The following is a 72089-nucleotide window of genomic DNA, read 5'->3' as shown; positions in this document are numbered from 1 at the left end:
TAAGCTGTGATCTACCCCGGAGAATGTTCCATGTGCAATTGAATATAATGTGTATTCTGCTGTACAGTAGGTCCTTGTTGTTTATTTTATATATAGTAGTGTGTGTATTTTAATCCCAAACTCCTAATTTATCCCTCCCTTCCCCCCTTTTCCTATTGGTAACCATAAGTTTGTTTTCTATGTCTGTGAGTCTATTTATGTTTTGTAAATAAGTTAATTTGTATTATTTTTTAGATTGCACATATAAGTGCTATCATATGATATTTGTTTTTGTGTGACTTACTTCATTTAGTATGATAATTTCTAGGTCCACCCATGTTGCTGCAAATGGCATTATTTCATTCTTTTTTATGGCTGAGTAATATTCCTGTGTGTGTGTGTGTGTGTGTGTGTGTGTATACACACATACATACATACACACACACACGTATACATCACTTCTTCATTATTCATTCATCTGTTGATGGACATTTAGGTTGCTTCCATGTTTTGGCTATTGTAAGTAGTGCTGCTATGAACATTGTGGTGCATGTATCTTTTTGAATTAGAGTTTTCATCTTTTCTGGATATACTTCCAGGAGTAGTATTGCTGGATCGTATGGTAGTCTAATTTTAGTTTTTAAGGAACCTCCATACTGTTCTCCATAATGGCTGTGCCAATTTACATTCCCACCAACAGTGTAGGAGGGTTCCCTTTTCTCCACGCCTAAAAGGATAAAGTTTGACCATCGACTGTAGTTATTAACTTGGCAGTTGTTTTTACAAGTGCATTCACTGCAAAGTTGGGAAACTTTAATCTGTTTTGATTGGATGACAGGCAAACAACATTGTATTTCTTGCGTTTTCAGCAATAATCTTTTTAGATCTCTTCGGTGTACCATAAATATTTTGTTAGGTTGTTTTAGTAAGCCATGAGCTAAGAAGAACTTTAGGAGGCATATAGAAGTTGCCTTCTTTAGTTGTTACTGTCCATGAGACGAATAAAACACAGAACACATGAGCAATGGGTAGTGGGATACAATTTGGTATTGAAGTGCAAGGAAAGGGATTTGATTTAGAGATAACCAGTATGAAATAAAATTCAGGAACCTTTCTATTTCTAAGGATAACTTTAAAGAGTTGAATGTGAAAATCCTACCATTCTGAAAAAATCAACATCCACATATTTTTTCCATTTAAAATTTAAATTAAAAATACCACCTTTCTTTTTAAGACATTCAGTCCCACGGAGAGAAAGAATTTCTTAATCTCTCAACCTCAGTGCTCCTTCATCTTTAGTATGCACCACCTGGGAATCTTGCTAGTGCAGATTCTGATTCAAGGCCCGACCCTACATTTCTGACAATGTAGGTCAGTTCTCCACTGTACTTGTTTTCCCTGGGTCCACCACCTCTCCCGCTCCCTCCCAAATGACCCAAGTCTGTAAGAATAGAAGCTATTTACGGAAAGGGTGCTTTAAAATTTTCTCTGCATACCCAGGTTTGTCTTATACACCTCTTGCCACTCAGTGATGTTCAACGAGCACCAACTGATTGTGGCACCAGGAATTGTTTAAAAATATAGGTTTTCCTTAGTGCAACTTGGAATTATTTGCAGAGAATTTAGCAATACTCTTAGAGGCATTTAAAAATAACACTCTAGTCTCTAAAAGTGGTAGTGTGGGGAAGGCATGAAACTGGGAGACATACTACCTTTGAATATAAACCCTGGCTCAGTCATTTACTGCTTGTGATACCTGAAGTATGTAATTTCAGCTCTCTGAGTCTCAGTTTCTTCATCAGTAAAATGGTGGAGTTAATGCCTACCTTACAGGGTGGTTGTGAAAATTAAAGGAAAGGATATATGTAAAGCATCTAGTACAGGGTTTAGAATATAGCAGGCACAGAGTAAATGCTAAGTTCTTTTTTTACCTCTTCTTCTACTATTCTTTGATCTGAATCAGAGGAGTAAAATTTCTGCAGGTTTGAAAGCCACAGCCAAGGGAGAGTTAAGTAAAGTCAGAAAAAGGTGCATACCCCTGTAATTAGTCTCTACTTAGGATCTAAACTTACCTTGTGTATTTTGAAAAGGAAAAATATATTATGTAAAATGACTTTCATCATAAAATTAGCACAGTTGGTGTTTTGTATATAAAAGTTAAGCTTATTTAGGGGGAAACCACTTTATTATTTGGACTAAAAAATGTTCAACCTTTTTTTGGTTACAATTGGAGCTAAAAGTTACTCAGATTTATGAAATATGGCAGAGTTAAATCGTTAAATCTTGCTCACTTTTGAAAATCAAGCTGTATTAATTTGATTTGCTGCTTAACAATATTACTGCAAACTTAGTGGCTTAAAAGAGCACTCATTATCTCACAGTTTCTATGGATCAGGAATCTGGTCACAGCTGATTTTCAACAAGGATGCAATAAGGGCATCAGACAGGTCTGGGTTCTCATCTAAAGACTCCAGTGGGAAAGTATCTGCTTCTAATAAGCTCACAGGGTTTTTGGCAGAATTCAGTTCCTTGGGGTTGTAGGGCAGAGGGCTCCAATTTCTTGCTGGCTGTTGGCTGGAGGCCACCCTTAGTCCCTGGAGGCTGTCTTCAGTTCTTTGCCACAGGGTCCTCCCCACATGGCCACTTGCTTCTTCAGACCCTGCAAGGGAGAGAATCTTTTTGTGAGATGGAGGTCACTATCTTATGTAACATAATCATGCAAGTGACACTCCATCACTATTAGCTAAAAGCAAGAAATACGTCCTGCCCACATTCAAGGGGGGATTATATATGGGCTTAGATACCAAGAGATGGGGATCATGGGGGCACCATAGAGTCTGCTGCCACACAAGCATGTGTCTGAAAATAAAATGAATATTAACATATCAGTAAAAGAAAGCTAATATGATCATATATACATGTAGCAAATCATTATGTTGTACACCTTAACCTTATATAATGTTATGTGTCAATTCTGTCTCAATAAAACTGGAAAAAATAAATTACAAAACACAAAAACAAAAGAAACAAAAAACAAAACAAAAAGAGAGCTAATTTTTTTCCAACTTCTTATCCCCTTTGATGTTAACTATATCATGTATGCACAGTGTCTATATTCACAGAACAAACTGGTAGAACACAGGAGGAAAAATGGCCTGAAACTCATTGGATATAAATATGTGACTTGAAACTTAGTTTAATCAGTCTAATTTTATGAATAACTTTATCAGAAATTTCTGCTTTGATGTTTTCATGATGTTCACAGAGTATTGAAAACAAAAATTTTACCTATACAGACACCAATTTCTCTATTAAAAACTGATTTGGAATATTTTTAACAATGGTATAATTTTGGAATGTTTTTAAAGGTGGTACCTGTGCCACTTCATTTTGTGAATTGCAGGCAGGAATGAAGAGGCTTTGTCACCATAGTTTGATAGAGAGATCTGGAAAAACCCTGGGCTGCCTTCCCTAACTCCAAACCAGAAAGTCTTCTGCATCTGAGATTTTGATGGTATTTGCCCCAGTCAACCAATAAGTATGTACCTTAATTTTCAGCTTAGCCAATTCCTCAAGTAGTAGGCTCTCTGAATCTCAAAACCAAAGTTTGTAAATCAGAATTAATTTATTAGCTTATTCTTAATAAAACTGCTCCAGTTAATTTCTTCTGGACTTGAAATTAGAAATGTTATTAGATGAAAAACGTCTATGCTTAGTATCTTATCTCCAGTAGCAATCATATCATACAGTTCTAGTTTAAAATCCTTTATTAATATGTTTTAGAGACAGCTGGAAGCACTATATGCTGAGTAGCAGTGTTCATATATATGTGTGTGTGTGTGTGTATGTGTGTATATATATATGCATACACCTATATATTCTAAAACCATTCATGTAAAATTTCTCTGCTTTTGGAAAGGAAAAATTTACATATATAAATAAAGACAAAGCTAAATAATAATACATTCCTTCGTTGTTTCTCTTTCTAACACTTCACTCTTGAAATTATTCTTTATGATTTTGAATGTTTCTTTGTTTTTTTATTGAATGTTTTCAATATCTGCAAATCAGTCAGTGTGGTACACCACATTAACAATTAGAAGAATGAAAACCATATGATTATCTCAATAGATGCAGGAAAAACTTTTGATAAAATTCAATGTCTATTTATGATAAAAACTCTCCAGAAAGTGGGCATAGAGGGAACTTAGCTCAACATAATAAAGGCCATGTATAACAAACCCACAGCTAATATCAAACTCAATGGTGAAAAACTGAAAGCATTTCCTCTCAGATCAGGAATAAGACAAGGATGTCCACTCTCACCACTTGTATTCAACATAGTTTTGGAAGTCCTAGCCATGGCAATTAGAGAAGAAAAAAAAAAAGAAAGGCATCCAAATTGGAAAAGAAGAAATAAAAGTGTCATTGTTTGCATATGACATGATACTATACATAGAAAATCCTAAATATGCTACCAGAAAACTACTATAGCTCATCAATGAATTTGGTAAAGTTGCAGGATACAAAATTAATACAGAAATCTGTTGCATTTCTATACATAAGAACAAAGGGTCAGAAGGAGAAATTAAGGAAACAATCCCATTTACCATGGCATCAAAAAAAATAAAATAAAATACCTAGGAATAAACCTACCTAAGGAGGCAAAAGAGTTGTACTCTGAAAACTGTAAGACACTGATGAAGGAAATTGAAGATGACACAAAGAAATGGAAAGAATATCATATTGTTGATTGGAAGAATCAATATTGTCAAACTGACTATACTACCCAAAGCAATCTACCGATTCAGTGCAATTCCTATCAAATTACCAATGGAATTTTTCACAAAACTAGAACAAAAAATTTTTAAATTTGTATGGAAACACAGACAACCGTGAATAGCCAAAGCAATTGTGAGAAAGAAAAATGGAGCTGGAGGAATCAGGCTATCTGACTTCAGACTACACTACAAAGCTGTAGTCATCAAAACAGTATGGTACTGTTGGACAAACATTATGGACAAAACCAGAAATATAGATCAGTGGAACAGGATAGAGAGCCTAGAAATAAACCCACACACATATGGTCAGTTAATATACGACAAAGGAGGCAAGAATGTACAATGGAGGAAAGATGGTCTCTTCAATAAGTGGTTCTGGGAAAACTGGACAGCTACACGTAAAAATGAAATTAGAACATTCTCTAACACCATACACAAAAATAAACTCAAAATGGATTAAAGATGTAAATGTAAGACCAGATATTATAAAACTATTAGAGGAAAACATAGGCAGAACACTCTTTGACATAAATTGCAGCAGTATTCTTTTTAGATCCATCTCTTAGAGTAATGGAAATAAAAACAAAACAACATGGGCTTCCCTGGTGGCGCATTGGTTGAGAGTCCGCCTGCCAATGCAGGGGACACGGGTTCATGCCCCAGACCGGGAAGATCCCACATGCCGCGGAGTGGCTAGGCCTGTGAGCCATGGCCACTGAGCCTGCGCGTCCAGAGCCTGTGCTCTGCAATGGGAAAGACCACAACAGTGAGAGGCTTGCGTACCACACACACAAAAAAAAACCCCAGCAACAACAAAAAACAAATGGGACCTAATTAAACTTAAAAGCTTTTGCACAGCAAAGGAAACTAAACAAAATGAAAAGACAAACTGCAGAATGGGAGAAAATATTTGCAAATGATGTGACCAACAAGGGATTAAACTCCAAAATATACAAATAGCTCATACAGCTCAATATCAAGGAAAAAAGCAACCCAATCAAAAAATGGGCAGAATATCTAAAAAGACATTTCTCCAAAAAAGACATACGGATGACCATAAGGCACATGAAAAGATGCTCAGCGTCACTGCTTATTAGAGAAATGCAAATCAAAAATACAATGAGGTATCACCTCACACCGGGTAGAATGGCCAACATCAAAAAAGCTACAAATAATAAATGTTGAAGAGGGTGTGGAGAAAAGGAAACCCTCTTACACTGTTGGTGGGAATGTAAGTTGGTGCAACCACTATGGAAAACAGTATGGAGATTCCTCAGAAAACTTAAAATAGAGCTGCCATATGATCCTGCAATCCCACTCCTGGGCATATATCTGGAGGAAATGGCATATATCTGGAGGAAATCATAGTTCAGAAAGTTACATGCACCACAACGTTCATAGCATTACTATTTACAACAGCCAAGATATGGAAGCAATGTAAGTGTCCATTGACAAATGACTGGATAAAGATGTGGTATATATATATATCCAATGGAATATTGCTCAGCCATAAAACAGAATGAAATAATGCCATTTGCAGCAGCATGGATGGGCCTAGAGGTTATCATACTAAGTGAAGTAAGTCAGACAGAGAAAGACAAATATCATATGATATTGCTTATATGTGGAATCTAAAAAAATGATACAAATGAACTTATTTACAAAACAGAAATAGACTCACAGATAAAATAGATAACCAACAAGGGCCTACTGTATAGCACAGGGAAGTATACACAATGTCTTGTAATAACCTATAATGGAAGAGAATGTGAAAAAAGAATATATATATGTATAACTGCATCACTTTGCTGTATACCTGAAAATAACACAACTTTATAAATCAAATATATTTCTATAAAAATTTAGAAAATAAAAATAAAATAAGTTTAAAAAATGTTTATTTTTCCTTCTTACAAAAGTAGAACAAAATAATCACCGGTAATACCAGAACCAAGAGGTTATCAATAATATTTTGGTCTATTTCTTCCCGGCCATATTTTTATGTATATGCATACATATATGTATTCATATATATATATATTATATAAGCATATAAGATAATTATTATGTAGTATTATGTTATTAAGTATTATATATATATTATGTGTGTGTTTAAGTATGTATGTATTTTGAAAACCTGTGCTTTTGTCCCTTGGCAATATATCAACAAAATATGATCAACTGATAATTTAGGAGATTTATAATCATGGGTTTTTTTAAACATTTTTATTGGGGTATAATTGCTTTACAATGTTGTGTTAATTTCTGCTGTATAACAAAGTGAATCAGTTATATGTATACATATATCCCCATATCCCCTCCCTATTTCATCTCCCTCCCCCCCTCCCTATCTAGACCCTCTAGGTGGTCACAAAGCACCGAGCTGATCTCCCTGGGCTATACAGCTGCTTCCAACTAGCTATCTGTTTTACATTTGGTAGTGTATATATATCAGTGCTACTCTTTCACTTCATCCCAGCTTACCCTTCCCACTCCCCAGGTCCTCAAGGCTGTTCTCTATCTTTGCGTCCTTATTCCTGTCCTGCCCCTAGGTTCATCAGAACCTTTTTGTTGTTGTTAAATTCCATGTATATGTGTTAGCATACAGTATTTGTTTTTCTCTTTCTGAGTTACTTCACAGTGTATGACAGACTCTAGGTCCATCCACCTCACTACAAATAACAAAATTTTGTTTCTTTTTATGGCCGAGTAATATTCCATTGTATATATGTGCCATATCTTCTTTATCCATTCATCTGTTGATGGACACTTAGGTTGCTTTCATGTCCTGGCTATTGTAAATAGTGCTGCAATGAACATTTTGGTACATGACTCTTTGGGAATTATGGTTTTCTCAGGGTATAGGCCCAGGAGTGGGATTGCTGGGTCATATGGTAATTCTACTTTTAGTTTTTTAGGGAACCTCCATTTGTTCTTCACAGTGGCTGTATCAATTTACATTCCCACCAACAGTGAAAGAGTGTTCCCTTTTCTGCACACCCTCTCCAGCATTTATAGTTTGAAGATTTTTAGATGATGGCCATTCTGACTGGTGTGAAGTGATACCTCATTGTGGGTTTGATTTGTATTTCTCTAATGATTAGTGATATTGAGCATCCTGATATGTGTTTGTTGTCATTCTGTGTATCTTCTTTGGAGAAATGTCTGTTTAGGTCTTCTGCCCATTTTTGGATTGGGTTGTTTGTTTTTTTGATATTGAGCTGCATGAGCTGCTTGTATATTTTGGAGGTTACTCCTTTGTCAGTTGTTTCATTTGCAAATATTTTCTTCCATTCTGAGGGTTGTCTTTTTGTCTTTTTTATGGTTTCCTTTGCTGTGCAAGAGCTTTTAAGTTTCATTAGGTCCCATTTGTTTACTTTTGTTTTTATTTCCATTTCTCTAGGAGGTGGGTCAAAAAGGATCTTGCTGTGATTTATTTCATAGAGTGTTCTCCCTATGTTTTCCTCTAAGAAGTTTATAGTGTCTGGCCTTACATTTAGGTCTTTAATCCATTTTGAGTTTATTTTTGTGTGTGGTGTTAGGGAGTGTTCTAATTTCATTCTTTTACATGTAGCTGTCCAGTTTTTCCAGCACCACTTATTGAAGAGGCTGTCTTTTCTCCCTTGTATATTCTTGCCTCCTGTATCAAAAATAAGGTGACCATATGTGCGTGGGTTTACCTCTGGTCCTTCTATCCTTTTCCATTGATCTATATTTCTGCTTGAAGAAGCTGTCTTTTCTCCATTGTATGTTTTGCCTCCTTTGTCAAAGATAAGGTGACCATAGGTGCATGGGTTTATCTCTGGGCTTTCCATCCTATTTCTTTTATCTGTATTTTTGTTTTTTTGCCAGTATCATACTGTCTTCATTACTGGAGCTTTGTAATATAGTTTGAAGTTGGGGAGCCTGATTCCTCCTGCTCTGTTTTTCTTTTTCAAGATTGCTTTGGCTATTCAGGGTTTTTTGTGTTTCCATACAAATTGTAAGCTCATTTGTTCTAGTTCTGTGAAAAATGCCATTTGTAGCTTGATAGGGATTGCACTGAATGTATAGATTGCTTTGGGTAGTATAGCCATTTTCAGTGCTGATTCTTCCAATCCAAGAACATGGCATATCTCTCCATCTGTTTGTATCATCTTTAATTTCTTTCATCAGTGTCTTATAGTTTTCTGCATACAGGTCTTTTGTCTTCTTAGGAAGGTTTATTCCTAGGTATTTTATTCTTTTTGTTGCAGTGGTAAATGCGGTGGTTTCCTTAATTTCTCTTTCAGATTATTTGTCATTAGTGTATAGGAATGCAAGAGATTTCTGTGCATTAATTTTGTGTCCTGCTACTTTACCAGATTCATTAATTAGCTCTAGTAGTTTTCTGCTGGCATCTTTAGGATTCTCTATGTATAGTATCATGTCATCTGCAAACAGTGACAATTTTACTTCTTTTTTTCTGATTTGGATTCCTTTTATTTTTCTTTTCTGATTGCTGTGGCTAAAACTTCCAAAACTATGTTGAATAATTGTGGTGAGAGTGGGAAACCTTGTCTTGTTCCTGATCTTAGTGGAAATTGTTTCAGTTTTTCACCATGGGGAAGGATGTTGGCTTTGGGTTTGTCACGTATGGCCTTTATTATGTTGAGGTAGGTTTATGCCCACTTTCTGGAGAGCTTTTATCTTAAATGGGTGTTGAATTTTGTTGAAAGCTTTTTCTTCATCTATTGAGATTATCTTATGGTTTTTTCTCTTCAGTTTGTTAACATGGTTTATCACATTGATTAATTTGTGTATATTGAAGAATCCTTGCCTTCCTGGGGTAAACCCCACTTGATCATGGTGTATGATCCTTTTAATATGCTGTTGGATTCTGTTTGCTAGTATTTTATTGAGGATTTTTGCATCTATGTTCATCAGTGATATTTGTCTGTAGTTTTCCTTTCTTGTGACATCTTTGTCTGGTTTTACTATCAGGTGATTTTCAGCCTCATAGAATGAGTTTGGGAGTGTTCCTCCCTCTACTATGTTTTGGAAGAGTTTGTGAAGAGTAAGTGTTAGCTGTTCTCTAAACATTTGATAGAATTCACCTGTGAAGCCATCTGGTCCTGGGCTTTTGTTTATTGGAAGATTTTTAATCACAGTTTCAATTTCAGTGTTTGTGACTGGTCTGTTCATATTTCCTGTTTCTTCCTGGTTCAGTCTTGAAATTTGTACTTTTCTAAGAATTTGCCTATTTTTTCCAGGTTGTTCCTTTTATTGGCATATAGTTGCTTATAGTAGTGTCTCATGATCCCTTGTGTTTCTGCAGTGTCCGTTGTAACTTCTTCTTTTTCATTTCTAATTCTGTTGATTTGAGTCTTCTTGCTTTTTTTCTTGATGAGTCTGTGTAATGGTGTGTCCATTTTGTTTATCTTTTCAAAAAACCAGCTTTTAGTTTTATTCATCTTTGCTATTGTTTCCTTCATTTTTTTTTCATTTATTTCTGATCTGATCTTTATGATTTGTTTCCTTCTGCTAACTTTGAGTTCTGTTTATTCTTTGTCTGGATCGTTAGGTGTAAGCTTAGATTGTTTATTGGAGATTTTTCTTGTTTCTTGAGGTAGGATTGTATTGCTGTAAACTTTCCTCTTAGAACTGCTTTTGCTGCATCCCATAGATTTTGGATCATCATGTTTTCATTGTCATTTCTTTCTAGGTATTTTTCGATTTCCTTTGTGATCTTTTGGTTATTTAGTAGCATATTGTTTAGCCTCCCTGTGTTTGTATTTTTATAGTTTTTTTCTCCTGTAATTGATACCTAGTCTCATAGCTTTGTGGTCGGAAAAGATACTTGATATGATTTCAATTTTCCTAAATTTACTGAGGCTTGATTTGTGACCCAAGATATGATGTACCCTGCAGAATGTTCCATGAGCACTTGAGAAGAAAGTGTAGTTTGTTGTTTTTGGATGGAATGTCTTACATGTATCAATTAAGTCTATCTGGTCTCATGTGTCATTTTTTTTGTTTTTTTTGGCTGCGTTGGGTCTTCATTGCTGCGCACAGGCTTTCTCTAGTTGCGGCAAGTGCGGGTTACTCTTCGTTGTGGTGTGCAGGCTTCTTATTTTTGTGGCTTCTCTTGTTGCAGAGCACGGGCTCTAGGCATGTGGGCTTCAGTAGTTGAGGCATGCAGGCTCAGTAGTTGTGGCTTGTGGGCTGTAGGGCGCAGGTTCAGTAGTTGTGGCACATGGGCTTAGTTGCTCCACAGCATGTGGGATCTTCCTGTCCCAGGGATTGAACCTGTGTTGTCTGAATTGGCAGGTGGATTCTTAACCACTGAACCACCAGGGAAGCCCCCTAATGTGTTTCCTTATTTATTTTCATTTTGTATGATCTGTCCATTGGTGAAAGTGGGGCGTTAAAGTCCCCTACTATTATTGTGTTACTGTCAATTTCCCCTTTTTATGACTATTTGCCCTTGCCTTATGTATTGAGATGCTACTATGTTGGATGCATAAATATTTACAATGGTTATATCTTCTTCTTGTATTGATCCCTTGATCATTATGTAGTGTCTTTGTCTCTTGTACTAGTCTTTATTTTAAAGTCTATTTTGTCTGATATGAGTATTGCTACTCCAGCTTTCTTTTGATTTCCATTTGTAGGGAATATATTTTTCCATCCCCTCACTTTCAGTCTGTATGTGTCCCTAGGTCTGAAGTGGGTCTCTTGTAGACAGCATGTATATGCGTCTTGTTTTTGTTTCCATTCAGCCAGTCTATGTCTATGTCTTTTGGTGGGAGCATTCAATCCATTTACATTTAAGGTAATTATTGATAGGTATGTTATAATCGTGCTTTGAATTGATTTTCTCTAATATATTCCTACTCAACTTTTCCTACTTTACTTTTCTGTAACATGCACTTGCTAATATACTATACATTTTTATTTTAAATGGTCATAAAAACATCTCATCAGTTGCCCAGTAATTTATAGAGTGTTTATCTTCTTACTGCTACCCTCACAAAGAAGGGAAGAATGTTTGATTAGAGATCAGAAAGCGCATGTCATCACTATTTTCCCAATCAAGAAAGCAGCTTTACATTTTCTAAGTTTCACAACCTTTTCTTTATTTCTCACAAATTCCAACCAAAAAATACTGTCTTTTGGGAAGGGTGCCTACAATTGTGCTGTCATTAATAACATTGCCTTGTCCACTTGTTCTGAATAGTTGTTCCTATAAACCATCTTTTCTAGAGTCTAAGAGTAAAGATTCTGTGTCTTTGCTTGTTTCAGATATCCCACCACAATTTTACTGAGAGTGGTGTAGTGATGTAAAGGTATCTTACTGCTATATGTGTATCACTTACTTGCTTGTTTAAAACACTGCTATTTAAGTTGCTCTTTCTGCATTTAAAAATTCCTCCAAAACTGAGCAGCTTAAAACAACCGTTTTTATTTTGCTCTTGGATTATGTAGTCAGGAATTCCGACAGGGCTTAGTGGAGTTGGATTGTCTCTGGTCCACTATGCTTTGGGCCTCAGATGGAAAGCGTAAAAGGCTGAAAGTGGCTGGACAGATGATGGCTGGGCTTCTCTGAAGGCTTGTTCCCTCATCTGCCTGGTGCTTAGGCTGGAGTGACTCAAGGCGAGGACCACAGAAGGTGTGCCTACACAAGACATTTCTATGTGGCCTGGCTTCCTTACAGCATGGCAAAAGGAAGGTAGTTGGACTCATATATGGTGGTGGCTCAGTGATCAAAATTCGAGCATTCTGGCCTGGATTTTCACAACCCAGCTCACAAATCACACAGTTGTGAGGAGGCCATCCTCCTCAGATGGTGAGGGCAGGTGTAACCATCTGGTGTGAATCACATTGCTCTAAAGGGGGAGCACGGTGTGTGGTTATTGCTGTAGGTAATGATAGACTGCCTGTAATCCAGAAACCTGTGTTTGCTTTCAAACAAAGAAGTAAATATAGACATTTAAAACTTATTAATGATTCACCATACTTTATTGGTCAGGGCAATCAGAAGCCCACGCAGATTTGGGGAGAGTAAACATATATCCTCTCCTTTTGAGGGGAGCAGTACCAAAAAACTGGGGCTACATTTTAATATTGTCACAGTTTTCATACATAAAATTGTATTTTTATTTTTTCTTTTCTAGTTATGAAAAGAGATACTCTGCTTAATCAAATATGCTGTTTAACAGGCAGTTCTCATATATAATATCCATGACATGATATTATTGGATAAGTTGTATATTAACCTCTTTGACGTGTAGATGTTCAAAGCATTTAAATAAAACAATAAGCTATATCAAATAGTATATTTAATTTTTCTCTGAAGGTGCATGAGACAGTTTAGGATCAAAATTATGAACACTGATTTTGTTGAAGGTGTGCTTGAGAACCATTAATAGAACACTGGACAATTAAACATGCTGTTTTTTCATTAGTGTGGTCAGGATGACGTCAATCACAGGTCATGACTTCTTTACATGTCTGCATTGTAGACTGCCACGAGTCTTTTACTGCATCCTGGTAGATGATAATTTCACATTTGGAGTGGCTGGTTTCATGAATGAGAATCAAGAGTCTAAAATGTCCTTTGAAATACTTTCCATTATATGCATCTCCCTAAGAGGTTTTTAAGTGAAAAGGAAGACTCAGAACTGTGTATATAGTGTCATCTGTGTAGAAAGGAAACAAAAAAGACAAGCACACTGCTTACATAGGTGTAGAATATCTCAGAAAGAAGAGTGGGGCTTAGCCTCACATGTGGGAGGGAGGTTTTCCCTGCATGCTCTTTTGTACCTTTTATTTTTGTGTTATATTAATATAGTTCATATTCAAAAATTAAAGAGAGATAAAAGAATTGTATTTGTGTATTGCCTTTTCTTTTCAACATCTTTATTGGAGTATAACTGCTTTACAATGGTGTGTTAGTTTGTGCATTATAACAAAGAGAATCAGTTATACATATACATATGTTCCCATATCTCTTCCCTCCTGCATCTCCCTCCCTACCACCCTCCCTATCCCACCCCTCTAGGTGGTCACAAAGCACCGAGCTGATCTCCCTGTGCTATGCGGCTGCTTCCCACGAGCTATCTATTTTAGGTTTGGTAGTGCATACACGTCCATGCCACTCTCTCACTTTGTCACAGCTTACCCTTCCCCCTCCCCATATCCTCAAGTCCATTCTCTAGTAGGTCTGTGTCTTTATTCCTGTCTTACCCGTAGGTTTTTCATGACATTTTTTTTCTTAAATTCCATATATATGTGTTAGCATACGGTATTTGTCTTTCTCTTTCTGACTTACTGCACTCTGTAAGACAGACTCTAGGTCCATCCACCTCATTACAAATAGCTCAATTTCATTTCTTTTTATGGCTGAGTAATATTCCATTGTATATATGTGCCACATCTTCTTTATCCATTCATCCGATGATGGACACTTAGGTTGTTTCCATCTCCTGGCTATTGTAAATAGAGCTGCAATGAACATTTTGCTACATGACTCTTTTTGAATTATGGTTTTCTCAGGGTATATGCCCAGTAGTGGGATTGCTGGGTCATATGGTATTTCTATTTTTAGTTTTTTAAGGAACCTCCATACTGTTCTCCATAACAGCTGTATCAATTTACATTCCCACCAACAGTGCAAAAGGGTTCCCTTTTCTCAACACCCTCTCCAGCACTTATTGTTTGTAGATTTTTTGATGAAGGCAATTTTGACTGGTGTGAGATAATATCTCATTGTAGTTTTGATTTGCATTTCTCTAATGATTAATGATGTTGAGCATTCTTTCATGTGTTTGTTGGCAGTCTGTGTATCTTCTTTGGAGAAATGTCTATTTAGGTCTTCTGCCCATTTTTGGATTGGGTTGTTTGTTTTTTGGATATTGAGCTGCATGAGCTGCTTGTAAATATTGGAGATTAATCCTTTGTCAGTTGCTTCATTTGCAAATATTTTCTCCCATTCTGAGGGTTGTCTTTTGGTCTTGTTTATGTTTTCCTTTGCTGTGCAAAAGGTTTTAAGTTTCATTAGGTTCCATTTGTTTATTTTTGTTTTTATTTCCATTTCTCTGGGAGGTGGGTCGAAAAGGATCTTGCTGGGCTTTCCTGGTGGTGCAGTGGTTGAGAGTCCGCCTGCTGATGCAGGGGATGCGGTTTCGTGCCCCGGTCCGGGAAGATCCCACATGCCGCAGAGCAGCAGGGCCCGTGAGCCATGGCCGGTGAGCCTGCACGTCTGGAGCCTGTGCTCCGCAATGGGAGAGGCCACAGCAGTGAGAGGCCAGCGTACCAAAAAAAAAAGAAAAAAAAAGGGATCTTGCTGTGATTTATGTCACAGACTGTTCTGCCTATGTTTTCCTCTAAGAGTTTGATAGTGTCTAGCCTTACATTTAGGTCTTTAATCCATTTTGAGTTTATTTTTGTGTATGGTGTTAGGGAGTGTTCGAATTTCATACTTTTACATGTACCTGTCCAGTTTTCCCAGCACCATTTATTGAAGAGGCTGTCTTTTCTCACTGTATATTCTTGCCTCCTTTATCAAAGATAAGATGACCATACGTGTGTGGGTTTATCTCTGGGCTTTCCATCCTGTTCCATTGATCTATGTTTCTGTTTTTGTGCCAGTACCATACTGTCTTGATTGCTGTAGCTTTGTAGTATAGTCTGAAGTCAGGGAGCCTGATTCCTCCAGCTCCATTTTTTGTTCTCATGATTGCTTTGGCTATTCGGGATCTTTTGTGTTTCCACAAAAATTGTGAAATTTTTTGTTCTAGTTCCGTGAAAAATGCCAATGGTAGTTTGATAGGGATTGCATTAAGTCTGTAGACTGCTTTGAGTAGTAGAGTCATGTTCACAATGTTGATTCTTCCAATCCAAGAACATGGTATATCTCTCCATCTATTTGTATCATCTTCAGTTTCTTTCATCAGTGTCTTATAATTTTCTGCATACAGGTCTTTTGTCTCCTTAGGTAGTTTTATTCCTAGATATTTTATTCTTTTTGTTGCAATGGTAAATGGGAGTGTTTTCTTAATTTCACTTTCAGATTTTTCATCATTAATGTATAGGAATGCAAGAGATTTCTATGCATTGATTTTGTATCTTGCTACTTTACCAAATTCATTGATTAGCTCTAGTAGTTATCTGGTAGCATTTTTAGGATTCTCTGTGTATAGTGTCATGTCATCTGCAAACAGTGACAGCTTTACTTTATCTTTTCCAATTTGGATTTCCTTTTCTTCTCTGATTGCTGTGGCTAAAACTTCCAAAACTATGTTGAATAATAGTGGTGAGAGTGGGCAACCTTGTCTTGTTCCTGATCTTAGTGGAAATGGTATCAGTTTTTCACCATTGAGGACGATGTTGGCTGCGGGCTTGTCATATATGTCCTTTATTATGTTGAGGAAAGTTCCCTCTATGCCTACTTTCTGGAGGGTTTTTATCATAAATGAGTGTTGAATTTTGTTGAAAGCTTTCTCTGCATGGATTGAGATAATCATATGGTTTTTCTCCTTCAATTTGTTACCATGGTGTATCACATTGATTGATTTGTGTATATTGAAGAATTCTTGCATTCCTGGAATAAACCCCACTTGATCACGGTGTATGATCCTTCTAATGTGCTGTTGGATTCTGTTTGCTAGTATTTTATTGAGGATTTTTACATCTATGTTCATCAGTGATATTGGCCTGCAGTTTTCTTTCTTTGTGACATCTTTGTCTGGTTTTGATATCAGGGTGATGGTGGCCTCGTAGAATGGGTTTGGGAGTGTTCCTCCCTCTGCTATATTTTGGAAGAGTTTGAGAAGGATAGGTGTTAGCGCTTCTCTAAATGTTTGATAGAATTCGCCTGTGAAGCCATCTGGTCCTGGGCTTTTGTTTGTTGGAAGATTTTTAATCAGAGTTTCAATTTCAGTGTTTGTGATTGGTCTGTTCATATATTCTATTTCTTCCTGATTCAGTCTTGGAAGGTTGTGCATTTCTGAGAATTTGTCCATTTCTTCCAGGTTGTCCATTTTATTGGCATAGAGTTGCTTGTAGTAATCTCTCATAATCCTTTGTATTTCTTCAGTGTCTGTCAGTTGTTACTTCTCCTTTTTCATTTCTAGTTCTATTGATTTGAGTCTTCTTCCTTTTTTTCTTGATGAGTCTGGCTAATGGTTTATCAATTTTGTTTATCTTCTCAAAGAACCAGCTTTTAGTTTTATTGATCTTTGGTATCGTTTACTTCATTTCTTTTTCATTTATTTCTGATCTGATTTTTATGATTTCTTTCCTTCTGTTAACTTTGGGGTTGTTTTGTTCTTCTTTCTCTAATTGCTTTAGGTGCAAGGTTAGGTTGTTTATTTGAGATTTTTTTGTTAAGGTAGGATTGTATTGCTATAAACTCCCTCTTAGACCTGCTTTTGCTGCATCCCATAGGTTTTGGGTCCTCGTGTCTCCATTGTCATTTGTTTCTAGGTAGTTTTTGATTTCCTCTTTGATTTCTTCAGTGTTCAGTTGATTATTAAGTAGAGTATTGTTTAGCCTCCATGTGTTTGTATTTTTTACAGATCTCTTCCTGTAATTGATATCTAGTCTCATAGCGTTGTGGTCAGAAAAGATACTTGATACAATTTCAAGTGTCTTAAATTTACCAAGGCCTGATTTGTGACCCAAGATATGATCTGTCCTGGAGAATGTTCCATGAGCACTTGAGAAGAATGTGTATTCTGTTGTTTTTGGATGGAATGTCCTGTAAATATCATTAAGTGCATCTTGTTTAATATATCAGGTAAAGCTTGTGTTTCCTTATGTATTTTCATTTTGGATGATCTGTCCATTGGTGAAAGTGGGGTGTTAAAGTCCCCTACTATGATTGTGTTACAGTCAATTTCCCCTTTATGGCTGTTAGTTTTTGCCTTATATATTGAGGTGCTCCTATGTTGGGTACATAAATATTTACAATTGATATACCTTCTTCTTGGATCGATCCGTTGATTATTATGTAGTGTCCTTGTCTCTTGTAATAGTCTTTATTTTAAAAGTCTGTTTTGCCTGATACGAGAATTGCTACTCCAGCTTTCTTTTGATTTCCATTTGCATGGAGTATCTTTTTCCATCCCCTCACTTTCAGTCTGTATGTGTCCCTCAGTCTGAACTCGGTCTCTTGTAGACAGCATATATATGGGTCTTGTTTTTGTATCCACTCAGCCAGTCTGTGTCTTTTGATGGGAGCATTTAATCCATTTACATTTAAGGTAATTACCGATATGTATGTTCCTATTCCCATTTTCTTAATTCTTTTGGGTTTTTTATTGTGGGTCTTTCCCTTCTCTTGTGTTTCCTGCCTAGAGAAGTTCCTTTAGCATTTGTTGTAAGGCTGGTTTTGGGGTGCTGAACTCACTCAGCTTTTGCTTGTCTGTAAAGGTGTTAATTTCTCCATCAAATCTGAATGAGATCCTTGCTGGGTAGAGTAATCTTGGTTGTAGGTTTTTCTCCTTCATCACTTTCAATATGTCCTGCCATTCTCTTCTGGTTTGCAGAGTTTCTGCTGAAACATCAGCTGTTAACCTTATGGGGATTACCTTGTGTGTTATTTGTTGTTTTTCCCTTGCTGCTTTTAGTATGTTTTCTTTGTATTTATTTTTTGATAGTTTGATTAATATGTGTCTTGGCATGTTTCTCCTTGGATTTATCTTGTATGGGACTCTCTGTACTTCCTGGACTTGATTAACTATTTCCTTTCCCATATTAGGGACGTTTTCAACTATAATCCCTTGAAATATTTTCTCAATCTCTTTCTTTTTCTTTTCTTCTTCTGGGACCCCTATTATTCGAATGTTGGTGCGTTTAATGTTGTCCCAGAGGTCTCTGAGACTGTTCTCAGTTCTTTTCGTTCTTGTTTCTTTATTTTGCTCTGCAGTAGTTATTTCCACTATCTTATCTTCCAGGTCACTTATCCGTTCTTCTGACTCAGTTATTCTGCTATTGGGGTGTAAGTTAAGTAAGTTATGTAAGTTAAGCAAAATGAGAAGACAGAAAAACACACAACAGAAGAAGGACCAAGGTAAAAACCCACCAGACCTAATAAATGAAGAGGAAATAGGCAGTCTGCCTGAAAAAGAGTTCAGAATAATGATAGTAAAGATGATCCAAAACCTTGGAAAAGAATAGACAAAATACAAGAAACGTTTAACAAGGACCTAGAACTAAAGTGCAAACAAACAATGATGACAACACAATAAATGAAATTAAAAATTCTGTAGAAGGTGATCTCCACGTCTTACTCTTCCGCCAACTTGAGGCTTGGATTCTGCCTTTTCTTTCTCATCTCCCACTTATTCCTCTTTACAATGAAGCTGATTTCCTAGCATGCCATTCAAGACATACTTAAAAGGTGAAAAATGGCTTTTGTTATGGTCACTGATGACTTCCATATTGCCACTTGCAATGGTCACTTTTCAGGTCTCACTTTACCAAACTTCTGAGTAGCATTAGGCCCAGTTCTCTACTTTTCCCTCTTGAAAATTCTCTACTCTTGGGGAAACACCCTCTCTTGGTTTCCTTTTACCTCTTTGTTCCTCCTCACTGTTGTAAATGTTGTAATCCCTTGTATTGGTCCCATATCCTCTACTCTCTTCTGTCCATATTCTCTGCCGAGATGAGCCCATCTTTTCCATTGTTTAAATATCATCTGTACACAGGTAGTCTTGCTTTCACAACACAAACTTGGTTTTCTCCTAGTTTTTCTCATTGCACTAAACTTCCCCATGTCTTTGTTACTTGAGCCAGAACCTGAGGGAAGGGTCATTATTTCTTCTCTCAACTACCTCTGTCTCCCATCACATCTTATCAATTAAGAAGTTCTGTCATTTCTTTTCCAACATGTATCTCAAACCCATCCACTTCCCCATCTGCATTGCCACCATCATGGTCCAGCCAACTCTTCTCTGAACTACTGGAGTACTCTTTCCACAGTTTTCCTCACTTTTGCTCTTGCCACACCACCCTCCCAACATCAGTTTTCCATACAGCAGCCAGATGACTTTTTTTCCAATGACACAGAGTAGATCATGTCATGCCTCTCTTCATGGCTTCTGCGGCTCTTAGCAGCACACCTTAGCACAGCCTACAGTGTGTTGGATGAACGAGGCTAGCTGTCTCTCCAAGCCTGTTCTGTGTACTTCTCTCCCCAATTGATCACAGTGGTCTTCTCTGAGTTCCTGGGCTATGGCAATTTCTTTCTCATCTCAGGACCTTTGTTCATGCTGTCCCTTTCTCTTGGGAAGCTCTTTGCTTGCTTTTCTCATGTCCAATTCCTTATCCAACACATCTTAATTCTAACCTCTCTTTCTCAAAGAATTCTTTTCTGGCCAGCCCATATGGAAGTGCCGTTGAGACAGCAGAAGCAAGAATAACTACTATCCTGCAGCCTGCGGAACAAGAACCACATTCACAGAAAGATAGACAAAATGAAAAAGAAGAGGGCTATGTACCAGATGAAGGAACAAGATAAAACCCCAGAAAAACAACTATATGAAATGGAGATAGGCAACCTTCCAGAAAAAAAATTCAGAAGAATGATAGTGAAGATGATCCAGGACCTCAGAAAAAGAATGGAGGCAAAGATTGAGAAGATGAAAGAAATGTTTAACAAACACCTAGAAGTATTAAAGAACAAATACCTAGAAAAATTAAAGAACAAACAAACAGAGGTGAACAATACAGTAACTGAAATGAAAAACACAATAGAAGGAATCAGTGGCAGAATAACTGAGGCAGAAGAACGGATAAGTGACCTGGAAGACAGAATGGTGGAATTCACTGCCATGGAACAGAATAAAGAAAAAAGAATGAGAAGAAATGAAGGCAGCGTAAGAGACCTCTGGGACAACATTAAATGCACCAACATTCACATTATAGGGGTCCCAGAAGGAGCAGAGAGAGAGGAAGGACCCAAGAAAATATTTGAAGAGATTATAGTTGAAAACTTCCCTGACATGGGAAAGGAAATAGCCACCCAAGTCCAGGAAGCATAGAGAGTCCCAGTCAGGATAAACCCAAGGAGAAACACGCTGAGACACATAGTATCAAATTGGCAAAAATTAAAGACAAAGAAAAATTATTGAAAGCAGCAAGGGAAAAATGATAAATAACATACCAAGGAAGTCCCATAAGGTTAGCAGCTGATTTCTCAGCAGAAACTCTACAAGCCAGAAGAGAGTGGCATGATATATTTAAGGTGATGAAAGGGAAGAACCTGCAACCAAGATTACTCTACCAGGCAAGGATCTCATTCAGATTCGACAGAGAAATGAAAAGCTTTACAAAGGAAAAGCTAAGAGAATTCAGCACCATCAGACCAGCTCTACAACAAATGCTAAAGGAAATTCTTTAAGTGGGAAACATGAGAGAAGAAAAGGACTTACAAAAACAAACCCAAAACAATTAAGAAAATGGTAATAGGAACATACACATCGATAATTACCTTAAATGAATGGATTAAATGGATTAAATCCTCCAACCAAAAGACCCATATATATGCTGTCTACAAGAGACCCATTTCAGACCTGGAGACACATACAGACTGAAAGTGAGGGGATGGAAAAAGATAGTCCACACAAATGGAAATCAAAAGAAAGCTGGAATAGCGTACTCATATCAGATAAAATAGACTTTAAAATAAAGAATGTTACAAGAGACAAGGAAGGACACTACATAACGATCAAGAGATCATTCCAAGAAGAACATATAACAATTATAAATATATATGCACTCAACAGAGGAGACCTTAATACATAAGGCAAATGCTAATAGCTATAAAACAGGAAATCGACAGTAACACAATAATAGTGGGGGACATTTTAACACCTCACACCAATGGACAGATCATCCAGACAGAAAATTAATAAGGAAACACAAGTTTTAAATGACATAATAGACCAGATTTAATTGATATTTATAGGACATTCCATCGGAAAACAGCAGATTATACGTTCTTCTCAAGTACACACGGAACATTCTCCAGGATAGATCACATCTTGGGTCACAAATCAAGCCTCCGTAAATTTAAGAAAATTGAAAACATATGAATGAAATGCTTGATATGAAAACATATCAAGCATCTTTTCCGACCACAACGCTATGAGATTAGAAATCAATTACAGGGGAAAAAAATTAAAAAAAACAAACACATGGAGGCTAAACAATACATTATTATATAACAAAGAGATCCCTGAAGAAATCAAAGTGGAAATCAAAAAGTACCTAGAGACAAATGACAATGAAAACACGATGATCCAAAACCTATGGGATGCAGCAAAAGCAGTTTTAAGAGGGAAGTTTATAGGAATACAATCCTACCTCAAGGAACAAGGAAAATCTCAAACTGTCTAACGTTACACCTAAAGGAACTAGAAAAAGAAGAACAAACAAAACCCAATGTTAGTAGAAGGAAAGAAATCATAATGATCAGAGCAGAAATAAATGAAATAGAAACAAAACAATAGGAAAGATCAATAAAGCAAAAGGTGTTTCTTTGAGAAGATAAACAAAATTGATAAACCATTTGCCAGACTCATCCAGAATAAGAGGGAGAGGACTCAAATCAATAAAATTAGAAATGAAAAAAGGAGAAATTACAGTGGACACTGCAGAAATACAAAGCATCCTAAGAGACTACTACAAGCAACTCTCTGCCAATAAAATGGACAACCTGGAAGAAATGGACAAATTCTTAGAAAGGTGTCACCTTCCAAGACTGAACCAGGAAGAAGTAGAAAATACGAACAATCACAAGTAATGAAGTGGAAATGTGATTAAAAATCTTCCAACAAACGAAAGTCCAGGACCAGATGGCTTCACAGGTGAATTCTATCAAACATTTAGAGGAGAGCTAACACCCATCCTTCTCAAACTCTTCCAAAAACACTGCAGAGGAAGGAACACTCCTGAACTCACTATACAAGGCCACCATCACCCTGATAGCAACACCAGACAAAGATACTACAAAAAAAGAAAATTACAGACCAATATCACTGATGAATATAGATGCAAAAACCCTCAACGAAATACTAGCAAACAGAATCCAACAACACATTGAAAGGATCACACACCATGGTCAAGTGAGATTTATCCCAGGAATGCAAGGATTCTTCAATATACACACATCAATCAGTGTGATATACCATATTAACAAATTGCAGAATAAAAACCATATGATCATCTCAGTAGATGCAGATAAAGCTTTTGACAAAATTCAGCACCCATTTATGACAAAAACTCTCCAGAAAGTGGGCATAGACGGAACCTACCTCAACATAATAAAGGCCATATACAAGAAACCCACAGCAAACATCATTCTCAATGGTGAAAAACAAAGCATTTCCTCTAAGATCAGGAACAAGACAGGGATATCCTCTCTCACCGTTGTAATTCAACATAGTTTTGGAAGTCCTAGCCATGGCAATCAGAGAAGAAAAAGAAATAAAAGGAATACAATTTGGAAAAGAAGAAGTAAAACTGTCACTGTTTTCAGATGACCTGATACTATATATAGAAAACCCTAAAGATACCACCAGAAAACTACTAGAACTAATCAATGAATTTGGTAAGTTTGTAGGATACAAAATTAATGCACAGAATTCTCTGGCATTCCTAAACATTAACAAGAAAAGACCAGAAAGGCAAATTAGGGACACAATTCCATTCACCACTGCAAGAAAAAGAATAAAATGCCTAGGTATAAACCTACCTAAGAAGGTAAAAAACCTGTACTCAGAAAACTATAAGACACTGATGAAAGAAATCAAAGATGACACAAACAGATGGACAGATATACCATGTTCTTGGGTTGGAAGCATCAATATTGTGAAAATGACTTTACTACCTAAAGCAATCTACAGTGTCAATGCAATCCCTATCAAATTACCAATGGCAGTTTTTACAGAACTAGAACAAAAAAAATCTTAAAATTTGTATGGAGACACAAAAGACCCCAAATAACCAAAGCAATCTTGAGGGAAAAAAACAGAGCTGCAGGAATCAGACTCCCTGACTTCAGAGACTGTACTACAGAGCTACAGTAATTAAGACAGTATGGTGCTCACACAGAAACCAAAATATAGATCAGTGGAACAGGATAGAAAGCCCAGAGATAAACCTATGCACCTATGGTCAACTAATCTATGACAAAGGAGGCAAGGGTATACAATGGAGAAAAGACAGTCTCTTCAACAAGTGGTGCTGGGAAAACTGGACAGCTACAGTAAAAGAATGAAATTAGAACACTCCCTAACACCATACACAAAAATAAACTCAAAATGGATTAAAGACCTAAATGGAAGCCCAGACACTGTAAAACTCTTAGAGGAAATCATAGGAGGAACACTCTGACATAAATCACAGCAAGATCATTTTTGACCCACCTCCTAGAGTAATGGAAATAAAAACAAAACAAAGAAAGAAATGCCTTCCCCCAGGTATTTGCCACTATAGTGTTTATGATATTCCATATAACCACTCAGTTTTTGAGTTCTTTTGAGACTCTGTGGTGTTTTCCAGCAGGTGAAGGGTGATGACTTTTTGACTGTAGAGATGGTGAGAGGACAGAATAATACGTGTCTTGTTACCAGCAAGGGAAAGGGGAATGTACATCATTTTCAAATTATATGTGCAATAAAAGAGACAAGAACAAGTTCAGGAAAGGACTAATGATTATTATCTTGGCTCAAGGGAATTGACAGATGGGGGAATAATACCCTTTGGGAGGAATAGGCATCTATTTACCATCTTCCAATTCCCTCAGAGATATCTAATTACCTCCAAAAGCAACATTCATTACAGCTTAAATACTGTGTATTTCATTGGAGTTTGAGCAGGTAGGACTCTAAGAGGTCTTTAGAGTGTATCTGGTTTATCTTTCCTTTTCTAAACTTTCGTCAAGAGTTGGAGAAGTTAAATGATCTGCCCAAGGTAATCCTGCCACTGGGTGGACGTGTTGGGGTTTAGAATCCAGATAGTCTGCCTTCTGCTCCAGAGGGATTTCCACATTTTATTAATGCCTGAGCATTGAATTCCTAAAGGCAAAGGAGCCTGAGAACTATATGGACCCAATGAAGCCTTAAAAAAATTTTCCCCAGTTGTTGCTAAAATTTTAGTTATATATCAGATTTCTTCTTGTTTATTTTTTTACATGCAGGCTTTAACTTTCCTTTCTTATAAAACAACCTTTAAAATATATATGGCAGTCATTTAAAATAGAAAATAGAGATCAGTAAAAATGATAAAGATAAAAATCGTCCACAAACTTCTCCCCATCCCTTGGATAATAGCATTTTGGTGTCATATTTTATCTTTACAGGGTGGTTCAGAACAAGAGAATTGTCTTCTTTAATCTTGATTCTACCACCTTGCTACCAAGAAATGTCGAAGAGAATTGTGGAGTTTAAATTTGTATTAAATTTAATCTCTACAAGTTTTTCTGGAAGCTGAGGCAGGGTATGACAACAAAGTAGGTACATAGTTTGGGCTTAAATACTTTTCCACTTGTTTTAAGACATCTTCAGTGACCTCCAATGTGTTTACTGGAATGTAAAAGTAGATGAATATATGTAGATATGTTTTTAAAACTTTAGGTCTCTGAATATATGAAGCCCATGCTCTGTTATTCACCTCATTTGATTTTAGCCCTGTGAAATGGATGTGTGTGGGGGCTGCTGTGGTTTTTTTTCTTTTGTTGTTGTTGCTGTTGTTATTTTTCCCTTAAGCACAGGGTCTTTGCCTGAGATCCAGCTTAGGAGCTCGGAGGAGAGGAGCCCAGCTAAGAAGTGATGCTCCAGTGTGTGTGGGCACTGTCCTAGGTGGTTGCTGGTGAATTAGACTTTCAAAGCAGGAAAGGATGACAAAAAATAGTTTCAGCTCCACTTCAGCAGGAGCAAGACACCAACACATTTTGTTATTTAGTCCCTGGGGGGTAAATTAAAACTATATTGTTTTTCCAATACTCCTTGGAACCAATAGTGAGATAATAATGACCTGGAGTGTTTTAGTGTGGGTGCCACTGGATGTACCAGCATTTTCCTCCTTAGTTTCTTACATCCAAATCTTCAAACATTGAATTTAAAATAAACGCTCCTCTCTCCTTGTGGTCAAATAGAAAGCTTTTGAATGTAAACTTTGTAATCAGATCCGATTATGATCTATCTTATGATCTATCTGCAAGCTATTTATCTGCCTAAGCCCCAATTTTCCCTCATAGTGTAATTATGAAAATTAAATGAGACAGTTAGGCAGATGGTTTTGCACAGGGTCTCGGGCTCAACAAATACCTCCTGGCAGGTGAGAGGAAGGACATGAAGGAGGACAGAGAGAGGGAGGGAAGAGGTTTGAGGGTGATTTATGAACTGGGATTGCTATGCTATTGGGGCAAGATTAACTCAGGTTTTAACCACCAACATTCCTTTATTACATCAAATGATGTTTTTCCACTGTGACTTTTTATAGTTTCTATTGTTAGACATTTAAATTTCAACGTGTAGTGATTAAATAAGTTGTGATGGTAGCAAATGTGAACAACAGCTATGGAATTTTAAAAGCTGTAAATGCGTCTTTAAAACCTAGTAGACTTTGGGCATCAGCCAGCATCATCCTATGTCGTCAAATACTTGTACTTTTCAATGACCTTGGAGCCTTTAGTGTTTTCCCCTCTCCTACACCCCCTGATGTGTTTCTTTGCTTAATCAGGAATGAAGCTGAACTTTTCTGCCACCTACTGCTTCTCAATGTATATGGATGGCTTCCTTTGAGTTGTGCTCAAAATAACATCTGATCTGAAAGCAACACTAGGAAATTCAATCATCTGTGAAAAGAAGAGTAAAAACTAAAAGCCAAGCCAAGCCCCTGGAAAGTTCAGCTTCAGCTCTGGGAAATACAAAAAGGGGATTTGAGTGAGTCTATTTCTGGAAATCTGACTGCTGCAGCATAATGTGCTGAACAGCATGAGGGATTCTTTTGTGGCTAATGTACACTTCGAGAGCCTTGCTACATTGTTGCTGCCTTTTAACCGGCTAGAGGGCAAAGTACGTCTCAGCTGCCTGTTCTACACTGAGGCTAATTCATCACTTGAGAGTTTCCCCTAATATCCTAGAGCTCCTACTCTGATTTTCTAGATCTGCTGGGTCTGGGCAGAGAGGCAATATTTAGAATCCTAGGCAATACACTAAGCTGATGATTCTGGAATTTCTTTCTTGCTGTTTGGTTTATTTCTCCCCCTAACTAGTCTAATGAATACACTTTCCCCATCAGGGACACTTTCCTGCATCAGGCCATCTATTGAGACTTGTCTTAGGCCTATTGTGAGAGAAATAGAACAAGCCACAACAGAAGAGCCTGCCAGTGCCTGCTAGCATCAACATGTGCTGTAAGGTGCGTGGAGCTGCTGCTACTCCCAGAATTACAACTTCCTCCCTCCCCACTCACGCTTTCCTAAACCCAGGGTTGACACCTGGGTATGAAGCATCATTGAAAGTTTCTTCCAAAAAAAAAAAAAAAATAGCTATATCATCTTATATTCCTCAGGGCTTCTGGATTCAGGTGTACTCCATTCTTTTCTGATTTTCCTATCTGGCCTGATTTAGTTCCTCAGGAGATATGGATTCCGTCATAAACATCACAGGCAGACTCCAGCTCCTAATAGGTCTGTCTGCCTATTAGGAGCTGGAGTCTTATCTATAACTTTTCTTATCTATAGCTATACTGAAAGGTACATTGAGAAAATAAACCCTGGCAATTATCAGCGTAACTCAGTGAAAAACAACCACCAAAAAAAAAAAAAAAGTCCTTTCATTTGTAATTATCTGGCTAATTCCAGGTGAAAAATTTTATTTTGCCTTGGACTACCAGGATAATTGCCTCATTTTTTCCACTTTGCTTTGCTAGTGACCTAAATGTTACTCTGAGCTTTGAATTCTTTGGTCTCTTGTTCCAGCATTTTGTGCTTCAAATGTTTTTGCCCCTCCCCATTTTCTCTATTACCTGTAACCAAGGAAACTGATGTGTACTAAAAGCTTTCTGGTAAATGTACCTTCCATCATTTTCTTCTTCATTGCTGGCTTAAAAAATTCCATTTTTTTCTGTGGATTTTATAGAAAACAACAATCCTTTGAAAGGAGAAACCATTGGTTCAGGTAAACCCAAGGTGAGGATGTGCAAAAAGAATAAGCTTTGGCAGCTCATGAAATCACCCTGGAATTATGTTATAGGGAAAGACTCTATTTTGACAGTCTGTTTTGTTTTATACTTTGGAGTGGATAGTTTGGGTAAAGTAGTCAATATAACTGAGCTTGGATGACATCACTGAAAGTAATAGAAAAAAAATCATGATTAGTCTTCCCCAAGTCCTTTGGGCATATGCCATACAATATGGTAGCCACTGGCCGCAAAATTTAAATTATTTAAGTTTAAATTGATTAAAATGAGATAAATTGAAATTTCAGTTCCTCAGTCACACTGGCCACATGTCATAGCAACATGTGGTCAGGGGCTACTGCGTTGAATAGCACAGATATAAAATATTTCCATTGTGACAGAAAGTTCTATCAACAACACTGCTCTAGTTATCACTTTGCTTAAGTTTTTTCCCATCCAGGAATATCAGCTTCCCTTACTGCTGGCTCTGCAAAACTTACTAGTCTTACTGAAGCATTCTCACCTCTGTCATGCATTGGAAGTCTATTCCACACCGCATTTTCCAGTTTTTATATATCTTGGGCAGAATTTGTAGAGTTTAGAACATATTGTGTAGTCAGTATTATTAACTTATTATTTATGTGTTAGTCTTAGATTTTAAACTAGATTAAAACCATATTAAAGGCAAGAGTTATGCCTCATAGACCTTAAACATCCTCTAGACCATATTTATTATTATTTGTTTTTTTCAAAGTGTGCTCTGGGACTAAGCTCAGGGATTTTATATGCATCTTCTAGAATGTGGGCTCTTGTAAGGCAATGTCATTATTTACTTATTTACTTATTTATTTACATATATTTTTGGCTGAGTTTACTTCTACCTTGTATTTTTTTTCTTATTAGTCATACATTTTATACACAGCACTGTATACATGTCAATCCCAATCTCCCAATTCATCACACCACCACCCACACCCCCTGCCGCTTTCCCCCCTCGGTGTCCATACGTTTTTCTCTACTTCTGTGTCTCAATTTCTGCTCTGCAAACCGGTTCATCTGTACCATTTTCCAGGTTCCACATATATGTGTTAATATACGATATTTGTTTTTCTCTTTCTGACTTACTTCACTCTGTACGACAGTCTCTAAATGAATCCATGTCTCTACAAATGACCCAATTTCGTTCCTTTTTATGGCTGAGTAATATTCCATTGTATATATGTACTGCAACTTCTTTACCATTCGTCTGTCGATGGGCATTTAGGTTGCTTCCATGACTTGGCTATTGTAAATAGTGCTGCAATGAACGTTGGGGTGCATGTGTCTTTTTGAATTATGGTTTTCTCTGGGTATATGCCCAGTAGTGAGATTCCTGGGTCATATGGTAATTCTATTTTTAGTTCTTTAGGAAACCTCCGTACTGTTCTCTATAGTGGCTGTATCAATTTATTTTCCCACCAACAGTGCAAGACAGTTCCCTTTTCTCCACACCCTCTCCAGCATTTGTTGTTTGTAGATTTTCTGATGATGCCCATTCTAACTGGTGTGAGGTGATACCTCATTGTAGTTTTGATTTCTCTAATAATTAGTGATGGTAAGCAGCTTTTCATGTGCTTCTTGGCCATCTGTATGTCTTCTTTGGAGAAATGTCTGTTTAGGTCTTCTGCCCATTTTTGAATTGGGTTTTTTTAAAATATTGAGCTGCATGAGCTGTTTTTATATTTTGGAGATTAATCCTTTGTCCAATGATTTATTTGCAAATATTTTCTCCCATTCTGAGGGTTGTCTTTTCGTCTTGTTTATGGTTTCCTTTGCTGTGCAAAAGCTTTGAAGTTTCATTAGGTCCTATTTGTTTATTTTTGTTTTTATTTCCATTACTCTAGGGGGTGGATCAAAAAAGATCTTGCTGTGATTTATGTCAAAGAGTGTTCTTCCTATGTTTTCCTCTAAGAGTTTTATAGTGTCCGGTCTTAAGTTTAGGTCTCTAATCCATTTTGAGTTTATTTTTGTGTATGGTGTTAGGGAGTGTTCTAATTTCATTCTTTCACATGTAGCTGTCCAGTTTTCCAAGCACCACTTATTGAAGAGACTGTCTTTTCTCCATTGTATATCCTTGACTCCTTTGTCATAGCTTAGTTGAGCATAGGTGCGTGGCTTTATCTCTGGGATTTCTATCCTGTTTCCTTGATCTATATTTCTGTTTTTGTGCCAGTACCATATTGTCTTGATTACTGTAGCTTTTGTAGTATAGTCTGAACTCAGGGAGTCTGATTCCTCCAGCTCCGTGTTTTTCCCTCAAGACTGCTTTGGCTATTTGTAGTCTTTTGTATCTCTATACAAATTTTAAGATTTTTTGTTCTAGTTATGTAAAAAATGCCATTGGTAACTTTATAGGGATTTCATTGAATCTGTGGATTGCTTTGGGTAGTATAGTCATTTTCACATTATTGATTCTTCCATTCCAAGAACATGGTATATCTCTTCATCTGTTGGTATCATCTTTAATTTCTTTCATTAGTGTCTTATAGTTTTCTGCATACAGGTCTTTTGTCTCCCTAGGTAGGTTTATTTCTAGGTATTTTATTCTTTCTGTTGCAGTGGTAAACAGGAGTGTTTCCTTAATTTCTCTTTCAGATTTTTCATCATTAGTGTATAGGAATGCAAGAGATTTCTGTGCATTAATTTTGTATCCTGCAACTTGACCAAATTCATTGATTAGCTCTCGTAGTTTTCTGGTGGTATCTTTTGGATTCTCTGTGTATAGTATCATGTCATCTGCAAACAGTGACAGTTTTATTTCTTCATTTCCTATTTGTATTCCTTTTATTTCTTTTTCTTCTCTGATTGCCGTGGCTAGGACTGCCAAAACTATGTTTAATAATAGTGGTGAATTTTGTATCTGTCTTATTTCACTTAGCAAAATGTCCTTCAGTTTCATCCATGTCGTCACAAATGGCAGGATTTCTTTTTGTTTTTATGGCTGGATAGTATTGTATTTGTGTGTGTGTGTGTCTGTGTGTGTGTGTGTATCACATTTTCTTTGTCCATTCATCTGTCAATCAACACTTTGGTTGTTTACATATTTTCAATATTGTGAATAATGCTGCAGTGAACATGGGAGTTCAGATATCTGTTCAAGATCCTGTTTTCATCTCTTTTGTATATATGCCCAGAAGTGTGATTGCTGGGTCATACAGTAATTCTATTTTTAATGTTTTGAGAAAACTCCATGTTGTTTTCCATGGTGGCTGCACCGATTTGCATTCCCACCAACAGTGTACAAGGGTTCCTTTTTTTCCACATCCTTCTCAACGTTTGTTATCTGTTGTCTTTTTAATAATAGTCATTCTGGGCTTCCCTGGTGGCACAGTGGTTGAGAGTCCGCCTGCCGATGCAGGGGACATGGGTTCGTGCCCCGGTCCGGGAGGATCCCACATGCCGCGGAGCGGCTGGGCCCGTGAGCCATGGCCGCTGAGCCTGCGCGTCCGGAGCCTGTGCTCCGCAACGGGAGAGGCCACAACAGTGAGAGGCCTGCGTACCGAAAAAAAAAAAAAAAGTCATTCTGACAGGTGTGGGGTGGTGTTTCATTCTGGTTTTGATTTGCATTTCCCTGATCACGGGTGATGTTGAGCACCTTTTCATTGGCCTGTTGGCCATTTGTGTGTCTTCTTTAGAGAAATGACTATTCAGATCTTTTGCTCATTTTAAAAATCAGGTTTTTTGGCTGTTTGAGTTTTAGGAGTTATTGGTATGTTCTGGATATTAACCCCTTATCAGATATATGATTTGCGGGTGTTTTCTCCTATTCTATAAGTTGCCTTTTCTTTTTTTTCTTTTTTTTTGTGGTATGCGGGCCTCTCACTCTTGTGGCCTCTCCTGTTGCGGAGCACAGGCTCCGGATGCTCAGGCTCAGCGGCCAGGGCTCACGGGACTAGCCACTCTGCGGCATGTGGGATCTTCCCGGACCGGGGCACGAACCCGTGTCCCCTGCATTGGCAGGTGGACTCTCAACCACTGCGCCACCAGGGAAGCCCCTGCCTTCTCATTTTATTGATTGTTTCCTTTACAGAGCAGAGTTTTTTAGTTTGATGTGGTCTCACTTGTTTATTTTTGCTTTTGTTGCCTGTGCTTTTGGTGTCCTATCTAAAAAATATTTTTGCCAAGACCAATGTCAAGGAGCATTTCCTCGTTTTTTTTAGGAGTTTTATGGTTTCAGGTTTTCATGAGGGCTTTGATTTGCATTTCTCTCATGACTAATGATGTTGAACATCTTTTCATCCTATATTGACTATTTTCATGTCTTCTTTAAAAGTTTTTGTTCAGATATTTTGCCATCAAAATAAGTCAGACTGTGTGTCTTATTATTAATGAATTGTAATATTTGTATATATATGCTGAATATGGATATAGTAAATATTTTCTTTGACTTTGAGAAAAAAATAGTGGTGAAGTGGAAATCCTTGTCTTGTTCCTGATCTTAGAGGAAATGCATTCAGTTTTTCACCATTGAGAATTATGTTTGCTGTGGGTTTATCATATATAGCCTTTATTATGTTGAAGTAGGTTCCCTCTATGCCCATTTTCTAGGGAGTTTTTATTATAAATGGGTATTGAATTTTGTCAAAAGCTTTTTCTGCATCTATTGAGATGATCATATGGTTTTTATTCTGCAATTTGTTAATATGGGATATCACATTGATTGATTTGCATATATTGAAGAATCCTTGCATTCCTGGGATATATCCCACTTCATCATGGAGTATGATCCTTTTAATGTGTTGTTGGATTCTGTTTGCTAGTATTTTGTTGAGGATTTTTGCATGTATATTCATCAGTGATATTGGTCTGTAATTTTCTTTTTTTGTAGAATGTTTGTCTGGTTTTGGGATCAGGGTGATGGTGGCCTCATAGAATGAGTTTGGGAGTGTTCCTTCCTCTGCAAATTTTTGGAAGAGTTTGAGAAGGATGGGTGTTAGCTCTTCTCTAAATGTTTGGTAGAATTCGCCTGTGAAGCCATCTGGTCCTGGACTTCAGTTTGTTGGAAGATTTTAAATCAGTTTCAATTTCATTACTTGTGATTGGTCTGTTCATATTTTCTATTTCTTCCTGGTTCAGTCTTGGAAAGTTATACCTTTCTAAGAATTTGTCCATTTCTTCCAGGTTGTCCATTTTATTGGTATAGAGTTGCTTGTAGTAGTCTCTTAGGATGCTTTGTATTTCTGCGGTGTCTGTTGTAACTTCTCCTTTTTCATTTCTCATCGTATTGATTTGAGTCCTCTCCCTCTTTTTCATGATGAGTCTGGCTAATGGTTTATCAATTTTGTTTATCTTCTCCAAGAACCAGCTTTTAGCTTTATTGATCTTCGCTGTTGTTTTCTTTGTTTCTATTTCGTTTATTTCTGCTCTGATCTTTAAGATTTCTTTCCTTCTGCTAACTTTGGGTTTTGTTTGTTCTTTCTGTAGTCCCTTTAGGTGTAAGGTTAGATTGTTTATTTGAGATTTTTTTTGTTTCTTGAGGTAGGTTTGTATAGCTATAAACATTCCTCTTAGAACTGCTTTTGCTGCCTCCCATAGGTTTTGGATCATCGTGTTTTCATTGTCGTTTATCTCTAGGTATTTTTTGATTTCCTCTTTGATATCTTCAGTGATCTCTTGGTTATATAGTAACGTATTGTTTAGCCTCCATGTGTTTGTATTTGTTACGTTTTTTCCCCTGTAATTGATTTCTAATCTCAGAGTGTTGTGGTCAGAAAAGATGCTTGATATGATTTCAATTTTCTTAAATTTACTGAGGCTTGATTTGTGATCCAAGATGTGATCTATCCTGGAGAATGTTCCGTGCGCACTTGCGAAGGAAGTGTAATCTGCTGTTTTTGGTTGGAATGTCTTATAAATATCAATTAAATCTGTCTGGTCTACTGTGTCATTTAAAGCTTGTGTTTCCTTATTAATTTTCTGTTTGGATGATCTGTCCAATGGTGTAAGTGAGGTGTTAAAAGTCCCCCACTATTACTGTGTTACTGTTGATAATCTCTTTTAGAGTTGTTAGCATTTGCCTTATGTATTGAGGTCTCCTATGTTGGGTGCATATGTATTTATAATTGTTATATCTTCTTCTTGGATTGATCCCTTGATCATTACATAGTGTCCTTCCTTGTCTTTTGTAACATTCTTTATTTTACAGTCTCTTTTATCTGATATGAGTATTGCTACTCCTGTTTTCTTATTTCCATTTGCATGGAATATCTTTTTCCATCCCCTCACTTTCAGTCTGTATGTGTCCCTAGGTCTGAAGTGGGTCTCTTATAGACAGCATATATATGGGTCTTGTTTTTGTATCCATTCAGCAAGCCTGTGTCTTTTGCTTGGAGCATTTAATCCCTTCACGTTTACAGCAGTTATCGATATGTCTGTTCCTATTAGCATTTTCTTAATTGTTTTGGGTTTGTTTTTGTAGGTCCTTTTCTTCTCCTGTGTTACCCATTTAGAGAAGTTCCTTTAGCATTTGTTGTAGAGCTGGTTTGGTGGTGCTGAATTCTCTTAGCTTTTGCTTGTCTGTAAAGCTTTTGATTTCTCCATCAAATATGAATGAGATCCTTGCCTGGTAGAGTAATCTTGGTTGTAGGTTCTTCCCTTTCATCACTTTAAGTATACTACTCTTCTGGCTTTTAGAGTCTGCTGAGAAATCAGCTGTTAACCTTATGGGAGTTCCCTTGTATGTTGTTTGTCATTTTTCCTGTTCTGATTTCAGTAATTTTTCTTTGTGTTTAATTTTTGCCAATTTGATTACTATGTGTCTCGGCGTGTTTCTTCTTGGGTTTATTCTGTATGGGACTCTCTATGCATCCTGGACTTGGGTGGCTCTTTCTTTTCCCATGTTAGGGAAGTTTTTGACTATAATCACTTCAAATATTTTCTCGGGACCTTTCTCTCTTCTCCTTCTGGGACCCTATAATGTGAATGTTGTTGTGTTTAATGTTGTCCCAGATGTCTCTTAGGCTGTCTTCATTTCTTTTCATTCTTTTTTCTTTATTCTGTTCCGCAGCAGTGAATCCCACCATTCTGACTTCCAGGTCACTTCTCCGTTGTTCTGCCTCAGTTATTCTGCTATTGATTCCTTCTATTTTAGTTTCATTTCAGTTATTGTATTGTTCATCTCTGTTTGTTTGTTCTTTAATTCTTCTAGATCTTTGTTAAACATTTCTTGCATCTTTTTGATCTTTGCCTCCATTGTTTTTCTGAGGTCCTGGTTCATCTTCACTATCTTTATTCTGAATTCTTTTTCTGGAATGTTGCCTATCTCCATTTCATTTAGTTGTTTTTCTGTGGTTTATCTTGTTCCTTCATCTGGTACATAGCCCGCTGCCTTTTCATCTTGTCTGTCTTTCTGTGAATGTGGATTTTGTTCTACAGGCTGCAGGATTGTAGCTCTTCTTGCTTCTGCTGTCTGCCCTCTGGTGGATGAGGCTATCTAAGAGGCTTGCGGAAGTTTCTTGATGGGAGAGACTGGTGGTGGGTAGAGCTGGCTGTTGCTCTGGTGGGCAGAGCTCAGTAAAACTTTAATCTGCTTGTTTGCTGATGGGTGGGGCTGGGTTCCCTCCCTGTTGGTTGTTTGGCTGAGGTGACCCAACACTGGAGCCTACCTGGGCTCTTTGGTGGGGCTAATGGCTGACTCTGGGAGGGCTCACGCCAAGGAGTACTTCCCAGGACTTCTGCTGCCAGTGTCTTTGTCACTTGGTGAGCCACAGCTCCCCCGCCTCTGCAGGAGACCCTCCAACACTAGCAGGTAGGTCTGGTTCAGTCTCCTGTGGGGTCACTTTTCCATCCCCTGGGTCCCGATGTGCACACTACTTTGTGTGTGCCCTCTAAGAGTGGGGACTCTGTTTCCCCCAGTCCTGCCGAAGTCCTGCAGTCAAATCCCGCTAGCCTTCAAAGTCTGATTCTCTAGGAATTCCTCCTCCTGTTGCCAGACCCCCGTGTTTGGAAGCCTGACGTGGGGGTCAGAACCTTCACTTCAGTGTGTGGACTTCTGTGTATAAGTATTCTCCAGTTTGTGAGTAAGCCACCCAGCAGTTATTGAATTTGATTTTATTGTGATAACTCTCCTCTACTGTTTGATTGCGGCTTCTCTTTTGTCTTTGCATGTGGGGTATCTTTTTTGGTGAGTTTCAGTGTCTTCCTGTCAATGATTGTTCAGCAGTTAGTTGTGATTCTGGTGTTCTTGAAAGAGGGAGTGAGAGCATGTCCTTCTATTCTGCTATCTTGAACCAATCTGAAATGTTCATAATTTATTATTGTATTCTCAGTGTCTGACACATAATAGATGTCCAATAAACCTAAAAAAAAGAGAGTACTATTTCACCTGACTTTGACAGCAGTGTGAAATAGGTATTATCTTCATTTTTACAAATTCAGAAATTGAGGTTCAGGAAAGTTCAGTAATCTGATGAGCCACAGTGCTGATAAACAGTGGATATTTGTACCCCAGAGCTCCTGCATGTGACTGTTCTCTCACTTGGTTTCTCATCCTCCTCTCCAGAAGAGTAACCTGGATTTCTTACATGGCAGCTCAAGGGTCCTTGTAAGAGCAAGAGGTCTGAGATGTTCCAAAACATCACTTCCTCAATATTCAGTTGATGAAAGCACTAGAAAACCCAGCGGAGATTCACAGGGCAATGGTGTACGCTCCACCTCTGCATGGAGGGGTGGCGTGTGCAAGCAGAGTGAGAGATTGCTGGAAATTGGAGACTAGCTACCACAGGGAGTCACCATCTCTATAGGGTCCGAGTTTCCTAGTACTGTGGTTCCTTCTCTAATAATTCTCCCACCTCAGAACGTCTTTCTCTGAGATTTGAAAGGCATGGAAAGCAAAGCTGTAACCTGCTAGAACATTCCCATTAAAAGAAGTGATCTGGGTTTGATTTTTACAAATAAGTAGACCTGTAAAAATCTTAAAACGGCCTCTTATTCCAGAAAGAGGCAACTATGGTTGTCAGCAGATTTCACAAGGAATTGGTGTTTTCGTCTTGCTTGGGAATGCTTCTGTCTCCCAAGGAGAGGCCTTGGATTAATGCTACTGTCCTGGGATTCTCACAGCTAGAATCCTTGCCTGCAAGGTAAAGTCCCTCAAACTGCAAAGCTAAGACAGTTGCCTCTTCCTTCCAAAGTGGAAACAAGCAATTTCAGGAAGAGGTGGGAAGACATTTCCCCTCAAAGGATTCTTTTGGCTCCCTTCTACAAGACACTCAGCAACTTCAGAATTTTACAATCAAATAATGTCTTTTTAGCATGTAATCATCGTTATGGGGAGCTGGGCTTTTATAGTTGTGTTAATTACTCAGGTTGGAAGTAAGAGCACTTTAAAGAAAATCTTCTGGATTTGCTGGGGTGATATTTGAAGCAATTCCTTTGAAAGTAGGAAATGTAACAGGGAGTCTTGTGGATGTTTTTTTCTCTGTTGCTGTCAGGGAAGAAAGTTGGAGGAATGCCTCTTTAGGGACCGAAAAGGAGCAGTCCAAAGGAGGACATGGAAAACCATAGAAGATTTGAGTTCGGTTCAGCTTCTGTCAGCTAATTGTATTTCGGTGAGTAATTAATTATTCAACACAGTGGGTGTTTTCAACAGTCTCTCCCTCCCCCCGTGTGTGTTTCTTTCTCAAGTTGTCCTGGATAAAAAAGAATCTGGCAAAAGCAGCTGAGCGAGCGAAGCATCCTTTCAGAAAACACAAAATAAAGCTAAAATAACAGAACCAGGCTCAGTTTGAAATTTGTCTGTGTCAGTTCCTCAGAGACGCAGTGGGCATGGCTGTCTTTTCTGTGGGCTCCCTTGATCCTGTATTCCAAAGTAGCTGGAAAGGTGTTATGACCTTGATGCGGGAAAATAGAGTCCCCAAAAAGACCTAGCCCCAAGTTGGCAAGCACTGATTCTGAAATATGCATAATTTCAAGAGCAAACGAGCCCTCTCAATTTCAAAACAAGTAGGCTGGGATTTAGATACTACATTCTCCATAGCTTCGCTCTGATGTGATTCACTTTGCAGTGAAATTACAAATAAGGCTCTAGACCACCAGGTACTGGAGGTCTCAGGAGGATTTGGCTAACCTGCTGTTCCATTTACTATTGCTGTGTAGTGATCAATCCCAAACTAATTAATTTAAAATAACAACCATTTTTTTTATGCCTCCAAATCCTTTGTGTTGGCAATTCAGTAAGGGTATGGTGGGGATAGATTGCTTTGCTTTGTGGTGGCTGGGCCTTCAGCTGGGTAAACGCAAATGGCTGAGAGCTAAAGTCCATTTCCAAAGATGGCTTCCTGACTCACACGTCTGGATGTTGGCTGGAACCTTTGCTGGGTGTCTTAAGTGGAGCATCTGTGTATGGTCTTTCCATGGGGCTTGGCTTCCTCACAGCATGGAGGCTTTTGGGTGGTTGGACTGCTTACAGGGTAGCTCAGAGCTTTAAATGTGAAAGTCTGCCTGAACAAGGCAGAAGGTGCAGTGCCTTTTATGATCTAGCCTCAGAAGTCAGAGTGTCACTGCTGCCATTCTCCATTCACCAAAGCAGTCATAGATCACAGGTTTGAGGGGAGGGGACATAAGTGCCACTTCTTGATGAGTTAGTGGTTAGGTCACGCTGTAGAAGAGTATGTTGAAGAGAGATTATCGTGGCCATTTTGGGAAATACAATCTTCCATTTCCCTGATTCAATTAGAACAGGGCTTAGGACTGAGTGTTATGACTTGCCTTGAGGATTAAATCCACCTACCAATTACTCAGATTTATACTATACTGTGTACAAGATAATGGACCAAAAAGCTCATGTCTCATGGACATGGAAGATTGTATATATCTTCTCACAAAAGGGGCAAAAGACACAGCCATTGAGTTTTGGGGAGGTTTGTTACATATCAATGGCTGGATGATACAGGTTATAAAATCAGTGTACATTGTTCAATTTAATTTTCATGTATATATCAAATAACCACTTAGAATATATAATTTTTAAATAGTATTAAATGTTGACACAGTTGTGTGTATATATATGTATGTATGTGTATAAAAATCTAGAAGTACATCTAACAAGAGACATGCAATACCCTTATGAAGGAAAATATAAAAATTTGTTGAAATATATGTAGAAAATCTTGTAATGGAACAATAACAAATTTTTATAGATAAGTGTTTCAATATAGTTAATATGTTGGCTTTTCTCACATTGGTCTACAAATGTATTCCAATCAAAATCCCAATAGGGATTTTTGTTTGTTTGGTTGGGGTTTGCTTTGTCTTGTTTTGTTTTTGTTTTAGTAGCTTAATTCCCCTTTGCTTAAGTTAGCCCCTGGGTTTCTGTCACTTGCCACCAGAGAACCCTAACTCATAAAATGGGTTAATGTACATCATCCATTCTCCCTTTCCTCAACTCTACCCTGCTGATGGGGATGATTTTTCAATATAGGCACAAATAGCATGTGAGAATTAAATGGATATGATTTTTCACCATTCCCTTTGACAAGATGTGTTCGAAAGTTAAAAACAAGATTTCATCAGTATCTCTAAGGTTACTAACAGTATAATGGAAATCCTCCAAAATGACTTTTTTCACCTCACAATTATTCATCAATCATTCATTCTTATTCTCCAATTAGTTATTGAGTGTCAGTTGTGAGAGACATGCTGTGATAGGTGCTAGAGATAAAATGGGAGGACAACAGCAACAGCAAACATGATTCCAGCCCTTATGGAGTTGGTGTTCTATGTAGGTAGGGAGACAGATGTAGAAATAATTGCACAAAATACTTTTAGATTGTAGCAACTAATACGATGAAGACCAAATGAACGCTGTTTATCTCATTAGATGCTATCACATGGACAAGATGCTGGAAAATTTCAGTGTAAGCCTCTGTACTTTACAGTTTTAGAAGAATATAGGGTTATTTTTGTAAACATTTACCTTCCAACAGAATTCACAATATTTGGAATCAGACCATTATATATTGATTTTTATGGCTTCAATATCACAACAAAACTTTGCCTTCACCACCTATCATATTTCATTTCTTCTGCTTATTAATAGCCTTAATTTCTTGCATTAAATGACAATTAAGTAAAAAAGTATCTGAGACTAACGTGATGAAAAGATAACTCAATTTTTGGGAGTAGATTAGATTTAGAGAGTAATTCAGTAAACATTGATTTAGTGATTTTAATGGAAAATTATTCTTTGGAAAATGAAGGGAAAATTAAAAGGTAACTAATGTGATTTGTAAATAAATGTCATTATCAACTTGAATGAAAGTTTAAGGTATTTTAATGCTATTTTTTTAACATCTTTATTGGAGTATAATTGCTTTACGTTGTTGTGTTAGCTTCCGCTGTATAACAAAGTGAATCAGCTGTATGTATACATATATCCTCATATCCCCTCCCTCTTTTTTTTTTTAACATCTTTATTGGAGTATAATTGCTTTACAGTGGTGTGTTAGTTTCTGCTGTATAACAAAGTGAATCAGTTATACATATGTTCCCATATCTCTTCCCTCTTGCATCTCCCTCCCTGCCACCCTCCTTATCCCACCCCTCTAGGTGTTCACAAACCACTGAGCTGATCTCCCTATGCTATGCAGCTGCTTCCCACTAGCTATCTGTTTTACATTTGGTAGTGTATATATGTCCATGCCACTCTCTCACTTCTTCCCAGCTTACCCTTCCCCCTCCCTGTGTCCTCAAGTCCATTCTCTACATCTCCGTGTTTATTCCTGTCCTGGCTCTAGGTTCGTCAGAACCATTTTTTGTGTGTGTGTGTGATTCCATATATATGTGTTAGCATACGGTATTTGTTTTTCTCTTTCTGACTTACTTCACTCTGTTTGACAGACTCTAGGTCCATCCACCTCACTACAAATAACTCAATTTCATTTCTTTTTATGGCGAGTAATTTTCCATTGTATATATGTGCCACATCTTCTTTATCTGTTCATCTGTCGATGGACACTTAGATTGCTTCCATGTCCTGGCTATTGTAAATAGTGCTGCAGTGAACATTGTGGTACGTGACTCTTTTGGAATTATGGTTTTCTCAGGGTATATGCCCAGTAGTGGGATTGTTGGGTCATATGGTAGTTCTGTTTTTAGTTTTTTAAGGAACCTCCATACTGTTATCCATAGTGGCTGTGTCAGTTTACATTCCCACCAAAAGTGAAAGAGGGTTCCCTTTTCTCCACACCCTCTCTGATGCTGTTTTTTCAAAAACTAACTTCTCCATCTATTAATTACTCAGCCCTGCCTGACTTCCACATCATCCCCCACCACTTTCTGTGGTGAATACCAGACAGCTTGAGAAAATTCTTACTGCTTCCTGACCACAAAGAATACTTTCCTACCATAATTTAGAAAGAGACATGTACACAGTGTTCATTGCGGCACTATTTACAATAGCCAGGACATGGAAGCAACCTAAGTGTCCATTGACAGATGAATGGATAAAGAAGATGTGGCACATATATACAATGGAATATTACTCAGCCATAAAAAGGAACAAAACTGAGTTATTTGTAGTGAGGTGGATGGACCTAGAGTCTGTCATACAGAGTGAAGTAAGTCAGAGGAGAAAAACAAATACCGTATGCTAACACATATATATGGAATCTAAAAAAAAAAAAAAAGGTTCTGATGAACCTAGGGGCCAAACAGGAATAAAGATGCAGACGTAAAGAATGGACTTGAGGACACGGGGAGGGGGAAGGGTAAGCTGGGAAGAAGTGAGAGAGTGGCATGGACATATATACACTACCAAACGTAAAATACATAGCTAGTGGGAAGCAGCCGCATAGCACAGGGAGATCAGCTCGGTGCTTTGTGACCACGTAGAGGGGTGGGATAGGGAGGGTGGGAGGGAGACACAAGAGGGAGGGTATGTGGGGATATATGTATACATATAGCTGATTCACTTTGTTATGCAGCAGAAACTAACACACCATTGTAAAGCAATTATATTCCAATAAAGATGTTTAAAAAAAAGAATACTTTTTGCTTTGTCTTTGATTCTTCCTTCACCAACAGCTATTCTTCATAGAATGTCCTTTCTTTCTTTTACCATTTAAGAATGGATTATTTTGGTTAATTTGCCAGTAATTTTTCAGAAACCCTAGTTACCTAGGTCAGAATTTGGTTCCTTCAACCAGGCTGTGTGTCCTTATATAATTTAAATCATCCCAAAGGAGCTACTGGCTGAGATTACAGCAACATCCAGAAGGTTGGAGGAGCATAGATCAGTCTGTGTAACTCTGGAACCACATGTGTTCAGACTTCTAAAGATCTCTTGAAGTATTTGAAGCAGCTGAATAGTAGTCTCTTAGGTTTGTTTCCCTCTTGTTTCAGTGTTTCTGTACCATTGAGGTCTTCATCGTCCACGTCTTATATTTAATAAGCCAATATCTACTGCACCCCATTCTAGACCTTGTGCTAATGGTTGTGGGCACAAGGTTCTTTCAGATTGGGCTCCCTGGGAAACAGACTCTGAAGCAGATATTAGAATGCAAGAGGTGTATTTGGGGGTGTTCTTAGAATCAGCATCTGTGGAAGGGAAAAGAAAGAGCTGGATGGGGTAGATGGAGAGGTTGGACTGTGATGCAGTCTCAGTGGAGACCACAGCGCACCATACAAGGAGGTCTGAAGAATGACCCTTCAGAGTTGCCTTCTGCTAGGGCAGGAAGTCTAGGGCTTTATACATCTGTATCACCATTAGTAACCCCTGGTAGGGGGTGCAGCTTTGGGCAAGGTAGCTCTTTTCAGGTTTTAGTTTCATATAATCCCCAAAGTGGCTGGCAGCAGAGGGCTCTCTGCCAGTAGCTTTCCCAGAAACTGCGGTTACTGAAGGGAAATCTGGGCAGGACATCACAGCATCCAACACAGATGGCAGACAGAGAGTTAAGTGTCTACTAGGAGTGACAGTTGAATAAACATCTAACTCCAGTATTGTGTGATAAAGACTCCTAAGAGTAAGTGTCTCATAGGAGGCAAAGTTAATGTTGCCTAGTGAAAGTTTAGGAAGCAGTAGCATCCAAGTTCTGAGAAATTATTGGGAATTAGAGGGACAAAGATGAGGTGGTGATAAGGGGAAAGACTGAGAAGCCAGGAGGCAAGAACAGAAGGAACACATTTTTAAAAAATTTAATTTATTTAATATACATCAGGTTGTTATTAGTTATCTATTTTGTACATATTAGTGTATATATGTCAATCCCAATCTCCCAATCCATCCCACCACCACCACCACCCCCGCTTTCCCCACCTGGTGTCGAAACGTTTGTTCTCTACATCTGTGTCTCTATTTCTGCCTTGCAAACTGGTTCATCTGTACTATTTTTTAGACTCCACATATATGCGTTAATATACGATATTTGTTTTTCTCTTTCTGACTTACTTCACTCTGTTTGAAAGACTCTAAGTCCATCCACGTCTCTACAAATGACCCAATTTCATTTCTTTCTATGGGTCAGTAATATTCCATTTTATATATGTACCACATCTTCTTTATCCATTCGTCTGTTGGTGAGCATTTAGGTTGCTTCCAGGTCCTGGCTATTGTAAATAGTGCTGCAGTGAACAATGGGGTGCATGTGTCTTTTTGAATTATGGTTTTCTCAGGGTATATGCCCAGTAGTGGGATTGCTGGGTCATATGGTAATTCTGTTTTTAGTTTTCTAAGGACCCTCCATAGTGGATGTATCAATTTACTTTCCCATCAACAGTGCAAGAGGGTTCCCTTTTCTCCACACCCTCTCCAGCATTTGTTGTTTGTAGATTATCTGATGATGCCCATTCTAACTGGTGTGAGATGATACCTCACTGTAGTCTTGATTTACATTTCTCTAATAATTAGTGATGTTGAGCAGCTTTCCATGTGCCTCTTGGCCGTCTGCATGTCTTCTTTGGAGAAATGTCTATTTAGGTCTTCTGTCCATTTTCGGATTGGGTTCTTTGTTTCTCTGATATTGAGCTGTATGAGCTGCTTGTATAGTTTGGAGATTAATCCTTTGTTCGTTGATTCATTGGCAAATATTTTCTCCCATTCTGAGGGTTCTCTTTTCATGTTGTTTATAGTTTCCTTTGCTGTGCAAAAGCTTTAAGTTTCATTAGGTCCCATTTGTTTATTTTTGTTTTTATTTCCATTACTCTAGGAAGTGGGTCAAAAAAGATCTTGCTGTGATTTATGTCAAAGAGTGTTCTATGTTTTCCTCTAAGAGTTTTATAGTGTCTGATCTTACATTTAGGTCTCGAATCCATTTTGAGTTTATTTTTGTGTACAGTGTAAGGAGTGTTCAAATTTCATTCTTTTACATGTAGCTGTCCAGTTTTCCCAGCACCACTTATTGAAGAGACTGTCTTTTCTCCATAGTATATCGTTGCCTCCTCTGTCATAGATTAGTTGATCATAGGTGTGTGGATTTATCTCTGGACTTTCTATCTGGTTCCATTGATCTATATTTCTGTTTTTGTGCCGGTAGCATATTGTCTTGATTACTGTAGTTTTATATTATAGTCTGAAGTCAGGGAGTCTGATTCCTCCAGCTCCATTTTTCTTTCTCAAGGTTGCTTTGGCTATTCGGGGTCTTTTGTTTTTGTTTTTGTTTTTTTTGCGGTACGCGGGCCTCTCACTGCTGTGGCCTCTCCCGTTGCGGAGCACAGGCTCCGGACACACAGGCTCAGCAGCCATGGCTCACGGACCCAGCCGCTCCGCGGCATGTGGGATCTTCCCGGACCTGGGCACGAACCCGTGTCCCCTGCATTGGCAGGCGGACTCTCAACCACTGCGCCAGGGAAGCCCTATTCGGGGTCTTTTGTGTCTCAATACAAATTTTAAGATTGTTTGTTCTAGTTCTGCAAAAACTGCCGTTGGTAGTAATTTGATAGGGATTGCATTTATTCTGAGGATTGCTTTGGGTAGTATAGCCATTTTCACATTACTGATTCTTCCAGTCCAAGAACATGGTATATCTCTCTATGTGTTTGTGTCATCTTTGACTTATTTCATCAGTGTCTTATAGTTTTCCGAGTTCAGGTTTCTTACCTCCTTAGGTAGGTTTATATCTAGGTATTTTATTCTTTTTGTTGCAGTGGTGAATGGGATTGTTTCCCTAATTTGTGTTTCTGATCTTTCATTGTTAGTGTATAGGAGTGCCAGAGAATTCTGTGCATTAATTTTGTATCCTGCAACTACCAAATTCATTGATTAGCTCTAGTAGTTTTCTGGTGGCATGCTTAGGATTGTCTATGTATGGTATCATGTCATCTGCAAACAGTGACAGTTTTACTTCTTCTTTTCCAATTTGTATTCCTTTTATTTATTTTTTTCTCTGATTACCATGGCTAGGACTCCAAAACTATGTCAAATAATAGTGATGAGAGTGAACATCCTTGTCTTGTTCCTGATCTTAGAGGAAATGCTTTCAGTTTTTCACCATTGAGAATGATGTTTGTTGTGGGTTTGTCATATATGGCCTTTATTATGTTGAAGTAGGTTCCCTCTATGCCCACTTTCTGGAGAGTTTATTTAAATCATAAATGGGTGATGAATTTTGTCAAAAGCTTTTCCTGAATCTATTGAGATGACTGATTATTCTTCAATTTGTTAATATGGTGTATCACATTGATTGATTTGTGTATATTGAAGAATCCTTGCATCCCTGGGATAAATCCCGCTTGATCATGGTGTATGACCCTTATAATGTGTTGTTGGATTCTGTTTGCTAGTATTTTGTTGAGGATTTTTGCATGTATATTCATCAGTGATATTGGTCTATAATTTTCTTTTTTTGTAGTATCTTTGTCTGGTTTTGGTATCAGGGTGATGGTGGCCTCGTAGAAGTCTGGGAGTATTCCTTCCTCTGCAATTTTTTGGAAGAGTTTGAGAAGGATGGGTGTTAGCTCTTCTCTAAATGTTTGATAGAATTCACCTGTGAAACCATCTGGTCCTGGACTTTTGTTTGTTGGAAGATTTTTAATCAGTTTCAATTTCATTACTCGTGATTGGTCTGTTCATATTTTCTATTTCTTCCTGGTTTAGTCTTGGAAGGTTATACCTTTCTAAGAGTTTGTCCATTTCTTCCAGGTTTTCCATTTTATTGGCAGAGAGTTGCTTGTAGTAGTCTCTTTTGATGCTTTGTTTTTCTTCCATGTCCATTGTAACTTCTCATTTTTCATTTCTAATTTTATTGATTTGAGTTCTCACCCTCTTTTTCTTGATCAGTCTGGCTAATGGTTTATCAATTTTGTTTATCTTCTCAAAGAACCAGCTTTTTGCTTTATTGATTTTTTGCTATTGTTTTCTTTGTTTCTATTTCATTTATTTCTGCTCTGATCTTTACGATTTCTTTCCTTCTACTAACTTTTGGTTTTGTTTGTTCTTCTTTCTCTAGTTCCTTTAGTTGTAAGGTTAGATTGTTTATTTGAGATTTTTCTTGTTTCTTGAGGTAGGATTGTGTCCCTATAAACATCCCTCTTAGAACTGCTTTTGCTGCATCACATAGGTTTTGGATCGTCGTGTTTTCATTGTCATTTGTCTCTAGGTATTTTCTGATTTCTTCTTTAATTTCTTCAGTGATCTCTTGGTTATTTAGTAATGTTTTGCTTAGCCTTCATGTGTTGGTGTTTTTTGTTTTTTCCCCCCTGTAATCGATTTCATAGTGTTGTGGTCAGAAAAGATGCTTGATATGATTTCAGTTTTCTTAAATTTATCAAAGCTTGATTTGTGACCCAAGATGTGATCTATCCTGGAGAATGTTCCATATGCACTTGAGAAGAAAGTGTAACCTGCTGTTTTCCATTGGAATGTCCTATAAATATCAATTAAGTCTATCTGGTCTACTGTGTCATTTAAAGCTTGTGTTTCCTTACTAATTTTCTGTCTGGATGATCTGTCCATTGGTGCAAGTTAGGTGGTAAGTTCCCCCACTATTATTGTGTTACTCTTGTTTTCCTCTTTTATAGCTGTTAGCATTTGTTTTATGTTTTGAGGTCTCCTATGTTGGGTGCATATATATTTATAATTGTTATATCTTCTTGGGTTTATTCCTTGATCATTATGTAGTGTCCTACCTTGTCTCTTGTAACATTCTTTATTTTAAAGTCCATTTTGTCTGATATGACTATTGCTACTCCAGCTTTCTTCTGATTTCCATTTGCATGGAATATCTTTTTCCATCCCCTCACTTTCAGTCTGTGTGTGTCCCTAGGTCTGAAGTGGCTCTCTTGTAGACAGCATATATATGGGTCTTGTTTTTGTATCCATTCAGCAAGCCCGTGTCTTTTGGTTGGAGCATTTAATTAATTCACGTTGAAGGTAATTATCGATATGTATGTTCCTATGACCATTTTCTTAATTGTTTTGGGGTTCTTTTTGTAGGTTCTTTTCTTCTCTTGTGTTTCCCACTTAGAGAAGGTCCTTTAGCATTTGCTGTAGAGCTGGTTTGGTGGTGCTGAATTCTCTTAGCTTTTGCTTGTCTGTAAACCTTTTGATTTCTCCATTGAATCTGAATGAGATCCTTGCCGGGTACAGTAATCTTGATTGCAGGTTCTTCCCTTTCATCCCTTTAAATATATCGTGCCATTCCCTTCTGGCTCATAGAGTTTCTGCTGAGAAGCCAGCTGTTAACCTTCTGGGAGTTCCCTTGTATGTTATTTGTCTCTTTTCCATTGTTGCTTTTAATAATTTTTCTTTGTCTTTAATTTTTGTCAATTTGATTACTGTGTGCCTCGGTGTGTTTTGCCTTGGGTTTATCCTGCCTGGGACTCTCTGCACTTCTGGACTTGGGTTGCTATTTCCTTTCCCATGTTCGGGAAGTTTTCAACTGTAATCTCTTCAGATACTTTCTTGGGTCCTTTCTCTCTCTCTTCTCCTTCTTGGACCCCTATAATGCGAATGTTGGTGCATTTAATGTTGTCCCAGGGGTCTCTTAGGCTGTTTACTTTTTTTTTTTTTTCCATTCTTTTTTCTTTATTTGGTTCTGTGGCAGTGAATTCCACCATTCTGTCTTCCAGGTCACTTATCTGTTCTTCCGCCTCAGTTATTCTGCTATTGATTCCTTCTATTGTATTTCAATTCAGTTACTGTATTGTTCATCTCTGTTTGTTTGTTCTTTAATTCTTCTATGTCTTTGTTAAACATTTCTTGCGTCTTCTCGATCTTTGACTCCATTCTTTTTCCAGGTCCTGGATCATCTTCACTACCATTCTTCCGAATTCTTTTTCTGAAAGGTTGCGTATCTCCAGTTCATTTAGTTGTTTTTCTGGGGTTTTATCTTATTCCTTCATCCTGTACATAGTCCTCTGCCTTTTCATTTTGTCTGTCTGTCAGTGAATGTGATCTTCTTTTCACAGGTTGCAGGATTTTAGTTCTTCTTGCTTCTGCTGTCTGCCCCCTGGTGGATGAGGCTATCTAAGAGACTTGTGCAAGCTTCCTGATGGATGGGACTGGTGGTGGGTAGAGCTGGGTGTTGCTCTGGTGGGCAGAGCTCAGTAAAACTTTAATCTGCTTGTCTGCTGATGGGTGGAGCTGAGTTCCCTCCCTTTAGGTTGTTTGGCCTGTGGCAACCCAGCACTGGAGGCCACAGCTCTTTGGTGGGTCTAATTGTGGACTCCAGGAGGGCTCATGCCAAGGAGTACTTCCCAGAATTTCCGCCGGCAGTGTCCCTGTCCCTGTGTTGAGGCACAGCCACCTCCTGCCTCTGCAGGATACCCTCCTACACTAGCAGGCAGGCCTGGCTCAGTCTCCCATGGTGTCACTGATCCTTCCCTTTGGGTCCTGACACACACACTACTTTGTGTGTGCCCTCCATGAGTGGAGCCTGTGGGGTCTCCTGCTAGCCTTCAAAGTCTGATTCTCTGGGAATTCCTCCTCCCGTTGCCAGACCCCAGGTTGGGAATCCCAATGTGGGGCTCAGAACCTTCACTCCAGTGGGTGGACTTCTGTGGTATAATGTTCTCCAGTTTGTGAGTGACCCACCCAGCAGTCATGGGACCCGATTTTATTGTGATCATGCCCCTCCCACCATCCCATTGTGGCTTCTCCTTTGTCTTTGGACATGGGGTATCTTTTTTGGTGAGTTCCAGGGTCTTCCTGTCAATGATTGTTCAGCAGTTAGTTTTGATTCAGGTGCTCTCGCATGAGGGAGTGAGCACACGTCCTTCTATCAAGAAAAGAAGGAATGCTTATGGAACTACTTGTAGACCAAATTCTTGGCGCCAGGTTAGATATAGATATCCTAAAAAGGGTAACATATAAGTTGAGATTTGCAAGGAGAAAGAGGTGTGTGTGTGTGTGCATGTGTGTGTTTGTGTGCACGCGTGCATTCGTGGTGAGAGCCAGGTGTTATAGATGGAAGAGCTTATGAGAAAACTGGGAAGGAGGAAGGGAGGGAGGGCAAGGAGAGCTGGAGGGAGAGAATGGAAGGGAAGGAGAAGAGAGGAGAGGAGAAAGAATTGGGGAATTGAAGTTTGGCTGGAGATTGGAGTTTGTGACTGAAGGTTCTTGTCTGCTCATCATCATGTTTGATGTCATTTGTTCTTTATTCCAGATACCTCACATTATTATTTATTCTCTGAAGGTTTATGGATGGCACACTTAGGGACAACTGAGTCTGAAATAGTTTCATTTTGACACCTTGTCACGTAACTACCATGTTGTATCAGTCAGATTTTGACATTGAATAAGGGATTTATTATTGAGTTGGATCTTATATAAATGTGGGAGCTGGTGGGACAAGCTGTGCAGGCTGTTGTCTCTGCATCTGGTACTTGGCTGGAAGTCTCTGTGGTTCATCCATATCTACAATCAGGAAGGAAGACTAGATGCAAATAACAGCAAGGACAAATGAAAGCCCATGAAGGTGAATTAGAACCCATGTCTGTCTCTCACCACCTTCAATCTTAACAAAGTGGGTGACCTGCAGGAAAGCAGACTTCCAGATCTGCAGGAAAAGCTGGTGTCTGTCATCAAGGAGCTGCACACGCATCTGGCTCAGGACCTGGAGAAGCTGAAGGAGGAGAACCAGTCGAGCTGGAGGAGCTGCAGATGTGTGTGCTTCCCTGTGCCAACCAGGTGGGTCAGAGGTCAGTGACAGCATGTGTGAGCTGCCACAGTACCTGGGGCTCTACACTGGCCTTCAAAGTGTGATGGCTGCTACTTCATTTCTGCCTTCCAAATCTTGTGTGAATTTCTTTAGTGGCCAATGCTAACCTGGAATCACATAGAGAAGGGAATTCTGGGAAGCATTATTTTAGCTTCACCAAGTTGATACTGTACAAGATTACTACACATCATTTAAAAAAAACTTAAGTATAATGACATACAACATCATATTCGTTTTGGTGATTTGACATTTGTGTATATTATGAGATGATCATCACAGTAAGGCTAGTTACTGTCTGTAACCATTTAAAGTTATTATAATATTTTTGACTATATCCTGTATTCTGTATATTATATCCCCATGACTTATTTATTTTATAGCTTCAAATTTGTGCCTCTTAATTTCCTTCACTGATATCATTCATCCCCCCACCTTCCTCCTCTCTGGCAACCACCAGTTTATTCTCTGTATCTATGAATCTGGGTTTTGTTTTATTTGTTCATTTGTTTTGTTTCTTTATATTCCACATATAAGTGAGATCGTATGGTATTTGTCTTTCTCTGTCTGATTTATTTACCTTAGGATAACACCCTGTAGGTCCATCTTTGTTGTCACAATAGCAAGATTTCATTCTTTTATGTGGCTGAATAATATTCCTGGGTGTGTGTGTGTGTGTGTGTGCCACATCTTCTTTATCCATTTATCTGTTGATGGACACTTAAGTTGCTTCTGTATCTTGGCTATTGTAAATAATGCTGCAACAAATATAGGGGTGCGTATACCTTTTCAAATTAGTGTTTTTGTTTTCTTTGGGTTCTCAGAAATGGAATTACTGGATCGTAGGGTAGTTCTATTTTTAATTTTTGAGGAACCTCTATACTGTTTTCCATAGTGGCTGCCCCAATTTACATTCCTACCAACAATGAACAAGAATTACTTTTTCTCCACATCCTCACCAACACTTGTTATTTTTTATCTCTTTAATAATGGCCATTCTGATAGGTGTGAGGTGATAACTCATTGTGGTTTTGATTGCATTTCCCTAATGATTAGTGAAGTTGAACTTTTTTTTTATGTGCCTGTTGGGCATCTGTATGTATGTCTTCTTTGGAAAAATGTTCAGGTCCTCTGCCCATTTCTTAATCAAATTGTTTTTTTAATATTAAATTGTATCAGTTCTTTATATAAAATATATAGAGATATAAAGATTCTGGATATTAACCCCTTATCAAATATATGATTTTCAGATATCTTCTGCCATTCAGTATGTTGCCTTTTCATTTTGTTATTGATTTCCTTTGCTGTACAAAGCTTTCAATTTGTTGTAGTTCGTTTGTTTATTTTTCCTTCTGTTGACCTTCCTGAGGAGACAAATCCAAAAAGATATCACTAATGATGTCTTTGAGCTTACTGCCTATGTTTTCTTCTAGGAGTTTTAGGGTTTCCCGTCATATTCAAGCCTTTAGTCCATTTTGAGTTTATTTCTGTGTATGGTGTGAGACAGTGGTCCAGATTCACTCTTTTGCATGTAACTGTCCAGATTTCCCAATATCATTTATTTAGGAGACTGTCTTATCCCCATGGTATAGACCGTAAATGCCTGGGTTTATTTCTAGGTTCTCTGTTCTGTTCCATTGATCTTTGTGTTTGTTTTTGTGCCAGACCATACTGTTTTGATTACTATGGCTCTGTAGTATAGCTTGAATTCAGGGAGCATGATGCCGTCAGTTTTGTTTTACTTTCTCAAGATTGCTTTGGCCATTAGGCATCTCTTGTGCTTCCATAAAAATTTTAGGATTATTTGTTCCAGTTCTGCAAAAAATAGTGTTAGTATTTTGATAGGGATTGCATTAAATATATAGATTGCTTTGGGTAGTAAGGGCATTTTAACAATATTCATTCTTCTAATCCATGAGCATGATATATTTTTCCATTTATTTGTGTTACCTTTAATTTCTTTCATCAATGCCTTTGTTTTCAGAGTACAAGTCTTTCACCTCCTTGGCTAAATTTGTTCCTAGGAATTTTATTCTTTCTGATGTAATTGAAAATGGAATGTTTTCTTAATTTCTCTTTCTGATAGATTGTCATTAGTGTATAGAAATGCAGCAGATTTCTGTATGTTAATTTTATATCCTGCAACTTTACTGAACTCATTTATTAGTTAGAACAGTTTTTTGGTGGAGTCTTTAGGGTTTTATATATGTAGTATCATGTAATCTGCAAATAGTGACAGTTTTACTTCCTCCTTTCCAATTTGGATGCCTTATATTTCTTTTTCCTTCCTGATTACTCTGGCCAGGACTTCCAATAATATGTTGAATAAAAGTGGTGACAGTGGGCATCCTTGTCTTTTTCCTGATCTTAGAGAAGAGGTTTCAGCTTTTTACCATTGAGTATGATGTTAGCTGTGGGTATGTCATATATGGCCTTTATTATGTTGAGATATGTTCCTTCTATACCCACTTTGTTGAAAGTTTTTAATCATAAATGGTTGTTCAATTTTGTCAAGTGTTTTTTTCCTGCATCTATTGAGATGATCATATGATTTTTATCCTTGATTTTGTTAATATGTTGTATCATGTTGATTGATCTGTGGATGTTGCACTATCCTTGTATCCCTAGAATAAATTCCACTTGATTGTGGTATATGATTTTTTTTTAATGTATTGTTGAATTTGGTTTGCTAATAATTTGTTGAGGATATTTGCATCTATGTTCATCAAGGATATTGATCTTTAATTTTCTTTTCTTGTGGTAGCTTTGTCTTGTTTTTGGTTTTAGGGTAACGCTAGCCTTATAGAATCAGTCTGGGTGCATTACTTCCTCTTCATTTTGGGGGACTAGTTTGAGAATGATAGGTATTAAATGTTCTTTAAATGTTTGGTCAAATACAACTGTGAGGCCATCTGGTTCTGGACTTCGGTTTTTTGGGAGTTTTTTGACTACTGGTTCAATTTCGCTACTAGTAATCAGTGTATTGAGATTTTCTATTTCTTCTTGATTCAGTCTTTTAAAAATTTTTTTGTTGTATATTGGAGTATAGTCAATTAACAATGTTGTGTTAGTTTCAGGGGTACAGCAAAGTGATTCAGTTATGCATATACATATATCCATTCTTTTTCAAATTATTTTCCCATTTAGGTTATTATAGGATTCAGTCTTGATTGTATGTTTCTAGGAATTTGTCCATTTCTTCTAGGTTGTCCAGTTTATTGGGCAGTCGTTCCTAGTAACCTCTTATAATCCTTTGTATTTCTTTGGTGTCAGCTGTAACTTCTTTTTCATTTCTGTTTTTGTCTATTTGGGCCCTTTCTTTTTTTTTCTTGATGAGTCTGGCTAAAGATTTGTCAATTTTGTTTATCTTTTGAAAGACCCAGTTCTTTTTTTTTTTAAATTGAAGTATAGTTGATTTACAATGTTGTGCCAATCTCTGCTGTATAGCAAAGTGACCCAGTTATACACATATATACGTTCTTTTTTAATATTCATTTCCATTATAGTTTATCACAGGGTATTGAATATAGTTCTCTGTGCAATATATTAGGATCTTGTTGTTTATCCATTCTAAATGTAATTATTTGCATCCACCACCCCCAAACTCCTAGTCGATCCCTCTCCCTCCCCCCTCCCCCCTCCCCCTTGGGAACCACAAGTCTGCTCTCTACTTTTATGAGTCTGTTTCTGTGTTGTAGATAGGTTCATTTGTGTCATATTTTAGATTCCACATATAAGAGATATCATATGGTATTTGTTGACAGACCCAGTTCTTGGTTTCATTGATCTTCTGTTGTCTTAGTCTGTATTTCATTTATTTCCACTCTGATCTTATCGTTTCCTTCCTTTTGCTAATTTAGGGCTTTGTTTGTTCTTCTTTTTCTAGTTTCTTTAGGTGTAAGTTTAGATTGTTTATTTGTGATTTTTCTTGTGTCTTGAGGTAGGCCTGTATCACTAAAACCTTCCCTCTTAGAACTGCTTTTGCTGTGTTCCATATATTTTGGTATGTTTTATTTCCATTTTCACTTGTCTCATGGTATTTTTTGATTTCCTCTTTGATTTCTTTGTTGACCCATTGATTATTCAGTAGCATGTTGTTTAGTCTCCATGCATTTGTTTTTTTTCCAGTTTTCTTTTTGTAGTTGATTTCTAGTTTCATACCACTGTGGTTTGAAAAGATGCTTGATATGATTTCAATCTTCTTAAATTTATTGAGGCTTGTTTTGCAGTCTAACACATGCTCTATCCTGGATAATGTTCCATGTGCACTTGAAAAGAATGTGTATTCTGCTGCTTGGGATGGGATGTTCTATCTATCAATATTAAGGCTCTCTGGTCGGATGTATTCTTTAAGGCCAGTGTTTCCTTATTGATTTTCTGTCTCGCTGATCTATCCTGTGGTATAAGTGGCATATTAAAGTCCCCTACAATTATTGTGTTACTGTCAATTTTTCTTTATATGTCTGTTAACGTTTGCTTTATATATTTAGGTGCTCCTATTTTGCCTGCATAAATATTTAGAAGTGCTATGTCCTTTTGTTGGATTGATCCCCTTATTATTATATAATGGCCTTCTTTGTCTCGTTACAGCCTTTGTTTTAAAGTCTGTTTTGTCTGCTATAAGTATTGCTACCCTAGCTTTCTTTTTGTTTCCATTTTCATGTAATACCTTTCCCCATCTCTTCACTTTCAGTCTGCTGAGAGGTGGTATAAAATATCCAGCTCCCTTGACCTTAGCTGGAAGAAATCTGAGGCATGTAATTTTATACAATTTTCCAGTATTTTCTTGTAGAATTAAACTCCAATTACCCACAGTGTTAACTTACCTGATAACACGCCATTTATTGACTGCTTTCCTTTCTGTAATCTTTTTCCCTTTTCCTATACAGGTGTTCCTTGCACTTTAAAAATAAACTACTTTGACATGAATCTTTGTATCAGCATCTGCAGAAATTTCTGCAGGAAACTGAACTGAGAAGAATGGGAAGCATATGGAATTGAGATGAAGACAGCTGAGCATAGGGTAATAAAAAGAGGGAAAGAGCTAGTAGGAGAAGTTGGATGGGAAAAGGGAACTGGATGAATGGGAAATAAATAAGGTGGAGAAACTACTGAGATCTTAGGGACAAAGAGAAAGTTGTTAACATAACTTGAAAATAAAACCATTGGAGAGCTTCTTACACAAACCACATCTGTTTACTGCACATAAATCAGGTCTATGATTTAACTGTACCACCCCTATGTTGGCTGGGGGTCAGAAGACATACTAATAATCAGTTGCAATCTTTAAAGGCCTCCAGTCCATTTTGAAGCAAAGCTTAATGGTTCAGGAGACGTTTTATAAGAAAAGTCTAATTTCACAAACATCTCAGTTACATAATCCTCTTGGGTCTGACTTCTTCTTCCCCTCTTTCCATTTGCCTATCGAGAGTTAAGAAGGTTGTTTTTTTTTTTGTCACTTTGTAGTACATTTTTCCCTTTTGGATTTTGAAAAAGTCAAACTGAGAGCCACATTTGTTATTCTCAGTACTTGTAATAGGACTTGGCATTTTCCAAAGTGGAATAAAAATTTAGGCTGAATATGCTGATAGGAAATTTCGTGTTGAATTTCTTTACTGAATGGCTCAGGAAATAATTAGTGAACATTTAAAGCATAATTAAGTTAGTGAATAAACCTTTAGTTTCATACAATAACCTCTCCTGCCAGAGGGCTCTCCTGGGGATGTATCTGAGTTTCTTTTAGCTTCCACTCCTCAAACAGTGAACCCCTAACTGTTTCCTCACCTGGCACTATTTCTTCTGATTTGTTTGTTCTCTTATCTCCTTACTGGTTTGGAGTTGCCTCCTGTAGAAGGAATTGTGTCATTGTAGTAATGTATTAAAGAGAGACCACATATCTAGAATATTTCAGAAGACATTTCAATGTCACCAGTGCCAATAAACTTTTGTATCTTCTTGGGAAACTGTGGTGCTGTTTATCCAGCAATGACTTTTCAGAGAACCTTTGTAGATACTTTTCCTCTGTTTATTTTTTGGAAGCTGACCTGAGCAGGTTGAAACATTTCTATTGTTTTGATAACAATAATATGTAGAAGAATGGCAGGCTTTAGGAACAGTGTTTTGTTACTGCTGGGAACCATAGAACCACCTTACCCTCAGTTTACTGTTGTTTACAATCATGGATTAACAAAAGGAACACAAACCTAACTATTTGTGAAATAAACAATAGCCAGCATTCTCTTAGCTAATGAGATCATTTAACCTGCTAGGGTACAACCTATTTTAAAATTGGATTAAAACAGTGGGCATTGAATAGAGACTAAGTTATAGCTTTGGTCCAAATCTTATGATAATTTTCTTTACCTTGTGGCATCAGTGACTTCTCTAGCAGGTGCAGCTGAAAATTTAATATCAATAGACTGGGGCATTATTTTCACCTTCATGATATTTTTACCAGCTATACTCATGTGTACTTTATATTTCTTATTATAGACAAGGTGCTGTATAAAATATAAATTGTAGCTCATCATTTCTTTATTTTATTTAAAAAATTTATTTCAATTTTATTGAGATATAATTGACATAGAGCACTGTATAAGTTTAAGATGTGCAGTATAATGACTTGTCTTACATATATTTCAAAATGATTACCACAGTAAGTTGGTAGTTCATCATTTCTTAAGTCAAATGCATTTAAAAAAAGATTTTGAAAGTCTTTTTTTTAATTCAATTTTTATTTTATACTGGGTATAGTTGATTTACAATGTTGTGTTAGTTTCAGGTGTACAGTAAAGTTATTCAGTTATACATATATATATCCATTTTTTTTTCAGATTCTTTTCCCATATAGGTTATTACAGAATACTGAGTAGAGTTCCCTGTGCTATACAGTAGGTCTTATTGATTATTTTATATGTAGTAGTGTGTGTGTGTTAATCCCAAACTCCTAATTTATCTCTCCCTCCCACCTTTCCCCTTTGGTAACCATAAGTGTGTTTTCAAAGTCTGAGTCTGTTTCTGTTTTGTAATAAGTTCATTTGTATCATCTTTTTACATTCCACATATAGGCATGTCATATTCACTGCCATAAATAGCTTTGTTTTCTAATTCATATTAAAATGGATGCATAAATATGAAAAGATGATTTGGTTTCTGAATCACCTGAATTCATTTCATAAACCATACTTGAGGAATATTGTTGTAGGAAAAATGCTTTCAGTGATTCTCTTTTTAAGCTATGAAGCAAAGCTTATGGAATTGGTGATCATGGTGACCACCTGTGTCTAAATCCCTCTAAAGAAAAGATTTTCTTCATATCACATATCATCTGACCACAGTGGAATGAGAGTAGAAATCAGTAACAAAAGAAAAACTGGAAAATTTACAAATATGTGGAATTTAAATAATACCCTTGGATAGACAGTGGGTTGAAGAGGAAATAAAGGGGAGAATAGAAAATATTTTGAGATGAATGAAAGCAAAACCATAACATACCAAAAGCTATGGGATGCAGCAAACTTGGATGGACCTGGAGATTATCATACTAAGTGAAGTAAGTCAGACAGAGAAAGACAAATGTCATATGATAACACTTACATGCAGAATCTAAAAAAATGATACAAATGAACTTATTTATAAAACAGAAACACTCACAGACTTAGAGAATGAATTTATGGTTACCAGGGGGGAAGGGTGGGTGTGGGAGAGATATATTGGGAGCTTGGGATTGACGTACACACTGCTGTATTTAAAACAGATAACCAACAAGGACCTACTGTATAACTCAAGGAACTTGGCTCAATATTCTGTAACAACCTAAATGGGAAAAGAATTTGAAGAAGACTGGATACTTGTATGGGTATAACTAAGTCACTTTGCTATACTCCTGTAACTAACACATCATTGTTAATCAACTATACTCCAATATACAATAAAAATTTTTTAAAAAAACCAAACTTATTGGAAACAGCAAAAGCCATACTAAGAGAGAAGTTCATAGCAATAGATGCCTACATTAAAAAAGGAAAAAAATCTCAAACAACCTAACATTATACCTTAAGCAACTAGAAAAGGAAGAATAAACTAAGTCCAAAGTTAGCAGAAGGAAGGAAATCATAAATATTAGAGCAGAAAAAATGAAATGGAGAATAGAAAAACAATAGTAAAAAATCAACAGAACTGATAGTTTTTTTAAGAAAGGTAAACAAAATTGACAAACCATTAGCTAGACTAAGAAAAAAGGAGAGAAGATTCAAATAATAAAATCAGAAAAAAGAGGAGACATTACAACTGATATTGCAGAAATACAAAGATCATAAGATACTACTATGAACAATTTTATGCCAACAAATTAGATAACCTAGAAGATATAAATTCCTAGAAAGATACAACCTACCAAGACTGAATCATGAAGAAATAGAAAATCTGAAAAGACCTATAACTAGTAAGGAGATTGAATCAGTAATCAAAAACTTCCCCACAAAGTAAAGCCCAGGACTAGATGGCTTCATGGGTAAATTATACCAAACATTTAAGAATTAATACCAGTTCTTCTTAAACTCTTCCAAAAAGTTGAAGAGAGAGAATGCTCTCAAGCCCATTCTATGAGGCTAGCGCTACCTGGATACTAAGTCAGATAAAGACACTACGTAAAAGAAAACTACAAGCCAATATCCCTAATGAATGGAGTTGTAAAAATCCCCAACAAAATACTAGCAAACTGGATTCAACTGCATATTAAAAAGATCATATATTAATACCATAACCAAGTGGGATTGATCCTTGGGATGCAAGGATGGTTCAACATAATCAAATCAATTACTATGATATACCAACTTAACAGAATGAAGGATAAAAACTAAATGATCATTTCAGTAGATAGGAAGATCATCTTAACTTCACTAATCATCAGGGAAATGCAAATCAAAACCATAATGAGGTATCATCTCACACTTGTGAGGATTGATATTATATTGAAACAAACACAACAGAAGATACAAAGTTCTGGTGTGGATGTGGAGAAATTGGAAGCCTTATATACTGTTGGGATTATAAAATGGTACAGACGCAGTGGAAAAAGGTATGATGTTTTCTCAAAAAAAAACCTAAATAGAAATGCCATATGATCCAGCAATCCCACATCTGGGTGTATATTCAAAAGAATTGAAATCAGGATCTTGAAAAGATATCTTCAATCTCATGTTCATTGCAGCATTATTTACTATAGCCAAGTTGTGGTAACAACTGAAACATCTATTGACGAATGAATAAAGAAAATGTGGTACATACATTTAATGGCATATTACTCAGCCCTAAAAAAGAAGAAAATGTTGCCATACATGACAACATGGGTGAACCTGGAGGATATTATAGTAAGTAAAATTAGCCAGCCATAGAAGGACACATACTGCATGAATCCATTTGCACGAGGTATCTAAAATAGTGAAACCCATAGAAGCAGAGAGTAGAGAGATGTTGGCAGTGGCAAGGGGAGGGGGAGCTGTTCAATGTATATAAAGCTTCAGTTGTGCAAAATGAGTAAGTTCTAGGAATCTTCTGTATAACATAGTGCCTATATTTAACAATACTGTACTGTGCACTTACAATTTGCTAAGAGAATAGATCTCATAAGTGTTCTTACCACAGTAAAATAAAAATAAATAAAATTATCAGTGATTTTTAAAAAAGAATAGATTTTCTTGAACAGTGCTTTTACTGGCACCCGGTCTAAGCCTAACCCTGTACTCTTGACTTCAGTGTCAGAAAGTGACTTCTGTCCAGCTCCATAGCTCCTGTCACAGATAATGTGACACACAATTAAAGAGAAGGGGTAGGAAGAGCAGGATTCATTCTTCCATTCATCCGACAGACTTTTATTGAGAATCCACTCCATTTTAGACACTAAGAATATAAAATTAATGAAACATTGTCTCTGTCACTGATGGGGTGTACAATTCAACAGGGGGAAGCAGACACATAAATGAGTGCAATACAATTTTATGGAATCTAAAAGTGAAAGTAGGAATCAGTACTCAGTGGAGCCAAGGGGTGAGAGGGGACGGTTCTCCCTGGGAAAGAGAGGCGGGGTAAGTTTTCAGAGAGGTAGTGACACTTGAGTTTAGAACTGAAAGATGAGAAGTCATTTTCAGGAAGGCTTGGAGGGGAAATTTCAAAGAGTCAAGGCTAGCAAGTGTGAAAAAAGCCTGGAGTCTTTGGTGCAACTTTTGGTTTCCCTAAGGGCTGAACTACTGGATACCAAGTGTCAGGGGAGTGAAGTGAGACAGGAGGCTGGAGACACAGGAGGAGCTACCCTAAGAGGATCCTTATAGATTATGCTGAGGGATATGGAATTTTCTGTAGACAAAATCCATTGCAGAATTTGAAGCAAGGGGGTATTAGAATCAGATGTGCATTTTAGAAATATCATTTCCTGTATGGAAGAAATCTGTTTGGAGTCAATGTGTAAACATGTTGGATGTGGTTTGTCACACGTATGATCTTGAGATATAACTTGAGATATAACACTGCCACACGTATGGGGTTTACGCTTCCTGTTATGCTGTATAGTCACATTCTGACAATTTCTCAGCTTTTATTTGTTTAATGGGTTTCAGTGTAGAGTTGATTGTTTTTGGAGATCTAAATGATAGAATCGTGATGGGTTCTAAGGAGTTACAGATGGTTGACGAATGCAAGGACTGATTTCCCGTGAGCCACATTCCTCTAGAGATGGATGACAACCTAAAGGAAAAACACCTGTTAGTGTTGAATGGTAGCGAGGAGAATAAATCTGGATAACTCTGTCAAGGCATTGAGTGTGATGAAAATGGTTCCTTTTTACCTAGTGTCTCCTGGTATTTCTATTCTGGGGCCCAGGGTTACAGGCAATAATAAGCTCCTTCCCTGTTCAGACTATCCAGAGCTTGTCTACACTCATGGCTTTTCTGGTGAAATAGGAGAATGCCAAGAGTGATGTGAACTGATGTGGGGTGAAGGGGGGCAGATTTCCTTCCTAGTTATTTTAGTAATTGTCTGCTCATTGGTATTTTCTTAAAATTATGCCCTGAGTGTCTAGAAGTATATGCCTTTCCTCTCATCTCTTACACATAGGTTGTTTATGGATTGACTAAATGTAGTTTTATTTTTTCCCATAAATATTAGACTCACATTCTAGTGCCTGGTTTGATAAATACTCCTGGGTAGCAAAGGCAGACACACAAATCCAAGCCAGGTTGCAAAGGAAAGTGAGATAAAACAAAACACAACGTGCAAAGAAATTAAATAAAAATTGTCTGGGTTGGGCTTCCCTGGTGGCGTAGTGGTTGGGAGTCCGCCTGCCGATGCAGGGGACACGGGTTCGTGTCCCGGTCCGGGAGGATCCCACATGCTGCAGAGCGGCTGGGCCTGTGAGCCATGGCCGCTGGGCCTGCGTGTCCGGAGTCTGTGGTCACAACGGGAGAGGCCACAGCAGTGAGAGGCCCGCGTACTGAAAAAAAAAAAAAAAAATTGTCTGGGTTAATCAGTAAAGTTATATCTCAAGCAGTATTTGGAAGGGCAAGATTCAGTCTTATAAAGTTAAAATCTTCCTTTTTTTTGTTAGGCTCATTTAAATATATAAATGACAAAGCTAATAGTAGTGCATATAATCTTCTTATAAAAAATTTTAACATAGATAAATCACAATCTCCCCCCTTATAACATTGTTCAAAATTCAGCCCCCTTTTCAAAAGTAACCACAAGTAGCAATCTGGTGTGTGTCATTTTTATGGTTTTCATTGTCTCCAAAAACCAAACCATATCAGATCAATTCAAACACCAACCAACCAGTTAATAAACAAACAAAAAAGAACAATTCCAGTTTTCACACCTTTCTCTTACCTCTCAGTTCAGTCCTCCAGAGTCATGTAGGAGAAACAGGGTTTAGTTACCAGTTTCAATTAAAAGAGCAGGTTTGGGGACACATTTTCTGTGTGTAATTTGATGAAGGAAGCATGGACACCCTGGTGGTGGTTAACATCTGAGAGCTGGAACAGAACACATGCCATCATTTTGGTGTTTTTCTGGATCGTTCTTAATTCTAGGTGCACAACCAAAGGCTAAAGGATTCTGCGATCCTTGGCATCATAATGGCATGTTGTCTTTTCTTTGATTCAGATCTGTCCATGTGACTTCTCTTCAATAAATATGTTTCTGAGTTCCTACTACGTCTGAGGCATGACTCTCATCCTTGAGGAGCTTATAGCTGGGAATGGGTCCCCCTAGTAGCACTTTTTAAATAAGTTTTATTGAGATATAATTCATGTACCATACAGTTCATCCTTTTTAAAGTGACAGTTCAGTGGTTTTCAGTATATTCACAGAGCTGGGCAGCCATCAGCACAATCAATTTTAGAATATTTTCATCATTAAAGAGAAACTCTATTCATTAGCAGTCACTCCCCATCTGTCTCCTCAACTCCCTGGCTCTATGAAACCACCCATATACTTGCAGTCTCAGTGGATTTGTTTATTCTAAACATGCCATATAAATAAAACCATACAATATGTAGTGCTCTGTGCCTGGTTTCGTTCCCTTAGCATAATGTTTCAAGGTTCATTCATCCTGTAGCATCAGTACTTCATTCCTTTTACTGCCAAATAATATTCCATTGTATGGATATACCATATTTTATTTATCCATTCATCAGCTGATAGGCACTTGGGCTGCTTCCACATTTTGACCATTACAAATAATGCTGCTATGAGCATTCTTATAAAATATTTTGGTAGACATATGTTTTCATTTTTCTTTGGTGTATACCTAGGAGGAGAATTGCTGGGTCATATGATAACTATATTTAATCTTTTGAGAAACTGCCAGACTGCAATGCTTCTCAAACTTTAATATGCAAAACCTCACTTAGGGATCTTACTAAAATGAAGATCTGATTCCATATGTTTGGGGAATCTGCAGTCCAACAAGCTCCCTGGTCCGGAGTTTATACTTTGTGTATCAAGGACCTGGTGTGTGCATATTTTATGGTTGAATTAGACTTTTTTTCATAAAAGCATTTTATTCCTGTATGTCTACTCGTATATTCTTTAAGTATACATAATTAATACTTTCTAGTTACTCAAAAGTCCATTTATTTATAAAGTCATTCTTTTGGTGTTATGTCTCATAATGTGTATCTTTAAAATGGCCACTAAAATCCTATTTGCTAAATACAATGGTTATGAAGCAAAAAAGAAGAGCATATCCCCAAATGACTGTCAAATGCATGTTCCAATAGAGATCCTTAAAATTGGCTCTTTTAATGATCAAACTCTCCCTACTCTGCCTTCCTCCTCTCAGCCTTTTTATTTATGCACTTTTCTCATCCTGCATACATCCAGATGGATTGTAAGCTCCTTGGGGCCAGGGCCAGTGTCTTACTCATTTTTGCCAACTTCCGCTCCCCCCAGTCATCTGTAACCTAGTTCCCTGCATCTTATTTCCCACAGAGTAGAGCTGATTTCAAAAGATTCTATTCATGGAATACCTGGGAAGTTTGTCAGCCTTGTTCCTAATTCTAGTTACACATATCTTCTTAAACTATGAACCTTCTAATCTCCATTGAAAGTATTATTTTAAAAAGCTCGTATTCTTTCAGTGAAAAGGAACATATAACCTTTTTACTTCTGCAGAGAGTTTCATAAAATCTCAACTCATCTACAACATATAAATAATTTTTTAAATACCCTAATTCATTTAACACCGTTTCATGTAGCCCTTCATCCTTTCTTCACAATCAAAATATTAATTTTATATTTGTACTTTCTAAATGTATATATTCTAACCTTGTTACAAATATAATTTAAAGAAGATATATTATAAATGTAATATTTGCTCCTGGGAATACAAACCTTGAAGAAACACGCAAAGGATCAAGTACTCACAACATATCCAAATAAACAAGAAGAGAGCATTCCACAGGCAAAATAATGAACAGAGAGCTACACCAAGTGTCCGTAAGGACAGACATGCAGGAGAAATTAGTGCCTCTCCACGACTGATCAAGGAAGAAGTTTCCTAATGGTGTTTGGTATTTGTTCCAGGAATCAGTAGAAAGACCCAATGACAAGAAATGACTGAAATCTGATTTAATGGAAAAGGTGGTTATCAAGTTTTAGAACTGAAAGAGACCTCAGATATTTACAAGTTCAAACCCCTACTTTAACTATGACAAAACAAATGTCCAAGCTTTGTATTGGTTGACTTAGACTTTAAGAATTATTACCAATTCTTCAGAATGAGGAATAAAATTTAGATAGGATCAAAGAAAATACAAATGAATTTCTGGTCTCCTGAACATTCTCAAAGAAAACTAAATAATTCTGGGTGGCTGGTGCCCTTCCTTGCACACTGCGTTCAGGGTGAGAGAGGTGGTGATTTATGGGTCCCTGGGTTCAACACGGGCCCCAGTCTAGGATCTATGACTGTGGCACCTTGTGTAACCAGTGGACTGGCCTATGGGATTTCAGAATCAGTAAAGAAGAGGCAGTCTGGAACTGGGTTATTGAGTCAAAATTGGGAGCAATATGAAAAGTATGAGTCAGGATGGAGAGTCAGTATCTACCTTGGCCAAGAGCAGGAGAAACGAAGGCAAGATCTGGAGGACTTTCCTGAGCCCAAACCTGCAGGGAGTGACTTTCTTTCATATTTCCCATAACCTCAAAATGGGACAAGCCCCGAGAACTTGGAAGTCCAGGAACTAACAGAGAATATGTTTTCTTATTGTTCTTTGTGCCTCTTCTAGATGAAGAGGAAATAGAACATTTCACATTCTCCCCAGAGAATACTGTCCTTAGCACCAAAGACAGGTAGCTTACAATACTGGGTAAGAACAGAGTCAAAATGTCTTGAGTTGGAATCTAGACCACTTCCTATTCATGGGTCACTGAACAAGTTATTTACCTCTTGGAATCTGTTTCCTCATCTGAAAAATGAGGGAAATAATAATACTAACCCCATGGAGTTGAGATGAGGATTCAAGAAAGTTGTACATATAAAGTGCTTAACATAATTCTTGGAACTTTGTAAATAGTAGCATTAATTATAATCACCAGTCATTGAGTAGGGGGGCTTAACAACTCATGATTTCTATTTACAGTTGCCTGTGTTCACTTAACAGCCTCTGTTCATAATGCCAGGAACCACTCTAGGCACGGTGGGTATAATTATAAACACAAGAAATTACTTGTCTAAAATTGCTCTCAGTTTCGTGGTGGAAATAGAAACACATACAAAAAAGTTTAATGTGATATAATTAGTCAGGTTCTACGGTATGAACTAAGAGTGTGGGGCACTGCAGTACTTTCTTTTCTGCTAAAGAAAAGATTTTTCGGTTGGGCAAAGGGTATATATAAAGTGGGAACTTGCTTCCATGAGAAAAATCTATAGGTTTCAGACTTCTTTGGACAGAAATGTAATTGAGTTAAAGAATGCCTCTTTCTAAAGAAGATGTGATACATATATACAATGGAATATCACTCAGCCATAAAAAGAATGAAATAATGCCATTTGCAGCAATATGGATGGACCTAGAGATTATCATACTAAGTGAAGTGAGTCAGACATAGGAAGACAAATATATGGTATCACTTATATGTGGAAGCTTAAAAAATGAACTTATTTATAAAGCATAAAGGAACTTATTTATAAAACAGAAACACAGACAGAAAAGAAATTTATGGTTACCAATGGGGAAAGGGGGGTTAGGGAGGATAGATTAGGTGTTTGGGATTAATAGATACAAAGTACTATGTATAAAGTAGATGAACAACAAGGTCCTACTGTACAGCACAAGGAACTACGTTCAATACCTTGTAATAACCTATAATGGAAAAGAATATGAAAAAGAATATATGTATGTGTGTGTATATATATATATATATATAATTGAATCACTTTGCTGTACACCAGAAACTAACATTGTAAATCAACTATACTTCAATAAAATTTTTTTTTTTCAATTCAGAAAGGGAGGGGAAAGGTCCTGGAATAGATTCAAAACCGTATGGAAACAAGAGGAACATTATTATAAAGAAATAATACATTATTTATTATATAATATATCTTATTATTATAAAGAAATAATAATGGAAATGTTATAAATGAAAGAGACTCCTCAACAATTGATCTTCATTTTCCATAGTCTCTATCAATTTTTGTCCATATATATCAAGCGCTTCATTTCATCCTTATGAGTTTTAAGTGAATTAATTCATGTAAAAGAGTTGATAAATAATATTTGGTTCTTAGCAAACAATAAATATTTTATTACTACTACTAGTAGTTGTAATATAATTTTAACCCCTGAATCTTTCTTGAAAATCTCTACTCATTTGGCTTCCTTAATAGCAAGTCCTCCTCTACCTCCTTCAACCTCTGTGACCAATTCTTTTCCAGTTTCCTTTAGGAATCCCACCCTGTGCTCATGAATGTTGTTTGTTCCTAGGGGTCTGTCTTTGGCCTGCCTCTCTTATCACTGTAAGTACTACATACAACTTTCTCCTGTCACTTTAATCATAAGCTGTACTCTGATGAAATAAAAATCTGTAACTTTAGCCCTGATTTTCCTTCAAGCTTTGTCCTCATACATCTCCAGCTGCCTTCCCCAAACTGTTACCTGGATATTTGAACCAACATATTATTGGCTCAAAATTTTGACCCTTATCTGCTCCACACCCTTTGACTTTGGACTTGGCCATGTGCCCTGCCTTCCTTTGGCCACTGGCATGTAGGTGGAAGTGATATATGCCAGTTCTGAGCTGGAGCCTTAAGAGGCTTGGTGTGTTTCTACTTGCACTTTTCCATCTCTGCTATCTTCATGAAAAAATTCCCTTAGCTAGCTGGTCAGTCCAAAGAGGATGGATGAAACCTGGAGTAGAGCCTCCCCATCCAACCCAAGACAGGTGGTGGAAAGTGGACCCTTCCATCAAAGTATAAAGCAAAGTTGCTCTGCTGAATCCAGCCTGGATTAGGCAAACCTCAGTCAATCACAAGATATACAAGTGATAATAAGTAATTACTTTTTTAAACTAGTAGAGTTTTGTGGTGGTTTTGCATAAATAGCCAGCCAATAGAAATAATGTTCTACAGCCATCTCAAATTCAGTCTGCCTGAAATTAAGCTCCTTTTCCACCATCTACCATAAACCTGTTCTTTTGTCCCGTATTTCTTTTGTTGATTGGTTGCCTCATCACTCATTTTTATCACTCAGTAAGACATCAGGATATTCTTGACTCTAACCTTTTCCTTACCCTCTACATTCCCTAAGTCTCCAAATTCTGTCAGTTTCATTTTCTAACTAATTCTAATACCTGTTTTCTTCATCTGCATCCTCAATGTTGCTGCCTTTCATTGGCCTAAAACTTTTTCTACTGGGCTATTTCAATGGAGCCCTAATGGGTCTCCCTGCCTCTATTCTCACTGGCCTCTGATCCTCCACCTGGTACCCAGAGCGCTATATTGAATTAGTCATGCCACCATGCTGTTTCAAATCTTTCACTAGCCGTCATCACTGCCAAGAGAAGTCCATGTTCCTTAGCATGACTCCAGACTTCTTCATCTGGTTTTCATCTGCCTACCCAAGTTCATTTCACACTTCTTTCCCTTTATACTTTTCATCCATTAGTTTAAAACTATGTTAATTCCTCTGAACATATCATGGGCCTTCCTACCCATGTGCCTTTATAAATTATATGGCCTTTGGAATTTTCTTCCATCCTTTCTCCATAAATAAACCCACCTTCATCCTTTAAAATACATCGTAGGCATTAGCTCATCTTGGAAGCCTTGCTGGGTGCCTCAGACAGAGTCAATCATTTCTTCTATTACTTGGAAGTGTTTATGTTACTAAACTTATCACTCTGTGTTATGATATCTTTGTCTCTTCTACAAAACTCTTGAGTACCGAGTGGGCATGGATGGTACCCATAATTTCTGGTTCTTAGCACAGAGCTTGATGTATAACAGAGTCAACATGTGTTTTCTTGGATGAATGATGTTGTGGAAATGATGTAATTTTATTTGCAGTGTCCTAGTAGAGATGGGAAAGTCTGATAGGCTGGTACAGGCAGCCCTCAACGACAGCCAGAGCCAGGAAGCTACCTGCCCTGTACTAAGAATGTGGTGTGCAGTCATATGGTCCTGTATCCTGAGCAACCTTTTGGAAGCGGGGGACAGGGTATGAGGGGATTCAGAGAGAAGGCAGGAGGCTGGATGGTGATGGATGTGATCTCTTTTGGTTATGCCTCAATCATGAGTGTGATTGGATTCTTTGGGTGTTCATAGCCAAAGGGGGGATGAGTTCTGTCTGCTCTACAACAAGGGACCTTACTGAGATGTTACTCCCAGATAGAAGAGCAGAAGAGTTGATTCTCTATGAGGAAACTGGCCAAATGGGAGACAGGAGATGGGGAAGGGAGGCGATCAGATACATTCCTCTCCCTTCTGCCTTCATGAGTGGTACTTGGGGACAGTTTTCTGTGCAGCTTGTTTGGAGATGTTAGGACAGCTGAGTGACCATCTGTATCTCTTTGTGGCTCGTGAAGCAGTAGCTGGTGTGGTAATGTATCACCTATTTACATGCCCTCTGTCTCTGTTTCCCTTACTGTTCAGTGATTGCGTCTCTTAATAAAGTGTCAACACTTAAGCCTTGTCTCAGGCTTGTTTTCTAGGTCACTAAGGGCTTTTGCTAGGTTGCTTATAATATAGAATAATTGTGGGCAAGTAGAAATCGACTTTGAAGTAGGTCATAATCAGGAAGTAGGCCTTGGAAATGTCTCAGGATTACACTTCCTTCTTACAGCTCAGCGGAGAAGGGATTAGTTCCTTTGATGTAATATCAGCGATAACACAGTTGAGAGCTACACTGACCTCACCTATGGACAGAGAAGGAAGTGACCCATGCATTTCCATTCCCATGGTGCCTCATTCCTTCCTTAAACAAGGCAAGAAGAAATCTGCTTTGTCTAGTCTTTGTTTTGGCCTTCCTCTTCTTACCATGGGGGGTGCAAAATGCTTTGAAAATGAAAAAGTATTTTCTGATTATGAAGAAAAATATGTGCACTTGTCTAGAACTTGGAAAATTCAGAAATTTGTCAAGAAGTAAACAAAAAGCTCCTATGGTTCCCTAACCCATAAACAACCAGTTAAAGTTTTGTACGTTTCTTTCTTAATTTTTAGAAATGTGTGCATGCTTATATGTACGTACAGGCTCACAAGCGTAATTTCCCTTCTGGAAATCTCTCTCCACTCTCCACTCCCTGAAAGTCTCTTCAGCCCTTAATATAAACTCACTTGGAACCTCTTTTCATGAAGGGTTCTTTGATTTTCCATATCAGAGATTCTAAAACGTGTTATATTTTGCCTGATATTATAGTTATTTTTGTTTATAGGTACATATTTTCCCAACTAGATTATAAGCTTCAAGATTAGAGGACAGGGTCCATATCTGATTCATCTTTGAAATCCCACATACCTGACAAGTTTTGAATTAATATTTGATAAATGAACAAATAATACATATAATTATATATATTATATATATAATTCAGCTGATTTTTATGTTTCAACACTTCCATCATAGTATTATTTCCTATACATGATTACCATTTTACTGTATGCTTTTCTCATTTATGAATTATTTCATATGAATATGTCTCATTTCACCAATTAGATTGTAAAGTTTCCAGAGGCAGGGACCTTTGCTTGTATTTCTTTGGTGTTCGTCATAGCATTTATCACACTGTTGAATATAGAGCAGGTATCCAGCAAAGCTTTGTTGAGTTTTTCCAATGATAGAGCCCAGCCGTCAGATGTGGCATGTTTTTTAGCCCCTAATGGGCCAAAAGCAAATCAACTCTAGGGTTGGAAAATGATTGGAATCTGTATCTGTGATGTTCCATGGCAATTGAAAGGGGCTTGTCCATGCATGTCTGAGAATGGTTATAGCTTATTCCTGGCGATCAGTCCCTCTCATTGAGAAAAAGGACCAAATGTGTTATAGATACTTAATAACTCCAGAGAAGTCAGCTTTTGAGAAAATGTAGTTCCCACTGTTTAAAGTTAGAACCTTGCAGTATAAAACTATTGTTTGTTGATTTCATAAGATTGAAATTCACTTATGTGAGAGAAAATACTTAACAAATTCAAAATTTGGAGAACAGAATGATCAATTACACTGACTTTATCCAAAATGAGATATGGCCCGGGAATGTAATTTCTGGAGTTGGTACCACTCCCCATTCACCTGAGTGGCATGAGCATTTTTTAGGATATTCCCATGAGAGTTTTGAATTAATCCAGTTCCAATCACTACTTGTCCACTTGCTTCACATGTAACCTTAGACAAGTCACTAAATCTCTTTAAGCCTCAGTTTTCTTCTCTTTGATGGGGATAGCAAAACTACCTACTTTATAAGATTATTAGAAGATTAAGAGTAAGATTAAGGTAGTCCATGGAAAAGATTTAGCAAAATACCAGCCTATCACCACTGTTCAATAAAGACTAGCATTTATTACGTTTATTACTTTTTTCTCAGACTGTTAAAAATAAGAAATTAGCATTCATTAGTATTTAATTGAGCGATTTTTCTTATCAAAGTCAGTATGCATTTTTTTCCTTCTTTCACCTGTTTGTCCTGCTTATTTATGCTTTGCACTATTAGAGCGATGACAGCCACCTTCACCGGGGTTCTTACTGTTGAAGAGGCTTCTGTCCCCTCCTTGACACAAATCCTCCTTAAGTGTGGCAAATATTAATTACTGACATCAGAAATAGAAGGGCTGTGAAGTAGGTAGAAGTGTGTGTGAGGGCAGTCAGCAAGACAGCTCTTCTTAGAAAATATGTGCAAGTGACAGGCATCATAGCATCATTAATCGTTCTAATATGGGACAGGCTCACATAAGACTGAGCATAAGACTACTTGTCTTAAAACTGGCAAAGCAACTTGATGAAATGGTACTGTATAACTGGGAAAGTTAAATTTCATTAATAACTATTAAAATAATAACGAGCAATGCAACACACCCCAACTCATTTTCTATGAGAAAAAAAGAGAAATTGAGAACACATTACATAATAATGAACTAATTTTTAAGTCTGCATGCACTTCTAGTTAATAACAGCAAAGTAGACAAGAAGTGTAGTATCATAAAGACGAGAGAAGGCATACTGACTTTGATAAGAGAGAACGCTCAATTTAATACTAATGAATGCTGACTTCTTTCTTTTTTCGACAGTTTGAGAAACTCTTGTCTCTATGCTGCAATGAAGCTCATTGATTTTGTCTTAATAGGCTTTGGAAAATTGTAAAAATCTTTTGCCTTGTGGAGAGGACAACGCAGATGACTATTAGGATTTTTTTTTTAACCTCCTTGATTCATGTCCTTTTAAAAAAGAGATACATGATAGCTCTTGCTTCCCACTCCCTTAACTAATAATTGGCTGACCCTATTTTTCTTCTCTTTAATGTACTTACCTCTGCAGAGCATTCTAGAATTTGTTTGATTGGAAAGCTCCTTTCACCCAGGGGATTTAATTAAAGAAAGAACCATGCTCACAGTCAGAGATGCAGAAGCAGGTGATGCGTAATATAGCCTCAGTGTAACTAAGACGGCCCACTTGCTGTAGGACTTGGGATCTTTCTTACCCCTGCCTGAGAGCAGATGCAGGTAAGTCAAGCTGATGATTCACTATTAGGCGTGTAGGTGAGACCGGATGGGTGGCCTTATCTCTTGATGTGTTTCCTAGGAAACAAGTCACGTGCCTAGGGAGAGATGTGTGTGGCTTCTCTGAATGAAGAGATGCTTTCAGGAGGACCTTCAAGATGGCGGAGGGGTAAAACGTGGAGATCACCTTCCTCCCCACAAATACATCAGAAATACATCTACATGTGGAACAGCTCCTACAGAACACCTACTGAACACTGGCAGAAGACCTCAGACCCCCCAAAAGGCAAGAAACTCCCTACGTACCTGGGTAGGGCAAAAGAAAATAACAGAGACAAAAGAACAGGGACGAGA

Source organism: Monodon monoceros, unplaced genomic scaffold (genome assembly GCF_005190385.1).
Source record: "Monodon monoceros isolate NGI ecotype Baffin Bay Population unplaced genomic scaffold, NGI_Narwhal_1 Super_Scaffold_11, whole genome shotgun sequence".
Classification (NCBI taxonomy): Eukaryota; Metazoa; Chordata; class Mammalia; order Artiodactyla; family Monodontidae; genus Monodon; species Monodon monoceros.
The sequence above is the reverse complement of the archived record's forward strand: the minus strand, read 5'-3'. Positions refer to the sequence as shown.